Source organism: Phascolarctos cinereus, unplaced genomic scaffold, assembly GCF_003287225.1.
Source record: "Phascolarctos cinereus isolate Bilbo 61053 unplaced genomic scaffold, phaCin_HiC Scaffold_3;HRSCAF=262, whole genome shotgun sequence".
In the NCBI taxonomy this organism is placed as follows: domain Eukaryota; kingdom Metazoa; phylum Chordata; class Mammalia; order Diprotodontia; family Phascolarctidae; genus Phascolarctos; species Phascolarctos cinereus.
This window is the reverse complement of record NW_027555736.1, coordinates 169,499,223-169,571,311: the sequence shown is the minus strand read 5'-3', so window position 1 is coordinate 169,571,311 and position 72,089 is coordinate 169,499,223.

Here is a 72,089-nt window from a genome sequence, read left to right as displayed (position 1 = left end):
CCCTTATGCTTTCTAGTGTTTTTATTTTATTTTTTTTAAACAGGAATGAGTTAAAAGCTTTTCCTGCATCTATTAGTATTCTTCATGTTGTTTTTACTGTTAATGTTATAAATTGCATTTATAGTTTCCTTAATAATGAACCAGTCTTATCTTCCTGGTATAAATCCAGCCTGATCATAGTAAATAGTATTTGTGATATGTCCTTGCTAACATTTTATTTATGTTTTTATCTTAATATTAATGAGGGAGATTAGTCTATAGTTTTCTTTCTCTGTTTTGACTCATTCTGATTTAGGTATATTTGTGTCATAGAAGGAATTTGGTAGAATCTCTTTTCCCATTTTTCCTCCAAATAGTTTATGTAGTATTGGAATAAGTTATTCTTTAAATGTTGGATATAATTCACTTATAACTCCATCTGGTCAAGGGGCTTTTTTCTTTGTGAGTTCATTTATGACTTGTTCAATTTTTTTTTCTAAGATAGAGTTTTTTAAGTCCTTTGTTTCTTGTTCTATTAATCTAGGCAATATATATTTGAAGATATTCAACCATTTCATTCAGTTTTGTTAGCATATAGTTGGATGAAATAGATTCTGATAATTTCTTTTATTTATTATTTGTTGTAAATTCACCTTTTTCATTGTTGATACTAATTTGATTAAAAAATTTAAGTATGTCTCTTCCAGTTTAATGTTCCAACTCCTAAAGTGAGCACTAATTTCCTCCCAAATGAGTTTTATTTATTAATTAGTTTTTTTCAATTTTGTTAATCTGTTTTTTCAATTTTCAGGATTTTTATTTCAATATTCAATCTGGGTTTTTTAATTTGTTGATTTTCTAGCTTTCTTAGTTGCTTGCCCAATTCATCGATTTGTTGTTTCTCTCTTCTGTTGATGAAAGTCTTTAAAGATATATATGTGCTCCTAAGTATTACTTTGGATATATCCCAAAGATTTTGATATATTGTTTCATTTCATCATTATCTTTAATGAAATTATTGATTATTTCTATGATTTGTTCCTTGACTCATCCATTCTTTAGGATTAGGTTATTTAATTTTTGATTAATGTTTAATCTTTGCTTCAAAGGCCCTTCATTGAATTATTGAATTGCATTATGGGCTATAAAAGATGACTTTTCCACTTTTATTTGTGAAGTTTTTATTCCCAATACATGTTTTTTCTTTTTGTGAAGATACCATATACAGTTGAGGATATGTGTACTTCTTTTTATTCTCATTTAATATTCTCCAGAGGTTTCTCGTGTTTAACTTTTCTATGATTCTTTTCAGTTCCTTCATTTCTTTGTTTGTCTCTTATTTTAATTGGAGTTAAATGGGTTAGCTATATTTAGGTCTGAGAGTGGTAAATTGAGGTCTTTACTATTATGCTTTTACTGTCTACTTCTCCCTGTACCTTATTTAATTTTTCTTTTAATAATTTAGACGCTATGCTATTTGTTGTATATATGATTAGTATTGAAACTAATTCAGTGTTTATGGTGCCTTTCCACAAAATGATTTTTCTTTTGATTAGGTCCATTTTTGCTGTTGCTTAAAGATCATGATTGCTACCCCTGTATTTTTAAATTCAGCTGAAGCATAACAGATTCTGCTCCAGCTCCTTAGTATAACTATATTTTTCTGTTTCAAGTGTAAATGACATATTGTTGAATTCTATTTTCTAATCCACTCTGTTATTCTCTTTTGCTTTATGGGCGAGTTCATCCTTTTAACATTCATAGTTGTGATTCTTAATTGTTTACTCCCCTCCAGACTATTCTTTTATACTTTTCTTTCTCTTTGTTTTCTAACCCCTCTTTAAGAGTTGCTTCTGACTAATTACACCCTTAATTATACCCTCCTCTTCATTCTCTTTTTTCCCTTAACCCTACCTCTTTCCCTATTGGGATTGGGTGGCATGTATTTCTGTACCTAACTTTCTCTTATTCTCCCCCCCCTCTCCTTTTCTCCTTTCACCAGTTCAGATGAGGATGAAGTTGAAGCATTGCCTACTGCCCTCCTCCAATTATTTGCAATGGTCTTGCCCATTTTTTCTCTGCTTTCTCCTTTCTCAGTATATTCTTCTTCCCCTCCCTTTTAATTTTTCTTCTAAAATCATCAAAAACTAAACAGAAACAATCCTAGATCATCCATCTAATTAGACTCCCTCTATGACCCCTGATGATGACAGAGTTCTGAGGAATACATAATTTCCTCATATAAGAATGTAAGCAGTTTATCCTTATTTAGTACCTTATGATTTCTCACTCCTGTTTTCCTTTTTATTCTTCTCTTGACTCTTGTGTTTTTATGTTAAAGTTTCTATGCAGGTCTGGTGTTTTCATCAGGAATCCTTAGATATCCTGTATTTCATTAAAGATCCATTTTTCCCCCCAGTAGCATTATACTAAATTTTGCTGCATAAGTGAACTAGACCTTTTGCTGTCTGGAATGTCATATTCCAAGCTCTCCACTCTTTTGTAATTTTGTTGTTCAGTTGTGTCCAACTCTTTGTGACCCCACGGACCATAGCACATAAGGCCCTTCTATCCTCCATTATCTCTCAAAGTCTGTCCAAATTCACGTTCATTGTTTCCATGACACTATTTATCCATCTCATCCTCTGCTGTGTCCTCTTCCTTTTGCCTTCAATCTTTCCAAATATCAGGGTCTTTTCTAGTAAGTTCTGTTTTCTCATTATGTGGCCAAAGTATCTTCAGCTTCAGTATTTTACCTTTCACTGAATACCCTGAATTAAATTCTTAAATATTGACTGATTTTACATCCTTGCTCTCCAAGGGACTCTCAAAAGTCTTCTTCAGCATCACAATTCAAAAGCATTTATTCTGTGGCACTCCACTTTCTTTATAGGCCAACTCTCACAGCCATACATTGCTACTGGAAAAACCATAGCTTTGACTATATAGACCTTTGCTGGCAAGGTGATGTCTCTGTTTTTTAGTATGCTGTCAAGATTTGCCAAAGCCTTCCTTCCAAGGAGCAAGCCTCTTTTAATTGCATGGTTGCAGTCACCATCTGCAGTGATCTCTGAGCCCAAGAATATAAAATCTGACACTGTTTCCATTTCTTCTACCTTTATTTGCCAAGAAATGATGGACCAGTTGCCAAGATCTTAGTTTTTTTGATGTTAATCTTCAAGCCAGCTTTTATACTCTTCTTTCACCCTCATCAAGAGTCTTCTTAATTCTTCTTCACTGTCTGCCATCAGAGTGGTATCATTCACATATCTAAGACTGATGATATTTTTTCTGGAGACCTTATCATATGTTATCCTGACTGTGGCTTCTTGATGCTTGAATTCTTTCTTTCTGATTATTTTCAGTATTTTTTCTTTGACATGGGAGCTCTGGATTTTGGATATGATATTCTTTTGAATTTAAAATTCTTTTTAAGGAGGTAAGTGGTGGATCCTTTCTATTTCCACCTTGTTTTCTGGTTCTAAGATATCTTGGCAATTTTCTTTTGTAGTGAATAAAACCCCTAAAAGACAGAGTTTCTAGGTAATTAATAATCAATTTATTAGTTAAGCTACCCAATAATCAACAAATTGATGATCAGGGGTTTCTAGGTTTCTCTTGATACCCAAAGATGCCAAGAGAGACTCTGAGACACCTCAAATCAGGTGTGTACTTTGTGACAGAGAACTCCCCTGACAAGTGAAACTCAACCAACCTGATTGGTGGACATTTAATGATGAGGTGGCATAAAAATGATATTTTCTGAATACATACTGAGGCACACTGTTTTTCATTTTCTTCTTTTTTCCTTCCATCCTTCCATTCTTCCTTCTTTCTTTCTTTTCTTTTTCAAATTTTCTTGCACAAAATGACTAATATGGAAATGTTTTACATGATTGTGCATGTATAAACTATATCAGATTGTTTACCATCTCAGAAAGGAGGGAGGGATAGAATTTGGAATGCAAAACTTTTTAAAAAAACAACTAAATGTTAAAAATTGCATGTAATTAGGGGAAAATGTTAAAAAAAGAAATATGGTATTCAGCCTCTTTTTTTGGTCATGGCTCTCAGGTAACTCAATGATTCTTAAATTATCTCTCCTTGATCTGTTTTTCAGGTCTGTTGTTTTTACTATGAGGTGCTGTAAGGTCCCGATTGGGGAAAAGGCCATAAAAAAACAGTAAGAAGTAAAAGCCATGCACTTAAACTCTGTGAAAGGTGGAAGCCTGGACATGGTGACCTGTTAAAATCATAATTCAGACACTGAGTCATAACTTAGTTACTAGTGACCAGTGAAAGACATAGCATGGACACAGTGACCAGTTCATGATCAGTACATGATCAATACACACACCTGTGTTTGGGCATTTTACCCAATAACATTGGCTTAATGCCCAAGCTCAGAAATGAGTTCGTTACTAAGCAGAAACCCAAAATATTCACCAATCAGTAGTGATGTACTCTATGGCACTACCTCCCTTTGTTTGATTTGTATAGTTACTACTGGGCATTGTTGGGGTGTTTGTGGGGATTTATCCATTATTGAGACTGTTTCATCTGGAAGCCCACTCCAGACTAGCCCCTATTGTAGGTAATCCATTATGATTATTAAAACCATTTATTAGACACCATATTTAATCATAATGGAGCTCTTGGCCTCTTTCTTTGGTACTAAATTAGCTCCTCTGTTTGGGGAAGCCAAGACTATCTCAGTGCATAAGGATATTCCTTAGGAAAGGAACAGAGTTCCCCAGCCAGGGGAATTCTGGACCTTAAAGGTGCCTTACTTTTCTTCTATTTTTTCAGTGTTCTGTCTTTGTTTTGATATTACCTGATGCTTCAAAGAGTCTTTAGCTTCTACTTAGCTTATTTTAATTTTTCTGAAGTTATTTTCTTGGGTAAGGTTTTGAACCTCTTGTTCCAAGGTGTTAATTCTCTTTCCATAGCTCTCATTTATTTTCCTATTTTTTTCCCTCTGCCATTCTCATTTGTTTTTTAAGATAATTTTTTTGCTCTTTTAAAAACTTTTGCCTTATCTCTTAAAGATTCTGGTTGAACTTGTGTCCAAACTGTGTTTTTCTTTGAGATTTTGCTTGCAGATATTTTATACCTTACATTATAATAATGTTTTATAATTATAATGGGTTTGTTTCTTGGGCTTCTCTTTCAACATAATAGATCTTTGTTGTGGTATTCTTTTTTGTTTGCTCATTTTCCCTATCTACTTCTTGATTTTGGACTTTATGTTAAGGGTTCCATATGCTTCCAAGAGAGAATGTTGGGTTGAGCTTTTGCCTTCAGATTTTTATCCTGCTTTCTTGGGGTTATTGAATTTTGTATTATTCCAGAATCTAAGGGACAGCTTAGGCTGGCGACCTGCAATCTTTTAGTGCTCCCAAAATAAGGTGATCTGGGGCAAAGTCTACTGACTGCCTTCCTGATCTGAGCTGTGCAAGTTCTTAATCCAGGTTTGGGTCTGAAAAAATGCTTATGGACTTGTCCCTGGTTGGGAATTTTAGCAGGCTTCTGTTGAACTTAGCCACTATCTACCCGCTGAGATACTTTGCAGTTTTACAGTGATCAAACTATGGGCAACTCTTTGGTTTGGGATTTCTGCCCTGTTTATTTTCCTGCAGGCTTCACCCTGGGCTAGAAGATAGAACTGAGTCTTTGCTCTGCTTCTTGAGTCAGATTCACATAGCTCTTGTTTGCTTCTGAACTTGTTCCTTGATCGATTTCCCAGCTAGTGTCCATAACCATGACTGCTCCTCTCTGCCACTTCTAGGCACACATCCCCTCTTCAGTCCACCCCACATCTGTGAATCAGAAATGGATAGTGAGTGATAGAACTGCCAGATGGCACCAATTCCCACACTGTGCACTAGTTGGAACCATTTGGGATCTTTTTCTGCCCTGGTCCTTCTTGCCCTAGTGCATGGCATGGTCTTCTTTCAGTCACTGGGCACTAGAATGCTCAGCAAAGTGTGTCCTAGCTAGATTTCATCTCCTGTGTCCACAGACCTCTGTCTCTCTGTCTCTCTTTCTTCCAGCATCATGGCTCACTTTGATTATATTCTTGAATTTCCTGATTGGGATTCAGTCTGGTGAATGTTTTAGATTTTTGTGGAGGAGTGATGGTGAGGAGTTAGACTCCTTCCTGCTATTTTGCCATCTTGGCTTACCTCCCTACTGGCTGATTGTTAATGGGAAGCTCACTCATAGGGGCTCTTGAGCTAAAGTAAGTAGGATTAGCCAGTCAGAGGCTACTGCAGAACTTATGAGAATAGTTGTTGTTCAGTTGTTTCAGTATTGTCTGACTCTTCATGACCCCATTTGGAGTTTTCTTGGCAAAGATACTGGAGTGGTTTGTCATTTCCTTCTCCAGCTCTTTTATAGATGAGGAAACTCAGGAAATAGGATTAAGTGACTTGTTCAGAGTCATACAGCTTGTACGTGAGGCTGGATTTGAATTCTTGATACCAGTCTTGGCTGCTCTATCCACGGTGCCCCCTGGTTTCCCGTAGACACCCTGTAGAGAGATAGCTTGAGGTGGTGGTGGTGGTGGGATTATACTTATTTCCTTTCCTCCCTCCTTCCTTTCATCCTTCTTTTCCTCTCATTATTTTGTGTTGTCCTGGATAAATAAGAATACAGCAATATAGCACTCAAAAGAAATCCTAAACCTATCAATAGCTCAATAATTGATTAGATCTAGATATGAATACAAGCCAAGTTATTTTTTCTGACTCCCGGGACTGAATTCTCTTCAATAGGTCAGTAGTTCTCTACTGGAACTGGAAGCTGCCTGGCCTCTGTCAGTAAACGAGAGAAAGTTTTCTTTTTTTTTTTTCTTCTATAAACTTGGCAGTTCAACAGCTTCCCTTACTTCGTATGGAGTGAGAACATTTTCAAATGGGGAGTCTTACATCATAGAATGGCTGCAGTTGCAAAGATAGAAGCAATGAAATAAATGTTATTGAGGCTCTTTCTAAGCTCTAAGTAAACTGATTTACATGCAGGAGCTATGAAACAAACTGAAACAGTAATTGACCCCCCCCCCCCAACTCCTCTGATTATTCAAGGTGGAGTAATCTCAGGAGGACTCATTCATCTCTTTGCTCAGGACTTAGCTGACTGCAGAATAATTACAGGGAATTCAAGTTTAGACCTATAAAGATTTGTTCCTGGCCACTGGGTACCAGTGGCTTAATAAAAATCAACGGACTTATAATTACTCTCTGCTATCTAAGAGCAACCTCATGTTGAAATGCAAATTATGAAAACATCTATCACAAAATAAGGCAAAAAATATTAAAATGTTAGTAATTCTAGGCACAAAGTCATGCAGTGAACTTGAAAAGCTTGATGCCAATTATGTGCTCCACTGAATTAAAATGAATTAGTAATATTAATAAAGACCCAAATGATCTAGCCTGCTAGTCCAACCTTTTACCATCTTGCATTTCGTTAGGAGTGAACTTTTCAATTAAGATCTGTCTTCCCATACTTGCCAAATTAAGTTTTCCAGACTTATGAGTCAGTCCCAAGGACTTCACGAAATAGAATAAGTTTGCAGAATTGGGCATGACAAAGTGCCAGTCTCTAATATCACATTTCAGCTCCTTTCTGGGTAAGGTGATCACCTCATCTGGATCTCTAGACTTGAATAATTTATTCAATAAAAGGTGCCATTTTAAGGGAAAGAAATAAGGATGTTTATACTTGAAGGCAGCACTCAGAAATAACGTTTGCAGTCAAAAATTGAAATGGATCTGTCAAGAGCTATTTGGAAGAGAAGAGAGGGAAATGGATAGAAATAGAAATGTATAAAGATGTCATATACTAATATCCTAAACTTTATTTGTCCTGTGAAGGATTTTTCCATGTAGATGAGAGTTTTTCAATTGGAAATTCCTCCCAGAAACTCTACAAATGTTTTGACTGTTAGTTTAACTCTATCATAACTAGATACCCAGAGCAGATTTAAGATTCAATATTTTTTTTATGTGTGTGTTGAGGGGTGTGATGTTTATGATTCATTCTTTCATGAAGGTTTAGTGATTTATGGTTATTGTAATAATATGGAAGAGCTCATTAATTTTCAATACTTATTGTTCCCTGCCTATTTTGTGTGCATTGTTAAGCTTTTGCTCATATTGTTGTTTCGCTCGCACAAAATGTCTTCTTTTCCATTCTTTTTTTTGAAAATTCATATCTTGCTGTCATACAACATTGAGTATTGCTGTTTCACTCATACAAAATGTCTTCCTTTTCTTTCTTTTTTTTAAAATCTGTATCTTGTCATTCAACATTCAGTACAAGTCTCACCTTTGTGAAAGTTTCCTTGACCGCTTTCATTCTTATAGCAATTTCTTCTCTGAACTTGTGAATGGCACTTGGTGGGTTATTTTCCCAACTTGGTACTTGCTCTTGATGACCGGGTGCCCAGAGAATAGCTGCTACCTTAGGCTCTACCTTATCCTGTGGGTGTCTACATTGAAGACTATAGCTCTTTATCTATCTATCTATCTATCTATCTATCTATCTATCTATCTATCTATCTATCTATCTATCTATATGTATTTATCACCTATCTATCCATCAATCTATCTCTGTATATCTATTATATATATATGTGTGTGTGTGGATATATCTATATCTATATCTATATCTATATCTATATCTATATCTATCTATCTATCTATCTATCTATCTATCTATCTATCTATCTATCTATATCTATTTCTATTTATACTTCCAATTAACAATCTGCCAAGAGGCACAATTGATTTAGTAAAAGTCATTTACTAAGAAGACATGATCAAAACAGTAGCTACAAAACATTCCCCCCATAAACCCAATGTATACTATCCGACAAATATACACAGAGTTTATGGAGAAGAATGGACTCAAACTTGGTGTATAATGATGGCAAGACACATGTGTAAGATATATGTGTGGCAAAGACAACTTATGACTTTTGGTGTTGAAGGACCTGGAAATTCTTTCCTCTCTCTGTAGAGTTATCACACAGCTCCCCATGATTCAGTGTCTCTGTTGGGTTAGTTGTTCAGCTGAGTTCCTAGGACCTGCTCCTCTACACAGCCAGATTTCTTCTCTGTTACCAAGAGTCACAGTCTTTGAAGCTACTTCCTTCTTCTGTTAACTTTTTTTTTGGTCTGGAGTATGTGTGTGTGTGTGTCTATTCATTACTGGTTGCAATGTCTTCTACTGGTTGAGTTGTTATTGTTCAGTCCTTTCAGCTATGTCTTCCTCCTCATGACCCCATTGGTTTTCTTGGCAAAGATACTGGAGTGGCTTGCCATTTACTTCTCCAGCTTATTTTTTTTTTACAGGTGAGAAAACTAAGGTAAATAGGATTAAGTGACTTGCCCAAGGTTACATAGCTCGTAAGCATCTGAGGCCAGATTTGAGCACAGAAAGATGAGTCTTTCTGACACCAAGCCTGGCACTCAATTCACTGCACTACCTCGATGTCTCTACTAGCTAAGTAGCTTTCCTTAAAAGCTACATGATCAATGAAAGGTGGAGGGGAGAGAAATCCCTCATATCCCCTTCTAGGAGTCCACAGGCAGCTCTAGTTTGTGACCTCTTTTACACTCACCTGCAGGAATTTATCCATGACTTTACTTAAAGCCTTAGGAGCAGGGTGGTTCATTTGTTCAGTCAATCTGATTATTCCCTTCTTGACTCAATCAGAAAGGTGTTCAAATCTCCTAAAGTTATCAGTAGGTATGGCCACACTTTTTAAAAGTTTAACTTAGTTAAATATTAGGTTAACCTTGTGATTATATTATGGGCTTTCTATGCTGGGGAGGTGGGGTGGATTTGGTCAAAGACCAATTCCTTTGCATCTGTGCCATATGTTCAGCATCTGATTCTATTCTTTTAGTAAAGGCAGCATATTTTGGTGGACAGAGTGGTGAACTTGGAGTCAGGAAGATCTAGGTATTTAACTCTGAGCCTTAGTTTCTCATCTATAAAATAAGGAGATTGGACTTGATGTTTCTAAGGTCACATCTATTTCTAAATTTATGATTATGAATCTTTATTAGGATTCTTGTGCTTAGTATAAATTCACTTGTGGGTGTGAGATTTATCAATCAAACACCATTTGGACACACTCTCCAGCAGAGGGAGCCATGTATGAACCCAAAAAGTGCTGTATTTGACTCTCAAACATTAGAACTTTTGAACTAGCAGGGCTATATGTAAAATCTTTAGCTAGTAGGAAGCCTCTGTAGCAGCCTTTCAAAGAAGCAAGATCTCTCTCTCTCTCTCTCTGTCTCTCTCTCTCTCTCTCTCTCTCTCTCTCTCTCTCTCTCTTTTCTCTTCCCTCTCCCTCTTCTTATCCCTATTCCTGTCCCTATTCCTTTGTCTATAATCTCCATTTCTTTCCCTTCCTCTCCCCCTCTTTCCCTTTCTCTCTCCTTCTCCTTTCTTCCCTCCCTCCTTCTTTCCCTCCATCTCTCTCTCTTTCTCCTTTTCTCTTCCTCTCTCTCATCTGACTTTATAGCTTATTTAGTCTGATATCTTCTGAGTATTCTTTTCCCTTCCTTTATCTTCTTTGCTCAACTGAATATGCCCTTGGTGCAAAAATGGGGGACTGGTCAGGAAAAGAAGGCCCTGGGAGAGGGGAACCTTAGCAAATGGATTCTGGAAGTCATAAAAGTAGCAGTTCAGGGCTGCAGAAGGCAGCAGGGCAGTTGTAAACTAGGGTCCCAGGATGATAAAGCACTTTGAAGCATGGGAGCAGAAGATTGCCGTGGAAGAAAGTGTCCCAATTAATGTCAGTTTCCAGGGGGCAAAGCCTTGGTCACTCACCCTGGTTATGGCTCTGTATTCTGAGTCTATTTTCCCCATACATTGTGAAAGTATTCATCTGCCAAGTCAAAATATTGACAATCTTGTGTTCATGGTTTCCATTTCCATTTCTGTCCAAGGAATTGCACAACTGGCTCATCCTACTGATGATTTGGCTTTTGGGTTAGCTGCTTCTACCATGGAACTCTCTGATTCCATGGTATTTATTCTCTGAATTGAATGGACCATCTATTTAGGTCTATCCACATATACTTGATCATATGCTGTCTTGTTTTGTTTTCTAATCATTTTATGTGCCCTGTCTTGCTTTCCTAAGCAAACACTTTAAGGATGGGGACCAACTATTATACTTCCATATTCTCCTACAGCACTTGGTAATATTGAGCTCATAGTAGATGCTTGATGAATGATCACTAATTGAGTTAGCCAATTCCTCTCTTATCGTCAGTCTTTTCTGCTGTCATTGGGAGTGCTTTGCTTAAGGACCCGGCTTTGGTTTTGGTTACAGAATCAGGAGTATAAATAAGCAGGACAGGTATTACAGAAACATATCCTTCTAATGCCTCCCAGCTGTCAGTCTTCTTTCACAGATGGAGGAGTCCTTCAGCCTCTTCAGATAAATATCTTCTCTGTGTCAGCCTCTCTTTCTATTTCTGGTGGCCTTTCACTCATTTTGCTGCATTCTGAATCTGATTGTTTCTATTTACCTTTCCTTTCCACCTAACTCTTCCCTCTGGTCATTCTCCTTCTTAAACTCATTTATAGTTTAGTTTGTAGCCTGTGCTTTTAGCTAAATACAATGCAACTGCATTTCTTTTTAACACTTCCCAAACTGACTTTTGGCTGTCAGACTGATCTTGTTTTCAATTAGTCTATATTATGGAGTATTTATTTTATTGAACCAATCTTTTACTACTCAATTAGAAAACATTATTTTTCTATCAAATTGGTTTGTAGAGATTTTACAGAAGAAAATTGCTGTAAGTGGAGTGGCAGCCTCCAAGCTGACTTCCCTGAAAAGGGCAACCTTGAAGAAATGCTGCTGTGATAATTAACAAAAGAGAAGTGACAGAAACCAACTGCTCCCAAGATAACACAAAGTCACATTTAAGAAAAGGGCAGCAGAAATTAAATAGGCAGCATGACCAAAAACAATAGCTCAATGGGTCTCCGAGATTTTTAGAAAAACCACTGAAATACACATCATATTAAAAGCTACCTGAGAGACTCCACCATCTTGTGAAATACACAAATAAACAAATATGGCCAGTAGGATTTTATTTCTGAATACAGTATCAATCAAAAAGGAAGGAAAACTTCCTACCATTTGGTTAGATAAAATACATAGTTAATATAAGTGAATTACCCAAATCATAGACTGGTGATCTTAATGCCGATCCCAAGTATAATTCTGTAACTGACTATTCAATTCTGGTTCCTAGTGATTACTTCTTTCTTTTCTTTGTCCTTTCACAAAGCAGTAAGAGTTCTCCAAGAACTAGTTTAACCAAAGTAACCTTATTTACCTTTTTGGATAGGGTCACTAATATACATGCTGAGGAATTGAATTATTGTAGCTTTGAGTGACAGTGTATCATGGAGGAAAGAGCACAGGTGTAGGAGATTTGAGTTCTTTTCATGATATTGCTACTAATGGGTCAGTGACTGTGGATATATCATCCCCTCTCCAAGTTCTTCAGTTTCTTTTTCTATACAATGAAGGAGATTGGACGGGGTCCTCTCTAGAGTGCCATACAGTTCTAAAATTTTGTCATCTTATTATATGTCATCTTGATTTCTGTGAAGCTGTTGACATGTTCTCTCATGATAACCTTGTAGACCAGGAGAAATATGGGCTGACCTTTTTGTAGATTCTTAGCTAGTTTAATTAAAAGATTGATGTGAACCTGGAGTAAAGTCTTCGGTGGCATGCCGTAAGGCTGTTTTCAGATTGGTTCTGTTCATCAATTTAGACTTACACTGATTTGGAAGAAGAATTGATGGGCACACAATTTTCAAGACTGTGTTAGGTGACAGAATCAAGATTCTAAAAGATCTCAACAGGCAGGAATGATGAAGCCCAGCTAATAAGGATAACTCTGAAGTCTTAAATATAGGTTCAGAAAATCAATTGCATAGGTACATATCAAAAGAGATTTGGCTTAACAATGATTCATGTCAAAAAGGCCTATGGTTTTTAGTTAGTTTTTTTTTTTTGCTGGGACAATCTGGGTTAAGTGACTTGCCCAGGGTCACACAGCTAGTAAGTGCCAAGTGTCTGAGGTCAGATTTGAACTCAGGTCCTCCTGACTCCAAGTCCAGAGCTCTATCCATTGTTCCACCTAGCTGCCCCAGTTTTTAGTTTTAACATGGTATATGTAAGGAGGGGTGTGCTGGTAAATGTTTAACAATAGGATCTCTAAAAATGAATTTTTGAGTTTTAGCTGCTTTATTAACATTTCCCTCACCACTTTTTTAAGTGTAAACAACCACAAAGCAATAAATCAAGCCATGATCTGTAACACTGTCAAATTTCAGAGCTGTAAATGCTCATGCTGAAAATTTAACAATTCTCTCCCTCTCCCTCTCCCTCTTCCTCTCCCTCTCCCTCTCCTGTATAAGCTGATTCTATCACACTCCTGTTTTAAACATGAGCCAATAGTGTGGACTGTGACTTCAGTAAAGCCAACATATTGCTGGACTTCATAAAGAGTAGCAAAATACACAGATCAAAGAAGGTAACAGCCCTATTGTGTTCTGTGTTGGTCAATCCACACCTGCAGTATTATATTCTGTTTTGAGTGTTGGAATTAAAGGGGGGCACTGACATAGTGGAGTGAATCACAAAGAGAGGGTCTGGAACTGTGATGAGCCTAGCTCCCCAATATCTCACATGCTTCCCCTTTTTTCCACTCACATAGACCCTAACCTAGCTGAGGCCCTCAACACACCTGCCTACACTGTTGTAATAGCTTCTTAATAGGTCTCCCTATCTTCATTCTTGGGTAGCTAGGGGGTACAGCAGGCAGAGTACTGATCCTGGAGTCAAAAAGACCTGAGTTCATTCAAATCTGTCTGAGATACTTACTAGCTGTGTGACCTTGGGCAAGTCACTTAACCCTGTTTGCCTCAGTTTCTCATCTGCAAAATGAGCTGGAGAAAAAAAATGGCCAAAGCACTCTAGTAACTTTGCCAAGAAAACCCCAAATGGGGTCACCAAGATCTGGACACGACTGGAATGACTGAACAACAACAAAAATCTTCCCTTTCTTCCCTCTCCAGTCAGTCTTAAACAGAGCTGCTAAATGAATATTCCTAAAGCACATATCTGACTCTGTCATTCCCCTGCTCAAGAAGCCTTTAATTGTTCCCTGTAGAAGCTAGGGCAAAATGGATTCCCTTGTTTGGCCTTTTAAAGCCTGCTTCCATCTGGCTTCAACCTATCTTTTCAGACTAATTTTCTAATATTCATATTCCCTGGGAGATTTTCTGTCTTCCCTACAAATTGTTCTACTTGTTTCCTTTTCATTAAACCTTGTTCACCACTTCTGTGCTATTGTGCAGGCTGTGGCCCCTATGGTTGGCATGTTTTCCCTTTTGACCTCTGCCTCTTGAAATCTGTCTCCCTTCAAGGCTCAGCTCAAGTGTGGCCAGGATCCTACATGAGGCCTCACAGGAGCCTCTCAGTTGCTAGTGCTCTCCTGCTAATTATTTTGTATTCAGTACTTTGTATGTATTCCTCCTCCCTCCCATTTACTATATCTATGCCAGTGCTGTCTTTTCTCCAGCATAAATTAAAGCTCCTTGTGGACTAGGATTATCTGGCACAATGCCTTGAATCTATTAGGCTGCTGATTTGAATTGAAGTCAGCTGCAAATCATATTACAGTTATCCCTTCCACATCCCAACTTTCCACATCATGGTTTTGACATATCACTTCATAAGAAATTAAATGGGAATTTTTGGGAAGTTTTAGAAAATCCAGGATGACATGTGAAGCCCAGCAGATGACACAGAAAAAGTTTAGAAACTCAGAAATTCATAAAATATATGTATAGTGTTGTATAATATCTATATATTTTATCTTTTAATATGATAATAATTCAGACTCCTTCTCTAGTATGAAGGGAGGGCCAAACATTTTTTACATGGATATTCCATATCTAGGGGGCCTGCCACACCCGTAATACCTCAATGTGGAAGGGATAATTGTGTATGAAGAATGGTTGAAGAAAGAGGGATGTTTGAAGAAGATTTGAGGGGGATACTGTATCTGTCTTCAAATATTTGAGGTTGTTTCTTGGAAGAGGAATTAGATTTACTCTGGCCCAAGAGGCAAGAACTGTGTATGACCTTTGGGTAGAAGGTACAAGAAGACAGATTTGAGTTCAACATGGGGAAAATAACAGACATCCAAATACACACTTCCTTGTGACTGAGTGAATTTTCTCTTACTGGAAATGTTCGAGGGAAGCTTTGTGGTTTGTCTGATTCCTGCCCTTGGTGGGAGGTTGGGCCTGACGACTTGCAAGGTCCTTTGCAATTCTTAGTTTGCACAGTTATTTGAAATAATGCCATGGTTGCCTATCCTTCAGTACACTTCCTTGATATTTTCACTTTAAAGGGGAGGGGAGGGGAGAGAAGGCAATGTAAGTAGGAGATCATTTAAGTCCCAATCTGCAGCTATCTTTCCCTCAGAATACAAAAACCTTAAGTGAGGGATTAGAAAGGAGACATTCTCTCTGTAGTCAAGCTTATAAGGACAATTTAAATTTTGAATGGTCGATGTCCTACCTTTCTCTACTATCTTGGCAGATTGACCCCTGATACTTTCCAATCAGCACTTCTATATTGATTACTCTTGCTATCTTTTCTGATCCTTCCACGGATCTGGGAAGGATGGCATGATGAAGTGAAACCAGGACGGGGTCTGAATCCTGGCTCTGCCACTGACTACACATGTGACTTTTATGTGACACATGTGACATATACATAACCACACATAAGTCATTTCACCTTTGTGGTCCTTAGTTTCCTTATGCATAAAACATGGGGGATGGATTTTTGGAAATCTCCAATCACTCTACCCCTTAGTACTTTCCCAGGCAATCACCCAAGCACTGGTTGCACTCTTGTCTCTTCCCCATCTTGAAGCCTTGATGAAACAGTTCAATTCTATGCTACCCTCTTTTTAAAAGACTCTCATGTCCCCCCCCCTTTTTTTTTTTCTTTGAGGCAATCGGGGTTAAGTGACTTGCCCAGAGCCACACAGCTAGTGAGTGTTAAATGTCTGAGGCCAGATTTGGACTCAGGTCCTCCTGACTCCAAGGCCAGAGCTCTATCCACACTGCACCATCTAGCTGTCCTAACTGTATCTCCTAGCTGTCCTTGTTCCCTCATTCTGTTACCAGTTTGGCCTTGCCAAGCCTTAGCCTTGGCACTCACACTATCTGCCAACTTTCCTCCTATTCATATGCCTCTGAAAAGAATGGGAGAAAAATCACCAAACTGCATTGACTGAGTCTGCTACCCATATGTGTTACGTAATCTCAACCAGGTACTCACTGCAGTAAGGCAATCCTTTCTGTACCTTAGTAATCAATCTCATTCACCACAGCAGCTTTTCTAATCCTTTTCATCTCTCCTAAAATCTCCTATGGCTCCTTTCCCCCTCTCAGCTGAGAACATGGTTTCAAATTTCACTGAAAAAATTGAGATCCAGCACTGAGAGCTCCCTCTTATTCCCCCCTCCTCATTTCACAATACTCAGATGCTTCTGCTGCTATTTCCACTTTCACCCTTGTCTCACATAAAAAAGTGGCCCTATTCCTTGTCAAGACAAATCCTTCGACATGAACAAGTGATACATATTATTCTATCCCATCTTTGACCCTGCTAACATCTCCATTCTCACTAATCTTCAATCTTTTCTTGTCTATTGGCAGCTTCTTTACTGCTTATAAACGGTCTTATGTTTCCTCCATCCTCCCCAAAATTCTCACTTGATCCATCCATCCCTGCTAGCTGTTGCCCTGTATGTCTCTTCTTTTTTGTGGTTAAACTTCTTGAGAAGGCCATTTATAATTTGGTGCCTCCACGTCCTTTCTTCTTCCTCTCTTCTTAACTCTCTGTAATCTGGCTTCTAACTTTGTTTTTAACTGAAAAACACTCTCTACAAAGTGACCAGTTATCTCTTAATTATCCTTCTTGACTTCTCTGCAGCCTTCGACACTGCTGATCACCCTCTTCTCCTTGATACTCTCTCCTCTCTAGATTTTCACGATGCTGTTCTCTGCTGGTTCTCCTCCTGCCTGTCTGACCTCTTCTTGGCCTTCTTAGCTGGAACTTCATCCAAGTCACACCTGCCTAATAGTGGGTGTCCCCCAAAGACTCTCTTCTTTTGTTTCTCTATATTATTTTGTTTGATCATCATCAGATTTTGATTTTTTTGAAGTCAGGCTCCATTTCTGCCTTTCTTTGTATCACTAACACTTAGCATGGTGCTGGACACATTATAGGCACTTAATAAGTGTTTGCTGACCTGACTAAGTGTTGGGTTCATTCTTGAGTTTTACCTGCATTTGATGATGTCTTTTTTTTTTTTTGGCTATTTCTTATACACAATTCATACTGGATAATCTTCTACAATCCATATATTGAGGTTTTAGAGGGGTAGGGGTTCTGGAACCCCAAAATAGCGATATACGAGTCCTGCCTCAATGAATTCCACCAAAGCCTTCTTTCAGCTACAGACAAGGTTTATTAAGGATTTGCCATGTTGACCAAACTCTTAAGGAATCTGAACATTTGTGATGCCCCTATTGATAAATGGGCTAGAGTAAATCTCAGCCATTGGCTAGATTTTAAGGATCTGAGCACTTTAATGGAGACAACATGGACCTTATATATGGAAAAACTGTGGGAGGAATCTAGGAGTGGCCAAGTAGTTTGCAGTGACTAAAGGAGGGGTCTGGGAGAAGAGGTCTAGGGAGGATCTTGATGGGAGTGACGGGGAGGTAGAATGGGGTCTAGATAGGATCAAGGATGGGAAGTAGCAGGGGTAGAGGAGTGGGGCATCAGGAGGTAATAGACAATGAAGGACTGGGCTAGGTTAAGGGTAACAGAGAATGGGGAGATTGGGCATAGCCACAATTAAAGGCCAGTTGAGAGGATTACTGGGATGATACCTCAGGCGAACACCAAAGACCTCACCAAGTGAGAAAAGGAGAAAACTCAAGGAGAGTTGGGGGGGTGGTTTCCAGGTCCCATACCCCATCATTCCCCTTAAACAAATGGGACTCAAATTCTTTTGGGGTAAGGGGCAACAGTCTTGGCTTGGGCCTCTTACCTCGTCACATGTATACCCACCTTATGTCTTTGTATTATACCTCAGTTCACCTATAATTTTAATTCTGTGATTATGGCATTCCATGTTTCATAGCTGTAAAGCATTAGTGAAAGAATATGCAAAAAAGGTTTTTGCATCAGGGAGAATCTTGAGTTCATTGAAAATACTGCACAGCTTCTCCAATGTAATATGGTCTAATCTCTTCTTCCTAAGAAGAGGAATCCAGTTTCCTCTTCTTTCTGAGACCAATTCATTGCTCATGTATAGAGCCCATCCAATATTTTCAAATATACTGGTTCTCCAAAGTGAAAGGGCTGTATATCCTGATGGGGTTTGGACCCCAGCCCTGGGACCATATCTCTTCCCAGCCCAAAGACCATATCTCTGGAAATAACTCATGAGTGGGCCCCATGAGGCAAACTATCTCTCCCTGTTGCAAGAACAAGCTGACCTCTGTAGAATTTCCCTTGTAAGAACAGGAGTATCTTGTACCAGCAAAAGTATCATGTACTGGTTCCCACAGTTACCACATACAATCCACAGGTCAAGCTATAGATGTCAACTCCTGAGGCTATCTTGTTACAGACATAATAGACAAAAAACACGTCTCTTAGAAGCTGCCCACCCTCCAAGGGTTTCCAGTAGTGTGAATGATGCCTTCACCCAAGGCATAGCAACTGTACTTCTCCCCCCTCCTTGCCCCCCCATTAGTATACTTGGCACACCATTCACTAAGTTTTTTCTATATAAGCCTTAGCAACATCCCCACTAAGTTGCAAGTTCCCTAAGAAGCAATACCTGCTTTATTAGCATTATAATAAACTTTTTGGCACTTGACTAGAAGACTGTTTGAGTGTCTGAATTCCTTCCAGACAACTCTGCCCTGTACCTTGATAGTTTTGGGATCCCAGCAGCCCTAAACCACATCATATCCTACTGGATATCACAAACTGAGCAATATGCATCATGATCTACTTGGATTTTCCTGTGGGGATTGCTAGGCCTATTTCCTTTGAGTGACAAAGGTGCCCTGCAGTATTTTAGGGCTTGAGTCAATCAGTACAATGTCTTCCATAATTTGGAGGCTCTTCATAGCCCCACCATCAGCATGGGATCCGTTTTTCCTTGTCTTTTATGAAGGACATCCTCCATGGTGCCAAGGAACTCCTTTGGTGAACATATGCCTCTCTTTTATGTCTTATTTGATACTGATTCTCATAGGATCATAGAATATGGTTATCTCTTTGGTAGCATCTCTCATGGACTTATGCATGATCTTGACATGCATGGGAGGCATCTTGTTGGAGAATTCCATCGTGACCCATCAAATAAAACCCTTTTTATTATTAAGAAACAATAAGCACAGTAGTATGTTGTATTCACTATAGCTCTCAAGAAAATTGTGTAATTATGAAAATGGGATCTACTGTGGAAAATTATCCATAAAAGGCTATCTGGTTTTTTTCATGTTTTTAAAATCACTAATACCCTCATTGAGTACATAGGCCATTCCTAGAAATATTTTATAGAGATGAGGAAGTATGCCTATGGGTTGGTAATTGCAGAGACTAGGTCTCCCCCTCCCTTTTATTTATTTTAAACAATTGTACTAATTAGTTATCTTTTCCATTCTTTTGAAATCTTACTCTTTGTGATATCCTAAAAATTGATCACCCAGTGTCTTTAAAAACAAAAGTTCTATTTTGATTCCCCATAGTGTTGTTTAGTTAATCTTGAGTTCTTAAAGTTTATGCTGGCAGAACACCAGCCCTGATAGCTTTTACCAAATGCTATCCAGTTCATTCTTCCTCCTTTTCAATTCTGGGTCCAGATAATTATTTATCTGCTTTGTCTGTCCAAAATGTATGTACTGATGGACTAAATCAATGGACTTCCCATGAGAATTAGCAATTAAGCTACCAGTGGTAACTAAAGAAATCAGTTTCAATTGAATGATGAAGTTAGAAGCTAGATTGCAAAGGGTTTAGTGGGGCATGAGAGGTAGGAAGTAGAGGAAATGAGTATAGACAGCTTTTTTTTAGGAATTTGGCTAAGAAAAGGAGGAGAGATATAGGAGAATAGCTTGAAGGAAGGTTGTAATTCTAGTATTTTGAAGTGGGAGAGGGGACTTGGGCATATTAGAAGGCGGTAGACAAGTGACTAAGTGATAAGGAAAGATTGAAGATTAGAGAGAACTTAAAAAAGTAGAAAGAATGATCAGTCATCATAAAAAATACCATTAGTTCCTGTATGTAGATCAGTCTCATAAAGTTTCAGAGAGATGAGAAAGTAGGCATATACCCTGAAAGATTCTGATGTCTTCTCAATTTTTTTTTTACCATTGTTGAGGAAAATAATAACAAATACAATTTTCCCGTCTTCCCCTCCTTGAGATATCATTAAAATCAACCTCTTAATGCTTTCAAAACTGTATAAGCTTCACTTTAAAAAAAACAGATTATACCAATGTATATCATTTATTATATAGGCTTTCTTGAAATGGAAATTTTATTGCTGTATATTTTGAATCATCTCTTAAGTTCTGCTGTGCACATGACAATCCTTTTTTTCTTTTCTAATTTTTTATTTGTTTTTCAATATTTAAATTGATAATGCTTTTTTTCTTATTGCGTATTTGTTTTAGTGTTTAAGTCAACCCCCCTCCGACTGTATGTAACAGAGCTTTATAGTTTCATAGGCAATTTTCTTTTCTGTTTCTTTGTATATTAAAATATTTCTTGATGTTTGTGAAGTTCAAAATAAAAAAGAAACTTCACATACATAGTTTATATCCTTCAGCACAGCTTTGTGTGTGTGTGTGTGTGTGTGTGTGTGTGTGTGTGTGTGTGTGTGTGCCCTTTGCTGGTTCAACTTTTCCCCTGACTTTGTTATCTTAATTGTCATGTATAATTCCTCATTTTGATTATTGAAGTATTAGCTTCCTAATAGGGTGGTCCTAATATCATGATACAAGTGGAGCATTAAAGAAACATTACAGAAATCCTAACAAATCTTTTCCATTTTCCTTTCTGTCATCTTCTTTACAATTTCATCTACAATAGAAATGCTCTTGGTGTATTCTATCAGTCTTCTTTCCTCTTCCCCTGCCTTTTGCTATTTTGTGAAATGATGCTGCTCAATATCTTTCACAATCCTTCTCCATAATATTTTGTGAATGAATTTGTACTCTAAAATGCCATTATTCTTGGCTACCATGTGTGGCATGGTATAGTAGAGTGTTAGGTGTGGAGTCAGAAATACTTGTTTTCAAGTCTCAGCAGGTACTTACTAGCCGTATGACCCAGGGCAGGTCACTTAACCTCATCCTGCCTTGGCTTTCCCATACGTAAAATTGCGGTGTTAGATCTCTGAGATTCTTCCAGCTCTAAATCTATGAGCACATGATCTGCATGGCAAGGAGATAGTGTTTCCTGTATGAGACATTTTCTGGACTTTTTTTTTGGCCTTCTTGTTATAGCAATTGCTTTCTATGACCTGAACTTTTATAAGAAATGGTGATTTTCAACTCAAAGTCCTTTTCCTTTAAAAAAAAATTGTCAGAAGTTTTTACTGGAAAGCTATCCAAATAAGTTAATTCAGGATGTTATGGCTGGTAAAGAATTAATATATATCCCTTCTGGGGATATTTATAATTCATTGAGATCTTGAAAAATGATATGATGCTTTAACTCAAGAAATATATCTCTAATGGTGCAATTTTAGGCACTAATGATGTGTGTATATGCAATAATTTTGATGGGAGGGAGACAGTTCTTTTTGTACCTCTTGAATCATACTTCAGAGATAGCTGTGAGTTGGGCCAGCCTTATAACTGATAGATGATTTTGAAGATATTCATAAGAATTCACCCTTCTTTATCTCAAGCTAACTGGGTATGTGGGGTTAGCTAAGGGGGCACAGTGGATAGAGCACAGGACCTGCAGCCAGGAAGACCCAGTTCAAATGTGACCTCAGGCACTTACTAGCTGTGTGAACTAGTCATTTAACCCTGTTTGCTTCAGTTCTTCATCTATGAAATGATCTGGAGAAGGAAATGGCAAACCACTCCAGTATCTTTGCCAAGAAAACCCCAAATGAGGTCATGAAGAGTCAGACATGACTGAAACTAGTAAACAACAACAACAACTGGCATGTGGCATTGCAGCATTTTCAGGTTCTGGGACCTTTGGGATTCTGGAAACTCAATATTAGCTGTTTTTAGTGTGAAGTCGTTTGAGTTGGAGTTTGTTCAAAAGATACAACGCTGAGAATTCCCACGGCTGTTTCATCACAGCCTTCTACATGAAGCCTTTTCAGGGTCCTCCCTTCCTGATTACTTATTTTTATCCTGGTGGTTTAAAAATAAACAAACATTTGTGACACTTTCAAAAATCAAATTACGTGGGTAGGCTTTTTAATTCCTGCTTGTTCAAAACTCCATTCAGAACATTTATTCACATACTTTAATTTTCAAGTACGTAAAAATAATAAGATAAAAATGGTTTCACAAACAATACAGACGTTTTGCTTTTAAACTACACCCTCCAAACAAAGACAGCAGCAACAGCAACACCAGCAGCAACAATAACAACATTGTACACATTCCTTGTGTGTGTGCACTCTATATCCCTAGTATATAATGAGCTCTATGAGGTTAGGAATCATTTCTAACTCTCCTGTGCATCTCTTTGACTTCCTAGCACAAAGCCCTCAGTGTACTAAGTTAATGAATGATTTACTGAATTGAATTGATTCAGATTGCCTCCCCCATCTCCTCCTGTTAAAATTCTAGCCTTCATAGGCCACCTCTTCTATGAAGCTTTCCCTGATCCTTGAAGCTGGAAGGGGTCCCTCTTCTTCTGAACTTAAATTGTACTTCTTGACTATCTCTTTGTATGTAGTCTTCACATTCTACTTTGCATTATAGTTTTTTTTACATGAATATATAATATGTATATATATATGTGTGTGTGTGTGTGTGTGTGTGTGTGTGTATGTATGTATATGTATGTATATTGTCTTTCTCTCAGATATTCTCGCACTCTATAACCAGCCAAACTGACCTTTCTGCCTCTCACATATGGCACTCCATCTCCTATCTCTATGCTTTTTACTTGGTTGTCCCTCATGGTTGGAATGTACTCTATGTCATAGTGAAGAGGTCTAGGGGTTTTGGGGTGCTGGGACCCCAAGATCGCGGTACCGGGCCCTGTCTAAAAGAATTCAACTCAGATCTTCTTCAGCCAGAGGAAAAGTTTGTTGGTGGTAAAACATATAGGCCGGGTGACGCCCCTAAGGAGGAGCGGGCATGAGAGGTTCTCAGCCTTTAGAGCGTGAGATTCTCAGCATCTAAATGAGGGCCAAGGTGGATCTTAAATACTAAAGTAACTTTGGGTGGCCAGAGAAGGGGGTTGGGTAAAGGGTGTAGGTAACAATTCTAATTGGGGAGGTCGGTGAGATTGAATAGACAATGGGAATAGATAATGGAGGAACAGGTTTGAAAGGCATCTGCACAAAATCAAGGTGGGGCTAGGACTTTCAAAAGGAGATAAAGGAAGTCGATAAGGAACAGTTTGAGACCAGAGAAGGCCTTTCTGGGGCCTGTAGACAAAAGGGAGCCTAAGGCTTTCAAAGGGAGATGAGGATCTGGGGTCTGTGAGTCAGATTCCCTTTGGGGCAAAGGGCGAAGATCTTGGCTTGGGCCCTGACCTCATCAATAGCATCACTCTCTTCCTTGGAGACCCAGTTCAAACTCTGCCTTCTAAAAGAAGTCTTTCCTTGCCTCCCCAAGGTAAGAGAAAAAAAGAAATCTAGCCCATAAACTCCAAGATGTCTTGCAATGTTTCAGCAATCAAAATTTATGTTCCTTTGGGCAGAGTACCCAAGGTATGATTCCCTATGTGGACAGAGGGAGAGGAAGGAAGGAAAGAGCAGCTTATTTATTTTCACTTATTTATTCTATCATTAAAAAAAAACAAAATAAAACACTGAGACAATTGACTCTTTTGTCCCACGCAGTTTCATTTATGCTTTCTTAAAACACAGCATAGGAAAACCAGGTTTTGATAAACCCCATTGGGGTTTTCTTGGCAAAGATACTAGAGTGGTTCGCAATTTCCTTAAGTATTTTGCCTTTATTATTTTTTCATTTGTTCTATGTATGATTGTACATGTACTTAGGATCACAAGACTTAGAGGTTATCTTTTCCCTCCCTCATTAGAATGTAAGCTCCCTGTGAATAGGGATTATTTCATTCATTGTATTTTTGTCTCCCGTGTTTAGGAGCATGCTGGGCATATGCTAAGTGCTTGATAAAAGCTTGTTGATTGATTAAAATCACAGGATTAAAAAAAATTCAATAACCATTTAATTGAATGAAGGTGGTCCATCACTGTCACTTTCCAATGGCCACCCTTTCTTACAGAGCCTGCCCTTGTAACAAAGAAGTATAGATAAGCAAAAGTGAGCAGGTGAAAAACAGTTTGATTAGCATGGTTCTAACCCCAGGATGCATATAAGCTAAGCCTCAACTGACCTGGAGACTGGGAATGGCTCCCTCTCTCCAACCACTTATTTGCTATGGCATAGTTAGAGTGACATTTCCTGATCTCCTGACCTTCATTTCTCTTTCCTCATTAGGCAAGTCAGAAACTGCCCTGATTTCAGTGGTCCAGCCTGTCTCATTGCCTTGCCTTATGAATGTCAGAGCTGTTTCTTATTAGTGCTGCACCTTATTTTGTCTAAAATGATATGCATCTGAGCTCTCTGAGTGGCTTTTGGGGACTGGGATCAGAGGGTGCAGCTTGCTGCACGTAAGAGCCAGTTCTCACTGTGGAGCTGGGGTCAGCAGGAGGACATACCCCTTTGGCATCTGTCCCCCTCCCATGGTTATCATCCTTTTGTGGCAGTACCCCTTAAGAATAGTTCCTTACAAAATGAAACAAGACAGAGGCCTGACAACATGTGCTTTATTCATTCTGCATTTAGAGTTCACTGTTTCTTTGCTGAGAAGAGAATGGTTTGCTTTACCACTAATCTTCTGGAGTCAAGTTTGGTAACTCAGTTGAAGAACATAGGATTTTGAAGTGAAGTTAGACATATAGCAACTGGGCCTGGAGTCAGGAAGACTCCTGTTCCTGAGCTCAAATCTGGCTTTAGACAATTGCTAGTTATGTGACTCTGGCATTCAACTCTGCCTCAGTTTCGCAATATATAAAATGAGCTAGAGAAGGAAATGGCATACCACACCAGTATCTCTGCCAAGAGACCCCAAATAGGGTCACAGAGAGTTGGACATGACTGAAAGTTGACTAAACAACACTGACAATAGCCATATAGATTATCTGTTTCAACCCTCTTACTTTAAGGATGAAGAAGTTAAGGCCAAAGAAATGCACCTTGTCCAAATTCACACAGTAACCACATTGTAAACTCTATGAGATCAGGTATCATGTCTTATTTATTGAAAACAAAACCAAAAATTTTCCCTTCATGATGTAGCGCAGTGCCCTGTTCATAGCAGGGCTTAATAAGTGTTCATTGAATTAAATTCAACTACAACCATGAAAAATTTTTTCCATTTCTGTTCAGCTTGTTGGAGATTCAGAGTCTCAATTTAAAGGCTGGAGGATTAGGACTGATCTATAGCATGAAACAAAGATGATTTTCCCTTATATTGGCTTTTAGTCCCTTCATCAGTGTTCCAGGATAGCCCATCAAGTTGATGAGGTCTATAACAGAGATCTTTAAAAATGAAAACAAAAACAAACCATAATCTATTGCCACATAAAGTTTGTCACTCAGATCATCAATCAGAGCTCATGTTCTCTAATTGGCATTTGGTGATTATAATTAGCTGTTAGTTCATGACTCAGTCTAAGAAGACAAACCTAGCTAATGTTCCAGAATACAGTCACAGCAGATGCCCTGAGAATTTGTTCTGGTTGACTGTTTTTACATGGTGCTACAAAGCACTGCTTTAACTTTTTTTCCTCTATGCTTTTAACAGTAGGTTCAACAGCCTACTTAAAAAAAAAGAGACAAACTAATAGAATTTCAGAATTGTAAGAGACCACAGAAGTCACTTAACCCAACCTATGTTTGAACAGATTAGACTCCCCTCTTCAACATCCAAGATGAATGATAATTAGGGTTGTTGCACCCTGCAGGGGAGAGTAGGCCTAGGTAAGGCCAGAGCTGAGTTTTTGGATACTCAGAAGGTAAATGACTGTGATGGCCTGGAGGTCAAGAAACCTGATGTGGGAGAAGGATATAGAAGGGGAGATGAGAGGGGCCCAGAACAAATATTCTATATGTCAACTTTGTCTAGTGTCCTGGCCATGCCACTTGCCACCAGGATTTTTTTTTCACTTTCTTTGGCATATGAGTCATAAGTGACTTCTATATCTGCAGCCATGAGTTGTATAAATGAAGGAGGGTTACTCCCTCTGAGAATTTCCATCCGTGGAAAAGGCAAGAGTACAATTCAGGATTATGAAAGCCATAGGACTGAGTCTCATAAACATGGAGATTCCTTGGCCTTAAGGATTGTCAGGTTAGAACTCATGAGACTTCCTTCATGCACCACTTGCCCTACCTCCTCATGAGGCAGGTACTTCCCTTTTTTTCCCCCCAACTGGCCAGTTCCAGTTGGGCAATGTTGTTCTTTCCTTCGTTCCTTCATTCCTTCCTTCCGTCCTTCCTTCTTCTCCCTCTGTCCACATAGGGAATCATACCCTTACCTGTGGGTGCTCTGCCCAAAGGAATATAAATTTTGATTGCTGAAACCTTACAAGATATCTTGGAGTTTGTGAGCTAGAGTCCTTTTTTTCCCCCCCTCCTCTTTACTTATTTATACTATCATTAAGAAACAAAACAAAACAGTGGGACAATTAACTCTTTTGTCCCATGTAGTCTCATTTATGATTTCTTGAAATTCAGCATGGGAAAACCAGGCTTTGATAAAGTCCATTGGGATTGAGATGGAGATATTAGACCATGCCTGAAACCCAAATCACTCAGGCTCTTACTGGTTGGCCAACAATAAGTCCCAGCCCAGCCTTACTTGGTCATTGTTTGGGTTTTGATGGCTCAGAGTGAGTATAAATAGCAATTGTTTCTGTTTTGGCCAAACCCTGAGAGTCTTCCCCTCCTACATTGATTTTTTTTTTTGACTAGGTAAAAGAGGCCATTTTTGCCTCATTTCTTATCTAGCCTTAATCTTAATTATGCCTCTGAAAAAAATGAGATTTGGGAAAGGCCTTTGCTTAAAAAGGCCAAGGTTCCCCACTACATCCTGGGCCATCTCCAGTTGTCCTGATCTCTATCTTGCCATTGGACCCAGATGGGTCCAGAGGAGAAAGTGAGGCTAGTGACTTTGCACAGCCCTCCCTCACTTAAATCCAATTCACTTGCTTATCTATTTTTTTTAATCTTTTTTATTTTTAGGCAATTGGGGTAAAGTGATTTGCCCAGGGTCACACAGCTAGTAAGTATCAAGTGTTTGGTCTGAGGCTGGATTTGAACCCAGGTCCTCCTGACTTCAGGGCCAATGTTCTATCCACTGTGCCACCGTAATCCAATTCACTTGCAAGTCCTGGCATCACCTTCCTGATGTCGTGGTCCTCTTCAAGAACAAAGAACAAACAACAACAACCATTCCTTACCTTCTAGTTGTTGGTACAGCGGTAATAAAGGATAGACTTCCCTGAGGGGAAAGACTCTTTTTACACTTTGTTTTTCTATCCCAATCACCTAGTATAGGGCCTTGCACATAGTAGGTACTTAAAAAATACTTGTTGTTTGAATGACTTACTCTTTGAGGTTAGCTGTCCTTATAAGGTTATTTGAAAGACAGGGAGGCATCCCTATGTTCTCTTAAAAACAACTCAAAGTTATGCAACAAATAGCAAGAATAGGTTCCCATAAGAGGCTTGTGTTTTGTACTGTTTTTCTTCAGTCGTATTTCACTCTTCATTCCCCCATTTGGGGTTTTGTTAGCCAAGATACTGGAGTAGTTTGCCATTTCCTTCTCCAGCTCATTTTACAGATGACTAAATTGAGGGAAACAGGATTAAGTAACTTGCCCAGGGTCACATAGCGAGGAAGTGTCTGAGGCTGGATTTCAAGTCGTGAAGATGAATCTTCCTGATTCCAAGCCCAGTGCCCTATGCACGATAGCCCCACCTAGCTGCTATCTTGTATTAGAGACTGCCTATAGATTCCAACCACCAAAACTAATCCTAGAGTATGATATAGATCAGGGTAGACCAACCTTCACTGCTAGTCTGCAGTGACTCAGGGGGATTAGCTTAGGGGACAGGGCTCGAAACTCAAACACACATACAATATGTAATATTTACACATACACACCATCAGAGCATTGTGGCATAGGCACCAGAATATTAGGCTTGAAGTCAGGAGATTGACATGCAAACCCTTCCTGTGTCACTTACTAGTATTGGGTGACTCTGGACAAGTCACTTAACCTCTGCTGGTCTCAGACGACTACCAACATCATAGATGCTGAATCAAATACAGTTGGTTTTCTGAGATCTGTGATCTACTATTGGCAAAAGAATTTCCCATACCAGGAGTCCCTTATGCTGATGAACTCACAGATCAGTTTCACATCTGCACATGTGCAACCAGGTTATAACCTACCCATCACCACCAAGGCAAATAGGTGGGGCTGCCTCTCTCCATGTCCATGCATGTGCTCTTCAGTGACTTTTCCCACCCTGAAAGTTGAACCTGATGCTCATTTTGACCTGATTTCACAAATATACGTAAATTGGGTTTGGGAGAAGCTCACCTATCATGGCTTTATCACAGCTCATATTTTAATCAACCATCAAGCATTTACTTTTTTATTCTTAAAAATTATTTTTTATTGATATGGCAAACCATTCCAGTATCTTTGTCAAAAAACTCCCAAATAAAACAGGGTCATGGAGAGTCGGACATGACTGAAAAATGACTGAACCTGAGCCTTTGTTTTTATGTTGCCTGTATTTCCCCTCATATCCCTCCTCTTCCCCCCTTCCAAAGAACTATCACATATAACAAAGAATTAAAAAAAAATTAATTTATTTATTTTTCAACATTCACTTCTAAATTTTCTTCCTCTCCCTTCCCTCCCCCTCCCCAAGATGGTGCGCAATCTGATATACGCTATACATGTAAATTCATATTAAATATATTTCCACATTAGTCATGTTGTAAGGAAGAATTAGAACCAATAGGAAGAACCACCAGAAAGAGGAAACAAAACAAAACAGAAGGAAAAAAACCCAGCAAATAGTATGCTTTGATCTACATTTGAACTCCATAGTTCTTTCTTTGGATGTGGATAGCATTTTCCATCATGAGAGCTTTGGAAATGTGTTAGATCTTTGAATTGCTGAGAAAGGCTAAGTCTATCAATGTGAGTAATCACACAATGTGGCTGTTACTGTGTACAATGTTCTCCTGATTCTGCTCACTTCACTAAGCATCAGTCCATACAGGTCTTTCCAGGTTTTCCTTAAATCCGCCTGCTCATCATTTCTTTATAGCGCAATAGTGTTCCATTACATTCATATGCCACAACTTGTTCAGCCATACCCCAATTGATGGGCATCCCCACAATTTCCAATTCTTTTTTTTTTCAGTCAAAGACAAGGTTTATTAGAACATCTGTCATATTGGGCAGTCATTAATGAGCTATTGGCTAGATTGTAAGAATCTGAGCAATGGCTAGATTTTAAGAATCTAAGCCCAATTTCCAATTCTTTGCCACCACAACAAGAGCTGCCATAAATATTTTTGTACATGTGGGTTCTTTTCCCATTTTTATGATCTTTTTGGGATACAGCCCTAGAAGTGCTATTGCTGGTTCAAAGAGTATGCACAGTTTTATAGCCCCTTGGGCATTCTGCTCTCCAGAATGGTTAGGTCATTTCACAACTCCAACAATGCATTAGTGTTCCAGTTTTCCCACATCTTCTCCAACATTTATCATTTCCCTGTTTTGTCATAGTAGCCAATCTGATAGGTGTGATGTGGTACCTTAGAGTTGTTTTGATTTGCATTTCTCTAACCAATAGTGATTTAGAACATTTTTGCATATGACTATAGATAGCTTTAATTTCTTCATTTGAAAATTACCTATTCATATCCTTTGACCATTTATCAATTGGGGAATGACTTATATTCTTATAACTTTGACTCAGTTCTCCATATATTTTAGAAACGAGGCCTTTATCAGAGACACTGGCTGTAAAAATTATTTCCCAGAGTTCTGCTTCCCTTCTAATCTTGGTTGCATTGGCTTTAACAAAGAATTTTTATTTTTTATTTTATTTATTTATTTGTTTTTTGCTTTTAGGCAATTGGGGTTAAGTGACTTGCCCAGGGTCACACAGCTAGTAAGTGTCAAGTGTTTGGTCTGAGGCCGGATTTGAACTCAGGTCCTCCTGACTTCAGGGCCAGTGCTCTATCCACTGTGCCACCTAGCTGCCACTAACAAAGAATTTTTAAAAGAAAGAGAGGAAAATGAGAAAAAAATCAGCATAATTGATCAATACATTAAAAAAACATCTGAAAACATATGCAGTGTTCCACACCTAGGAATGTTCAACCTCTAGAAAGGATGGGAGTTGGTCTCACATATCTTCTATGGGACTGTGTTCAGCAAGCATTTATCAAGCACCTCTGCTTACTACGTGCATTCTCATAGGGATGACCATGCCAAGGTCCAGAGCCCAATCTTGGCTTTCAAGTGCTTTTATTTCACTCTTTTTTCTCTTTCAATTGTTCTTTCCAGAGTCAGCTCCAATGTTTTAAGTAGACTTAATACTTCAAAACTCTTTCAGACAGGCCTGGGAGCAAGTAGGAAATCTCCCACCTTGCTAAGTCCAGAGGAACCTATGGAAATGAACAGAAAAGACAGGAACATTTATCTACCCACAATGGTCATCATCCTTTGGCTCCTTAGTGATGCTCTTGGTTTTGCTTGCTGGGTGTTTTGCCTCCAGCAAAGAGCTAACTGTGTAGTAATGGGAGACTGCTGAGAGGGTATGTTTAAATCTACGCAAAGCCTGCTGCAATGCTTTTGGCCCATAGGATCATAGAATTAAAACGAGAAAGGACCACAGAGCTCATCTAATTTAGTTCTCTCCTTTGATAGATGAGAAAATTGAGGTTAAATGACTTGTCTAAGGTTGTACAGGTAGTAAGTGGCATGCTGGCAATGGAGTCAGGATGAACTGACTTCAAATCCTATGTTAAATCCTGTACTTACTATCTGTGTAATTTTGCAGACCACAACTTCTTTCCATCTCAGTTTCCTTATCTATAAAAACAGGAATAATAATAACACTTATTTCACAAAATTATGAAATCAATATTATATCAGTATTATTATTACTATTATAATACTATTACTAATCATTACTATTATATTATTACTACCATACTATTATTATTATTACTATGACTAATTATTACTATTATAATAATTATAAGCAGAGAATCCAATTGAATATCTTATATTTTCTACTTTCAACTGGAAAAAGCATTGCCCCTTTTTGTGCCTTTAATCCAAGGTCCTCAGCCTTTTTTTTTTTGTGAAAAGGGACTTTTTATTTCTCTGAATCTTTGGCATCATGGAAGGGGCATTTATATATTTAATGCCAGTCAAGAGTCTGGGCATCGGGAAGAAAGAGCCTTGGTGACGGTAATGTCCCTGAACTAAATGTTAGAAGGGGCATTGTTCCTGACTGTTCTTGAAGATGAGAATCTTCTCAAACAGGGAAAACAGGGATACATATTTTTTTCTTAAATGAGGAGAGGTAGTTGAGGAAATGGTTACCCCAATCAACAGAGATATTTAGACATTTGAGGTGTGCTGGTAAAGAAGGATCAAACTTGGCTGTTCTTCATGCTTGGAGAAGACCAAAATGACATATCAAATACAAATACTCAGTGTACCTTGACCCTGGGAAGGAGCATAGTAGAGTGGAGAGGGTACTGACTTGGGAATAAGAGGATTTGGTTTTAAATCCCTCATCTGATTACTATCTGTGTTATCTTGGGCAAGTCATTTAATTTCTGGCCTCAGGTTCCTCATCTGTAAAATGAGAGATGACCTCTGAAAACCTTTGGTTTTTTTTTAAAAATTGTGATCCTTATAATTGGGTTGGAGATCATTGCCTTTAACAATGGTTTCTTGAAACTAATTTTTACTGTCCCATGAAATATGACTTGCAAAATCTGGTAGTTGGGGAGAGCCACGGAAGAAGTAACTTGGAGGAAGCTCTTCTTGCGGCTTTAGCTGTTCTCAGTCTATTGTAGTTTAGAAACTCAGAAATGGGGAAAAAGAGACTTTTTTGAAATCTTGTCTAAAACTGCATCAAATTTTAGAAACATCCAGGTGGAAAACACATCAAACATGTTCCTTGCAAAGCAAGTTGTCACATTTCATCCCAGCATTGAGTTTTCTATTTCAGTCTCTCTTTGCTAAAATGTCCCCTCGTTCAATGCTGAGGTGAGCTGCAAAACAGAAGACTGAGAATGACACATTTTACTGCCACATGTTGGAAGCCTTTACCAAAATCCTTAAAGGTTTCTGAGATTTTGTCTTCCTTGTCATCACAAAATAAGAGTACACATTCTCCTTGCCAACATTTCCCTTCAGAGCATGTCCTTTCCTTTTGCTCACACCCTCCTTCCATTTCTTGCCCTCTCTCCCTCCATATCAAAACCGAACACATTGGCAAAGGGATTTAATCTCCTTATTGCATCCGTCTTGGGCAGGGAGATTGGTCACCAATACACATGTGGAGAGGTTATTTTTATCAGCTTTTGCTACCATCTACTCATCTCTTGACAGGGATTTTTTTTTTCCCCTTCAAGAGTCATATAAAGAGTGGGAGGTAAAAGCAAGCAAAAAATGTACTATAAGGTGAGAACATTTCACACCTATGGGTGGAAGGTGAAGAAGCAAAAGCATGAACATCAGAGTTGCTGTACTTCACAATCATGGAATCATAGAATTTGTAGCTGTCAGATGGCATGGTGGACAGAGCGCTGGACCTGTAGTCAGGATGATCTCAGTTCAAATCCTTCCTGACACCGGTAGGTGGCATTTTTGGATTCCTCCTTCTTCTCCCCAGTCCCCATGCCTTTCTTCTGAGATTGCTTTCCATTTGTACTGTATACATCTTCCATTGTCTCCTCCCTTTCCCCAATCAGAATGTGTGCTTTTCCAGGGCAGGGCCCATGCTTAGCATAGTGCCTGGCACACAGTGAGCACTTCATAAATGACTGGCTAGCTATGCGATGCTGGACAAGTCACATTACTCCTCTCAGTTTCTTCATCTGTATAGTGGGGAATAACCATGTTATTTGGTTGTTTCTAAGTTGTGCCTGACTCTTCGTGACCCCTATTTGGGGTTTTCTTGGCAAAGATACTGGAGTGGTTTGCTGTTTCCTTCTCCAGCTCATTTTACAGATGAGGAAACTGAGGCAAACAGCCTTAAGTGATTTTCCCAGGGTCACTCAGCTACTAAGTATCTGAGGCCAGATTTGAACTCAGTCTTCCTGACTCCAGGCCCAGCACTCTATCCCCTGGGCCACCTGGTTGCACCAGGGGATAATAACAGTGGGGGTAATAACTCCCTTAACAAGGTTGTTGTGAGGATCAAATGAGATGATATATATATAAGACGCTTTGTAAACCTTGAAGTAATACACAAATGTCAGTTATTATGGTTGTTTGGTGTTGGGAAACATCCTGGAGAGCACGAGCTTAATTTGTAGGAGCCATGCCTTCAGCCAGGAAAGAAGTGAGCCTTAAAACACAAGGCTTTAAGCTTAGTCCAGTAGGGTACGATGCTTTTTTTTCATCATGCTACCAAATAAGGATCAGGAAAATGTTCCGAGAATCAAAGGCTACTTGGAAATGCTTGGGCAAGTTACCATTACTACAGGGTTGATTTGAGAAGAAATTGTCCCTGCGGGGAGAGCGCTTCCTTAATTCCTCTCTTGGAGGATTATAGGTGAAGTCTGCCAGTTTTTGCCTAGTCGTAAAATAATCCCCTAGAATGTTTTGAAAGAGTCCTCACTTCCCAGTCTCCTTAACCTTGTGTGCTTTGAGGCGCAGCTCGCTCAGTGCAGGGTTGGCTGCTTCTTTATTGGCTTCTCCCAGTGGGGATAACTCTATGTCTGTCCTGAGTTCCAAAGAAGTATACTGAACAAAAGACAAAGGGGGAAGCTCCACCTGGAGAGAGGCCTGGCGTCAGGAAGACTCATCTTCCTGAGGTCAAATCTGGCCTCAGACACCTACTGGCTGTGTGACCCTGGGCAAGTCACTTAACCCTATTTGCCTCAGTTTCCTCATCTGTAAAATGAGCTAGAGAAGGAAATGGCAAACCTACTCCAGTACCTTTGCCAAGGAAACCCCAAATAGGGTCACGGAGATTTGGACATGACTAAACAACAATAATCGGCTAATTTTATAATGACTGTTGTGGAGATACTATTGAATGAAAAATGTTAGTTTTATTTTTCCTTATCTATAAAATGAGGACAAGTCATTTAATCTCTACCAATAGATGATTAAATATAAAATACACACATATGTGCAATAATGCTCAATAAACAACAAATGATAATCTCCCTCTCTCCCATGATATGGTTTATCTCCCCCCCAGTTATATTTTTTGTTTTTTTAAAATTTAATTTAAATTTTGTATTTCTCAATTACATGTAAACAAACATTTTAAACATTTGCTTCTTTAAATTTTTGAGCTCCATATTCTCCTTTCCCCCTCCTTGAGAAGGCAAGCAATTTGATACAGATTATACATGTGTAGTCATGCAAAACGTTTCCATATATGCCATGTTGCAAAAGAAAACACAGACCAAAAAAAAGAAGAAAAAATAAAGTAAAAAAATGTATTCTTCAATATGCGTTCAGACTCCATCAGTTCTTTCTTTGGAGGTGGATAGCATTTTTCATCATAAGTCCTTCAGAGTTGTCTTGGAGGGATAGTTAGGTGGCATAGTAGATAGAGCACTGGCTCTGGAGTCAGGAGAACTTGAGTTCAAATCCTGCCTCAGATACTTGATACTTACTAGCTGTGTGACCCTGGGCAAGTCACTTAACCCCAACTGCCTCATGAAAAGAAATTGTCTTGGGTCCCTATATTTCTGAGAATGGCTAAGTTGTTCACTGTTGATTATTGTGCAATATTGCTATTAATGTTCTCCTGGTTCTGCTTATTTTACTTTGCATCAGTTCATGTAAGTCTTCCCAGGTTTTCTGGGAGCATCCTGCTCATAATTTCTTATAGGACAATAATATTCTATCACATTCATAAACAATGACTTGTTTAGCCATTCCCCCATCGATGGGCATCCCCTCAATTTCCAATTCTTCGCCACCACAAAAAGAACGGCTACAAATATTTTTATACATGTAGGTCTTTTTCTTTTTCCTTAGATCTCTCCGTTTCCCTAGTTTATGTTTGTTCATACTCTGACCTCCTGTCACTCATCCTTTACATTGCCCCCTTTCCCTCCTTTCACAGCTAGGGTGGGCATAAGGTGGGAAGGCAGGGAAGTGCTGGTCTGATTCACAGTCATGGATTTTCATGTTCTAGAGGGAAACTCAGATTTTTTAGTTCAGGAGTTCTTAACCTTTTTTGTGTAATGAAGTAATTTGCCAGACTGGTAAACCCTATGCACTCCCTTTCAGAATGATGATTTTAAATGGATAAAATAAAATCCATTATACTATAAAGGAAACCAATCATATTGAAATATAATTATCAAAATATTTTATAGAAGTTCATAGAACCGGGGTAGGAACTCCTAATCTAGTCTGACCTACTCTTCCTCCTTAATTTACCTATAAACTTTTGCACTAATGATCATCTCCTCCTTGTGGATGCTCCCTTCTGTCTTGGTCATAGGTCTCCTGGTTCTCCTCCTACCTTTCTCTTTCTCTCTCTCTCTCTCTCTCTCTCTCTCTCTCTCTCTCTCTCTCTCTCTCTCTCTCTCTCTCAATTAAATTTATGTATTTTTAGTTTTCAATACTCACTTTTATAAGATTTTGAGTTCTAAATTCTTCCCCCTTACTTCACCTCCCCCCTCCCCAAGATGGCATGCAATTTGATATAGGCTATAGATGTAAGATCATATTAAATATATTTCCACATTAATCATATTGTGAAAGAATAATCAGAGCAAAAAGGAAAAACCATGAAAAAGAAAAAACAGAAAATTAAAAACAGAGAAAATAATATGCTTTGATCTGCATTCAGACTCCATAGTTCTTTCTCTCAAAGTAGATAGGATTTTCTATCATGATTCTTTCAGAATTGTCTTAGATTTTTGTACTGCTGAGAAGAGCTAAGTTTACCAGAGTTGACTGTTGCGCAATGTTGCTATTACTATGCACAATGTTGTCCTGGTTCTGCTCACTTCACTCAGCATCAGTTCATGCAAGTCTTCCCAGGTTTTTCTGAAATCTGCCTGCTCACCATTTCTTATGTAATAATAGTATTCCATCACATTCATATATCACAACTTGTTCAGCCATTCCCCAATTGATGGACATCCCCTCAATTTCCAATTCTTTGCCACCACAAAAAGAGCTGCTGTAAATAATTTTGTACATGGGGGTCCTTTTCCTGGTTTATGATCCTACCTGTCCTTCGCTATTTCCTCATCCTATTCCAGATACCTTAATATGGTTATTTCCCAGGGGTTTGATGCTACTAGTGCCTTTCCTCTGGGATTTCCTTCCATTTACCCTGTATACATCTTGTATGAACAGTCAGTCATTTGCATATTATCTTGTCATTAGAATGTGAGTGTATTCCTAGCACTTGGGCACATAGAAGGTGCTTAATAGATGCTTTTTCACTGACTGACTCATCTCTCTTTACAGGTTTTCTTTTGTCAGTCTCATTCATTCCCATCATTAGTCTTAGGGACATCTCATTTGAAAGGCAGGGGAAGATGGCTTAAAGCTGCTTGGGCTAGAACAGATCATTTGAATGTTCTCTTGATGCTGGTAGTGGTACTGCCTGGATGATCAGAAAGATGGCCAATAAATATTTGTGATAAAGTATAGAGTAGAGCTTGAAAGTAGGGTGAGCTAATGGTTGGTTTGAGTGATTACACCAAAGCTGAAGGAGTTTGAGTCAGTGTGTGTGTGTGTGTGTGTGTGTGTGTGTATGTGTATGTGTGTGAACATCGGTGTCTGAATGTAGATTCTTAGGCAATTTGAGGATATGTTTTAGATGAAGATTTTTTGGTAAAAATTCCTGGAGGGTTCAGGGTTTCTCCTATAATGAATTTTCATTAGAGAATATTAAAAAAGTTGAGAAGTAAAACAACAGACAGAGGCAGGTACTTCTGCCCGTGTCCATCCAGTGAGATTGACCTTCACTGGGTCATTGGCTTTCATAGAGTTATTTAGCATTTTGGGGACTGGGATGATGAAGTTCTGGCTGATGCAAATATCCAAATGGAATAGTTTTGAGTCCTAAATCATGCAGGTTTTTGGAGACAGTTCTTAGTTAGAATTTTCTACCTTCAGGAAATCACTGATCTTTCCTGTATTCATCTATCAAGGAGAATAATCCTCAGTCTAAAAAGGATAGAACTAAAGTGGTTAAGAGAGAATCAAAACCCTAGGTAAGTAAGACATAGTAAGAGTGTCTACTTTCTTTAAAACAAGTTCAAAAACTTGGTCCAAATGAACTACATATCAGGGTAGTGGGAGAACTTATAAGATATGATCACAAAGGCACTGTCAGAAATCTTTGAAATAGCATGAGAAGTGGGACAAGTGCCAGAAAACTGGTCATGGACAAAGGTTGCTTGATTTAAAAAAGTGGTGGATTCTAAAAATGCACTGTGGTGAGTCTGACATCAATACTCATATGGGGAAGATAGACAAGTCCAGAATGGATGAAAGTGTAGTTGGATGAATCGATGGCTGGTTGAACCCAAAGAATATAGATTTATGGATGTAGGCAAACCTGGAGGGAAGTCTTTGGTAGAATCCTGCAGGGATCTACATCTGCTTATGTTTTGGTAAGCATTTTATCAGCAACTTGGGTAAAGAAGTTGGAGACATCTTTATCAAATTCACAGATAAACTTGATGCTGAAGAGGAATGGCTAATGTGTTGGATGATAGAAGAAAAGTCCCAAAAATCTAGACAGGCTAGAAGGCTGGTCTGAAATTGGTGAGATGAAATTGAGTAGAAATAAAAATGTAAAGACCTCTATTTCAGTTAAAAATGGGATAGAGAAGACCTGGCTTGGTGGCACTCCATGTGGGAAAGACTTGCAGATTTTAGCTGACTACAAGCCCAACATGTAATGAAACTCATGAAAAAGAGGAAATGGAGTTTGGCTCAACCTTGGTACTTTCAGGTTCCAGGCTCGGGGTACCAGAAGCTGAGAGAGTGTGGGATGCTGCTGCAGTGGCCCCAGAAATTCTCTGAAAACAAAGAAGAATGCTTTTGCCCAGTGTGCTGTTTTCCCAATAAGTCAGATTAGGCCAAGTCTGGAATTGAGCCTGATAGGAGATTTCATTCTGGATCAGCAAAAGAGGATTATTGAGAGAGACCAATACTGGCTCTATGGGAGAGCAAAGAAATTTTCACATCCTAGGAAACAGTGGTACCCAGAGGATGCTCGGGAACCCCTCTGAATTCTGAAGAAGTGCCTTTTCCTCCATTCAATGATGATTTAGGACCTATCCTTCTAAGGAAGGATATTCTAGGGCACTCCTAAGCAGAATGCTTCCGGAATTCCAAAGAGTTCAGAGGAAAGGTCGCAGGCTCCCATGGGCAAAATTTCTGTAGAGGAAGTAGGCTAAAAAAGGTATGGGATGCTCTCAAAGGTGAGACTGGTGACAAAAACACAAATGTTTAGGAGAAAGAAGAGAGAGGATTGTTTAAAGCAGAGGGGCCTTAATCAGATTAAAATGCAATTGGAAATAGTTAACAAAATAAATAAAAATACAATAAAACATAGATAATGTTAATATATGGTTTTCTAAGTCAATATGCAGCCTGCAGGTATCCTTGCATATGGTATAGTGTCTTCTTTTCTATTTGAGTTGGATGCCGCTAGTCACCAGAGAAGATATGAAAGGACAGGGAACTTATTAACCAGTTTAGGGTTTTTTTTTTTTTTTAAGGATCTGCACAAGAGAGGGAAGAAAGGGGAGCTAATTGAGGATGAACATGAGAGTGTCCCAGTCCTGTAAGGACAATGTTATTCTGAAGTTCAGCTATGAGTGACACAAATTGGGGTTTTTAAAGCTATGGTAGGAGCAAGAGGAAAATCAGAAAATGAACTTTGCCTTGTGTGGAAGGGACAACGATAAAAGAAGAACAAGGAGGCAAAACTACTAAATTTATGTTTTGCTTTTGTTTTCTGTAGAACAGAGGATGCTCTTCAGACTTGCAATCATTGTTTCCTTACTGCACCCCTACCCTTTTCCATCATTGGCTTTCCTCATCAATAATATTCCTGATTTAAGCTGAACTGACACATGATGGAGTAATTGGAGGGACTGGTGATGGTTAATGATAGTCCTGGTGTCACTTTTAATATCCTAATTCCTGGGTTTCTCATTAGGCCTTATGCCTTCTGTTGTGAGTTAAAGCATGCTCATTATAAAAGCATACTGCTTTTAGCATTTGTAATCTGTCTGATTCCTTTGTTAAAACCTCCAAATCCCACAGCAATTGCAGTGGACTGGGAAAATTAGGCTCATGTGGGTTGGGTGAAACAAATACAGTACACAAAAAACCCCATACATTTTCCTTTCTTCCCTCTCCCCTCAATCATTTTATTAAATGTGATTGAGGAAGGTAGTAGATTTGCAGGGTTGAGAAGAAAACCACATCCAATTACCACTAAACAATAGGCACTAAATCAGGAGAGGGGAACCTTTGGCCGACCACGCATGGCCCTCTAGATCCTCAAGTGCGGTCAAAGTTTGAATTCAGTCAAAGGACCACACTTGAGGACCTAGAGGACCACATGTGGTCTTGAGGCCACAGGTTACCCACCCCTGCACTAAACACTACCCTACTCATCTGTGCCTCCGATCTGTTTTGGAAGTGAAGTGCTGTGCCTCTGTAAGAACTGGTTATTGGCAGTAGTATCTCTCTAGATGAGAGGAAGAATCGTGAATCAGCTAAAGATCTGGCCTCAAAACCAAGAGGACCCATGTTTATGTACTGCCACTGACACCTGTTGGCTGTGTGGCCAAGACATTTAACTTGGTGCTCTGGGCAACACTGAGACTATACTGCAGAGAAGGTGTCTCCTACCTGCATCGGTAGAGGGAAATTCTTTGCTTATATTAATGAATGACATCACACAGGTCCAGTTCCTATCTGTAAAATCCCATCTTGGACAGGAAGCCTTTCCTGGTTCCCTTTAATTCTAATGACTTCCCTCTACTGATTACCTCTGACTTATCCTGTACATGGCTTGTTTGTACATAGCTGTTTGCATGCTGTCTCTCCTCATTGGATCGTGGCGTCCTTCAGAACAGGAGATGTTTTGCCTTTCTTTGTGTTCTTAGCACTTAGCACAGTGCCTGGCACATAGTAAGTGTTTAATAGACTTTTACTGGCTGACTGAGTATCCCTAATTCTAGATAGGTCTCAAATTGGGCCCAGTCTCATATCATTGTCTCATATCATCAGCGAGAGCTGCCATGGGGCCAACCACCAACTTATAATAACTTTCAGCGAATGTTCTCTTGGGGCAGACTTATTCCATCAACTTAGAGGTAAGAACCCTCATATTCAATTTGGGCTTTCCTAGCCTCCCACTTCCCAAGCAAAGCTGTCTCCCTCTTAATTCAGTTTTCAAAACTAGGCTGCTTCCATCACTAACATTCCTACTTTAAATGGAAGTGACACAATGACGGAATAATTCATGGTAATTGTAGTACTGGCGTCACTTTTAATCAGCTGCCAGAGTAGTAAATCCTCTATAGATAGAGGCAGTTTCTTGATATCACCAGAGAGAACTTTCCTATACTTTAGCACCTGGTTCTTAATGTGGTTAAGTGTATTTTCCTTCAACGTGCTATGTTTTTCTTCTTAATAATAGAGCTGTCATTGCTAATAAAAATGGAAACAGTCATCCTAGGAAATAACGCCATTGATAAACAGTACAGGCTGAAAACTGCTGAGAGAATACTCTATACTCAGTAACTTGTAGGAGAATTTTGACCCTTGATCCACAGAGGCTTCTTCAGAGGCCTGAGAGGAAGGAGAAAGTGGGGTGGGGTCGAGAGACTTATCCGATTTGTCACCTGGAGCTAAGGGGAACAGCAGATAGAGCATTAGGGCTGGAGACAGGAAGTGCTGAGATCAAATCCAGCCTCAGACACTTAATAGCTGTGTGACTGTGGGCAATAACCTCAGTTTCGTCACCTGTAAAATGAGGATAATAATAGCACCTACTTTCCAGGGTTATTGTGAGGATCAAATGAAATGATAATTGGCATGTAGTAAGTGTATTATAAGGGTTACCTATCGTTATTATTTCAAAGTGTCATTCTGCGCTCTGCCAAGTTTGGACAGCATGGTACCATGGAAATGATCCTAGCTTTATTGTCTTTTAAAATTAAAAAAAAGTCTTCTCAATTACATGTAAACGCAGATATTAACATTCATCTTTTAAAAATTTTGAGTCCTAAATTTTCTCCATCCTCCCCTTCCCTCTCCCCTCCTTGAGAAGGCAAATAAATTGATGTATTTTATGCATATGTAGTCATATAAAACATATTTCTGTATTAGCCATGTTGCAAAAGAAAATGCATACCAAATCTAGCTTTATTGTTAGAGACCTGGTTTCAGATGCTAAGTCTTTTGACTTCTCTAGGCCTCAGTTTTCATAGCTGTAAAATGACAGGGATGGATTAGATGACCTTTCAAATGACTTCCCAGGTCAAAGTCCTGTCCTATGACAGTTGAAAAGGGAGGCCTGGTAGAATAGCCTAGGTGGCCAATCTGTGTGGTAGCTGGAATGTGTAGATAACAGCTTCATTTGTCTCATAGAACTAGTGCAAGGACAAAATAAGATAGAAGTAACCATAACTGAGGGGCAGCTAGGTGATGCAGTGGGTAGAATGTTGGGCCTGGAGTCCGGAAGACTCATCTTCCTGAGTTCAAATCTGGCCTCAGACAGTTAGTAGCTTTGTGACCCTGGGCAAATCACTTAACCCTATTTGCCTCAGTTTCCTCATCTATAAAATGAGTTGGAGAAGGAAATGGCAAACCACTCCAGCATCTCTGCCAAGAAAACCCCAAATGGGGTCACAAAAGGTCAGATACGACTGAAATGACTCAGCAGCAAAAAAACCATTGGTGCCACAGTTTCAGCAGTGTGAGGGAATTCCTAGTGTGGGAACTCCCTCCCCAAAAGCATGGTAAGGATGTCAGAGAATTCTTATGGTAGATAATAGATCTAGAGCCAGAAGAGACCTCAGAGGCTACCTAGTTTAACCCTTTCAGTTTATAGTTGAAATAACTCTTGCCTGAGAAAGAAATGGCTTGCCTGAGCTCTGACAGGTGGTGTTAGGCAGGATTTGAACCCAGTTCCTCTAACCACTTCTTTTCACCCTTTTTATATGTTAGAGAGTTGCCTGAGGCAATAAAAGTAAAATAACTTGTTCATTAACCATGATATTAGTAAAATATCAGAGATGGGATCTGAACCCAGATTTTCTTGAATCTAAGGCCAACATGCTAGCTGCTATGCCATCCTGACTCTTAACATAAGACGATAAATAGGAAAGCTCTTTTGCAAAGTAAAATAACAGCAACAACAAGAAATACCACTACCTTGAATGGTAGATGCTATTCAATGAACCTTTTATTGAATAGAACTAGAAGGGACCTTAGAGTTTATGTAGCCCAAGCCTCTCACTCTATAGATGAAAAAGCTGAGTCCTAAGAAGAATAAGGGACTTCAGGGGACAGCTTGTTAGGGACAGAGCTGGGCCTAGAACCCCTGTGCTTTGATTCCTAGACTAACATTTTCCATTCTTCTACCATGTCTCTCAAAAGGCAAATGACACTTGCCTTAGGAATTCAGGTATTTCTAAATTGTCATGTGGGATGCATGAAGGACTATAATGTCTATGGGGGAGGGGATTGGGCTTGGTTTAAACTGGCAAATGAAAAGAGAACTTCATATAAAAAGATAATTGTGATTTTTCTTATCTGAAAAAATCATAGCTAAACTACCTATATTTTCCCCATCAAACAATTGGTGGGCAATGAGATTGTACTTATTTGCAGTTGAGGCTATTGCAAATGTTGACAATTAAACACATAAACTGAACAGAATAATGGAGCTGTGCCATTTTATCACCAGTGATAACCATCTCCTCCAGAGGGCATGAAAAGCACACAGGGCTGACTTCTATTTCCCAGCTCTGCATGACTCGAGTGAGAAGTAGCACACTTCCTTCTCTGAGCAATACATTGTCAGAAAATACTGAGGCTCTTTGTAAATCCCGATTATGGTGTAAAGAATTTGAAGTGCACCATAGAGCTATAGAGAGTCAGCAGGATTTTCCAAAGGCCAAAATCAAGCACTAAACTACTAGGGGGGTGAGGGTGGGAACAGGGTTATTGCAGTTGACAGATTTATTTTCAAAATAAAAGTAAGAGTGCTGGTTAGGAGGATGGAGCTTATCTTTTTTTTTTTCCTTCTTTTCCCCTTAGCTTGTCTTTTTGTTCTGGCTCTGGTTCATTTGTATGCTAAATCAGAGAGGATTTTGGGAATATCTAACCCTAAGTTAGATAGTTATCTGAAAGAGGAGAACTGGGATCTCTGCCCAGACTTATGGGTTGAAAAGGAAAGACTTTTTCTTCATCGAAGGGCATTCTGTCTGCTTGTTGTGAGCTGTTGGCTATGATTAAAGGACTATCAGCCATAATTATGGGGAGAATTTCTAGACACTATATCTTAGCATAATGGATCTGAGATGAGTAGTAGGTGACCCTAAGGAAATGAATCTAGAAGTGGCAGCAGGGAGTGACGCCTAGCAGAGACCATGCTACCAGCCACTAGCCACCACAGGACCATCAGATCAGCCGAGTTAACAGTCATCCAGGGCTCAGTGAAGCATTGAAGGCATGCATTGTTCTTCTATGCATAATAATATCATGTATATAATGCTTTAAAGGATTGTAAAGCACTTTACATGTGTTAACTACTTTGCTGTGGCTATACATGTTCCCTATGTATGTGTCCCTCATGTATAATTCCTATGCATACCTACTATCTCTCATGATGATGTGTGTATTTTGGAAAGAATATACCCTAGATTTATGGGAGGAATGTTCTTTTGCAACTTCTTATACATTAAATACTGTTTCTTTGAAATAATTGTGTCTTCTGGCTAAATAGGGAAATGAGTAAGCATGTTAGTGGGAGCCTGTGAACTATGGGTTTTTGTGGTTGCAGACCAACAAAGTACCTTGGCCCTGGAGTAAGTGTCCTGGGGGCCCCATGTGTGATAGACTCTACTTGCTGCAGAACCAAGGGATGGTGAAGTTGTCCCTGGAGCACTTAATGATGATTCTGAAGTCTTCTGATTATATGCCCTCTACTCTGAGTGACTGGGATAAAATGGATCAGGGAAAGCCCAAGCAGAATACTCCTTGACATTTTGCAGCTGGTAATTTTCTGTTGCCACAATCTAAGGACCAAGGGAGTTTTCTTTCAAAGATGAGCTCCCTTGGGAGTTTGGGTCTTTCCATTTTATTTCTCTGATCCTTTCTCAGCAGGCCCCTCACTAACCCTTCAAACTGTTCTGGCTGAGTACAAACATCAACACATCTGAATCCTCCATTTGTGTTTTATTACTACAGGGAGACAGGAAAATGAAATCCACAATAAACTAGGAGAGAAAAGTATTTCTCTACAGCCACAGAAGACATTTAAGTACAGAAAACCAGTACATGAAGCTGTTAACTTATTGGCTCAAATGGTTAAGTGGACAGGGAGATTTGGCCCCTCAGCAGGAGGGTCAGGCTTGCAGTCACTATAAGGGCAAAAAGAAACAGAGATGCTGAATCCGGTGGGGGTGTAGGCTCAGTGGAAGCAGCCTCACCAGGAGAGAGGAATCCTGCAATACTGGAGGTGTGAATTGTTCTTCATGTGTAATTGTAATAATTGTAGCTAGCATTTATATAATGCTTTAAGGTTTGGAACCCTATACTAGCCTGAGCATAGAGGAGACACTCTCATGGCTGGAAATGTGGTTCTTTGTATATTCCAGCAGGACTGTGAGCTTAGTTGGAGAAAAAAAAAGGATGATAAACATTTGTGTTTTCTCACATTTGTAAGAAAAGCCAGAATTGAGAATACACATGAACACACACACACACACACACACACACACACACACACACACACACACACTCTCACTCTCCTTAGTTTTACTTTGAACAATAGAGACTTGCTTTGTCCGGGGCTGAGAAAACCTTAGAGGGAAATCATGAAGGGATTTTTAAAATTCTTTAAAACTTATTTCCTTTTTATCATTATGAACTTGATGAATATCAACAAATTTGAACATTTCCTTGTACAAAGAACAGAAAAAAACCAAGCTATGTACGAAAATGTGGATCTCCATTTTGTACACCTTTTTTCTTTTCAAAGTACATTTTAATTTTAACATGGTAGTTCTAACATCTCCTTGCCTGTATCCGTCCTCTTCTGAATTTCCTTATGTTGTATACTTTTACGTGATTCATTGATACCTTTTTCCTTCCATCTCCTCCCTTTTTTTAGTATCACTATCACTACTCATTGACTAACCTCCAACTCTCCTTCACAATAATAATAATAATAATGATGATAATAATAAGCCCTCCCTTATAGCAAGTAAGTGTAATCAAGTAAAAGAAATCTACACATCAGCTGTGTTTGAAAATGTATCTCATCCACTCTCATCTGTTTACCGAGGTGGGAAACATGATTCATCACCAGTTTACCAGAGTCATGATTGGGCGTCATATTATTCAGAGGTCTTAGGTATTTCACAATCATTTCCATTTCCAATGTTGTAGTCATTGTATAAATTGTTCTCTTGGTTCTTCTCATTTCACTTGGTTTTAGTTCATACTAATGAGAAGTTCTCCCAAGCTTCTCTGAAGCTGTCCCTTTCATTATTTCTTATGGTACAGTCATATGCCATAATTTATCCAGCCATCTCTCCCCTCTTCCTGCCTCAATTGAGGCAATTCCAGTTCTTTGCTATAAGAAAACCATTGTAATAATTATTTCTGTGCATATGGGTCCTTTCTTTCTTTCTTTGATCTCTTTAGGTTTAGTAATGGTGTTGGTAGGTCAAAGAATAGAGACAGTTTAATGATGTTTAGGATATAGTTCTAAATTTCTTTCCGGAATGGCTGAACTACCTCACAGCTCCACCAGCAGTGCATTAGTGTGTCTGTCACAAAAAGACATTTTCCCCCAATTTTTTGGAAATATAAGTTTAATTAAGCCCAGTTCACTGAGCTGTCCATGTGAGACTGCATGAGAGCAGGTCCAGGAGACTGCCTTCTTTGCCATTTCTCTGGAGATACCTTAGGCATGGGGCCTAGCATTGTAGTCCAGATCCTTCTGATTGGGGGAAGCAGACAATCTATTTTTCTTGTAAAGTACATGGCTCCTGTATACCAGCTGCTCAGGGACTTGGTCAATGATTTGACATTTCTCATAACTCAGATAGCAGGAAGTTGTCTGAGACCATGTCAGGAACGAGTCTATTGTCATTATGCCAGAAACCCTTGGAATGGTCTCAAACACCCAGAACAGATGTGTCATCCCTGGGGGTGAGCCAGGAAGACAAAGGGGGATTTTCTGGTTTCCTGTGTGTCTCCATTGCTAGGGAAAGAGAGGACACCTCCTGCTGCTGAAGAAAATGGCAAAGCTATGATGACCTATGACTTCTTTATTTTCGAACAGTTTACTCTATATCTAATTTCACCAATTCTGCAGCCATGATGATGGTGGAGGTGGCCAGTGTGTGAATTTTTCTGGGCATTTTATATCTCTGTAGAACATAAAATTAATAATTAAAAACACTCCCATTCTCAAAAAAGAAGCAAAAAAAATCCTTGAAAATTTTGGGGAAAATGAAATAAAATAACATAATCATTTTAAAAGGATGTATTGTAATGACAGACTTCTTGGCCAGAAACATTGTTATCAAAGGTAGTTAGATTAGATCCTCTTTTTTAAAAGAAGCATATGTGCATGCATGTATGTATATGTGTATAAATAGATATATTTATACAAATATTAGCTACTATTTAATAATATTTTTATACAGTAATCAAAGACATAGGTTTGCATTCTTGAGTGGAGAGTTACTGCACAAAAATATGATTAAATATTAGCTAGAACAATGTAGTCATTTACAGTTCTCCCATTCACAAATTTGTCCAAATCCTTTTGTTGAATTCATTTCTATTTTGTGATTGTACCACTTCTTGGGGGTAATGAATTCCATAAATTGATTACCTGCTGTGTGAATAGTATTTTCTACAAGAATGCCAGGAAGAAGACACAGAAAACAGGTAGTTCCAGGAGTGAACAGATGAGTGAAATTTTTGCTTATTATTTCTGCTTACTAAGTGTAGCAGGGCTGCTTAAGAGGTAAAGGAGGTTTCTGATAACAGTGTCAGTAGGTTGTATCCTCTTCTTTATATCTATATCTCTATACCTTTGTATATATGTAGCTAGAGATAAATAGGCAGATAAATGGATACATGATTTTACTGTTAAAGGAACAAGATGGATTTTCACATTTGGCTTATGGAATTGTTTGCATTAATTTGTGGCCAGACCTTTTAAATACTCATTAGATGATTTAAATAAAATTTAGGTTCAAATAATGCCTCTGCTATTTGCTACCTGTATGACCTCAGGCAAATCATGTAACGTCTGTCTCTCTCATCTGTAAAATGAAGGTTGCACTAGGTTACTCTAAGGTCCCTTCTAGCACAAAATCTCTGACCCTAAGATCTAACTAACAAAAATGTATGGGATAACTTCTGAATATGTCCCACAAATAAAAACATGATAAAAGTCCTTAGGACCTTGAGTGTTTCAATTACCTTTTTCTTCAACCAGCCATAGGTTTATTCTCCAATTTGGAAGATGCTAGCTCTAAGCCCAAAGACTGGTCTAGTCTAGGACTGGAAATCAATATTTCAGACAAATTATATATATATACATAGATATGTATATATATGTATATATATTTGGGAGAAATAACATTGATCCATTAACACACAGATTCATCAGTAAACTGGAAGCAGTTTGACTTCCCTATGCATGTTAAAGGGGTACAAATTTGTGTCACGGGGTTCTACTCCTCCAAAGCTTTGAAACATATTGAATTCCTAGTTCCATAGTGAATCAATAGTGTCTTAGTTTAAACAAAATATTTCACAAAGTAATGCATTATAAAGGCAGTGTATTATGATGGAAAGAATGCTATGCTTGGAGCATTGAACTTGGAATCACTGGGACTGATTCCATATGGAATATGGAGTTTGAATTTCAGCTTTGTCACTTGCTACCCATATTGCATTAGGCAAGTCACTTAACCTCTGCTATGAGTCTCATTTTCCTCATCTATAAAATAAGGGGTTTAGACTAGGTCCCTTTTATCACAAGATCTCTGCTCCTATGTCCTTCATCCTTCAAAGGTTGTCTGCATCTTAGCTAATGTGGTATAAATAGCACTTCTTGGTGGATTTGAACCTAGAATTTCTGACTTCCTTTATATCATGTTGGTATGATTCATCATCATCCCTACCTAACCTGCCTTTAGTCACTCTTCACTAGAATGAAAAAGCTGGCTCCTTTTATATTCTTCCTGTCCTAATCCCTCATTTTACCTCATGACTCATTCCCTTGAGCCTGTAAAATTTCCTATCACATTTATTTTGGATTGAATGGAAATACTATACTGGTCCAAATATCCTCAAATATAGATTATATTCCCAAAATGAGATCTCTTTGAAAAGGAAAAAAAATACACAAAATTACCCTATAAAAAGAAATTTGCTGTGATTTTTAAAACATTTATTTTAGTTCAAATAAATGTTTTACTAATTTTTGTTCATGACATAACTGCTTGGATATGAGGACTGTGCTATAATTTGCTCGTGCCTACCTCAAAGTATAAGTGATGCTATCCAAGGAGTGATTGACTGGAAAAGGCAGTGGGTAAGTCTTATAGTGAAGGTGAGGCTCAAGTGTGGTACTGTTCCTGTTACTCAGGAAATGAAAAGCAGTTTAGAGCAAGCCCTCCAGCATTGTGGGTAGCTCTTCTGCAGAGGGGCTCAGAGAGAACATACAGTAGAACTCCTGTAGAAGGGTGGAAGGCATGGTTGGATTTCACCTGGCATTGATGAAGGGAGTGCTTATACGGCTGAAATCAGGGATCTATGGAGGTCATGGAGAATGTCTTCACCTTTGTCACTTTCATTGTCTTTTCTTTCCGTGGCTGCATCTGAGTTTTATTTAGATTAGGGGATAATGTTTAGAGTATATTCAGACCAATATACTAATTGAGTTTGGGAGGGAGGAGAGAGAACTGAATTATAGTGTCCATGGATTTTAATCAACACTTGTTGAATTGAAGGTCCCCTCCCCCCACCCAATTTCTATGCGTTGGTGATACATTTCTCAGTGAAAGCTTCTTCTTTTCTCTTTCCCTTAAAAAGCAATGCCTGACAATCATTTCTATATTAAAGCTTATTTCATTCTACTTAAACATCACTTTAGTGAGACTAGTAGTCTAATTCTAAAGTCCTGGTGCCCCAGCAACCAGTGTTCATCCCTTCATGTGCCAAAGAAATAATAGAGAAAATTCCTACGTCTTAACATGTATCTAGTGACTCCTGGCCCTGGGATTGCTCTGTGAATGTCCCTGAGGGAGGTTATGCCTTTTGCTGCCTCTCTGCTTTCCACAGTCTTTCTATGTAAGGTCTTTTTATGGGACTGAATTCTGTTCTTCCCGTCCCTTCATCTCTCGCTTATCCTGAGGTGGGCTGGGTTTATGAGTGTTCAAAGGGAAGGTACAGCAGCAATTTCACCTACTCCTCCCCTCTCTGCCCCATCTTAAATTCTATGTGGATCAATAATAACCCTGATATGGCTGGCTCCATTGTGATAAAAATCCATTTGGGTTTTATATATGTTAATGCTCATGTTGGAGTTTACACGGAAAAGGTAATGAGCCCTGGAAAAGGGTTTTGAATCAACCAGAGAGACTAGTGGTCTTGGGGACAAGGACAGGAATGGAGATATGTAAAATATGGGGCTTTTAGAGGAACTGTGAGTCAGTATCATGAGGAGGAATTTAATAAAGAAGAACAGAAAGCTTCTATCTCAGACATTTGTCCAAGCTACATTATTACAACAAGGGAAAAAAGAAGAATTCAGAGATTCTGTACAAATCCTGGGAGTTAGTGGTGTTGGTGTTTAGGTGGTTGAAATGAAAGCAGTTGGGATCTCTAACCAAGGTGTAGATGTGGAGTCCATAAAGACAAGGCCTTCTTTAGGAAAGGGGAGTGGGAGAGAGAAAGGGAGAGGGGGAAAGAGAGAGAGAGAGAAAGGGGGGGAAGAGAGAGAGAGAGAGGGAGAGAGAGAGAGAGAGAGAGAGAGAGGGGGGGGGAGAGAGAGAGAGAGAGAGAGGGGGGGGCAAAGAGACAGAGAGACAGAGGGAGAGAGAGATGTAGAGACAAAAAGTACTAATGAAAGGACAGGTCCCGTTTGCTCCTTGTCTTTCCCTATATGGATCATGTGGCTGTTGAGGCCTTGTTCAGGTCCCACATTCAGCTTGGAATCTCTATTTAGATTCTGTCTGTTTCTCACATGGAACTTCTCATATTCATGCACCCTTGACCTTGCACCCAGGGAATCGTCCATGAATGCTACACTTGTAATTGCTTGCTTTTAAGTCTGTGTGCTTTCAGATTTCCACATAAAAAGAGTTCTGATATTCTATCCTTGTGTTATGCAATAGAGGAAGCCCTGGGGAGATAGGTCATAGGATCAGGGAATTTAGAAGGGACCTTAGAGGATCTGGTCCAATCCTCTCGCGTTAGAGATGAGAAACTGAGGCCTAGAAAGGTCTCGAGATTTGCCCAAGGTCATACTGGCAGTGTGAACAATTAGGTGATGTGGTGGAGAAAGTGTCAGGACAAAAGTCTGGAAGACTTGTCTTCCTGAGTTCAAATCTGTCATACTTACTGGCTGTGTGATCCTGGGCAAGTCACTTAATCTTGCTTGCCTCAGTTTCTTCATCTGTAAAATGAGCTGGAGAAGGAAATGGCAAACCACTCTGGTATCTTTGCCAAGAAAACCCCAAATGGGGTCGAGAAGAGTTGGACACAACTAAAAGGTGACTCAGTAACAAGAATAACACATAATGACAGTGTAGAAATAAGTGCCATAGCCAAGATCTGACCTGGGGCTTCTGATTCCAGATTCCCTGAAAAGGAAAGGCCAGGAATCAGTATATCTTTGGAGGAGAAATATTGTTTCTTTTAAGAAATATTCAGAGGAAAGAGAATCTAAAGGCTGAATCCTCTCTGAGCCTAAGCCTGATTGCTACTATGCCTTTTTTGGGTTAATAAACCATCGGTTGTAGAGTTAGAGCTAGACGAGATTTTGGAGGGCCATCAAGTCCAAATCCCTCATTTTACAGATGAGGAAATTGAGGCACAGAGGAGTTAAATGATCTAATCAGGGTTAAATAGCTAGTAAGTATACGAGGCAGGATTTGAATCCAGATCTCCCTGACTTCAAGTCCTGATTCCAGCTTCTCTTTGTGGGAGCAGTAAGGAAATTCTAGGGCTACCCTTGGTCATATTCTGGTAGAGAATTTGGTGTTAGTGAAAAATCACAATGGAATTATAGAATGGGTTAGATACTTGTCTCAATTTCTCATCAGTTTGTAAACAGGTTACAAAATCTAAATGGGGACGCATTTGTATTTTTTGTTGTTGCTGAGGAATGAATTTTTCTTCCCTTCTGCAGTTCAATTTCCACCCTCTTTTCAACAGTTATAGAATCAAAGAATGTTAGAGCAAGAGGGAACCTTAGAGATGAATACTTAGTTTAAGTCTTTATTTTTATAAATCAGGAAACTGAAAATTACAGAGGGGAGATGACCTGCTAGGGGTCATTCATCTCGTAAGTTTCAGAGCAGGGATTCAAGCCCAGGCCTTCTTATTCCATTACAATATATATTGTAATATACCTTTCCAAAATAATAGATGCTCTCAGTGCTAAGTATCCACATACTATTTCTTTTAGAAGATGCTCAGAGGGATGTCTGAATCCTCCTGAACTTAAGCATGACTCTTACTATCCCTTTTCTGAGTGAATAAATCATTGGAAGGGACCTTGGAATGCCATCAAATCAAACTTTTTTTTCTTCACAGATAAAGAAACTGAGGCAGAAACAGACAGGTTAAGTGACCAGGCTGAAGTCATATAACTAGTAATTAAAATTTTTTTTTTAGGCAATTGGGGTTAAGTGACTTGCCCAGGGGTCACATAGCTAGTAAATGTGAAATGTTTGGTCTGAGGCCAGATTTGAACTCAGGTCTTCCTGACATCAGGGCCGGTGCTCTAGCTAGTAACTTTTTGAGGCAGGATTTGATCCCAGGTCTGCCTAACTCCCACTTCAGTGGCCTGCCCACTATTCCATAAATGATTCACTTCTTCAGGATAATAATAACACTGAGAATAATGATAACAACAATGACGACAACAACAACTGATTATGCATAGTTTGAAAGGCATGCTGGATGTGGAGTCAGAGAAGAAGGTCAAATTCCCCTGCTTACTATCTATATGACCTCAGGTTTATCCTTTCTGGGCCTCAGTTTCCCCCTCTATAAAATGAGGAGGTTAGACTGGGTGGGCTCCAAGATTTCTCCTAGTTCTAAATCTATGATTTTATGATATGTATTTTGTTCTCTAAACTTTGCAAAGAAGTGGACTTACATTATCTCATTTTGAGCCTCACAGAAATCCTATGAAGTGAATATTATCAGGTGTGTATCTTATTTCATATATGAGAAAATTGAGGCTCAGAGAAATTGATTTTTCTATGGTCACATAACTACTATGTCTTAGTGATGGGATTTTTTTTTAAAGGCAATTGGTGTTAAGTGACTTGCCCAGGGTCACACAGCTAGTAAGTGTCAAGTGTTTGGTCTGAGGCCGGATTTGAACTCAGGTCCTCCTGACTTCAGGGCTGGTGCTCTATCCACCTAAATGTGCCACCTAGCTGCCCGCCTAGTGACGGGATTTTTAACCTAGACAGATTTGTGTAATGGCTAGAGAGCCAACCAGGAGGATATGAGTTCAAGTCTTACCTCTGACATATATTGTCTGTGTGACTCTGGGCAAGTCACTTAATGTCTTAGTGCTCTAGGCAATTCTCTAAGACTAAACACAATGAGGAGGGGATAATCCGAATTGGTAGAGGGAATTACTCCCACTGGAAATTTCCTTTACAAATGAAATCACAGATCCAGTCCCACATCTCTGTCTCTATCTCTATTCCTATTTCTCTATTTCTATCCCTTCCTCTGAGACCAGGTCTCTAGGATAGAAAATTGACTATTTGGGTCTGGGGGGAAGTTGAGGATGGAGACTTGGAGAGAAAGGCACAATATCATCTCTCTCCTACCTCATCTTTTCTCTTAGCCTCAAAGACAAAGCATATCCACCTCTATCCCTGGTAAAGGATGAAGGAAAGATTTAGGAGGTTGCAAGGCAAGCAGGAATCCATTTTAAGCACCCTATGCCAACTCTGTTGGCTCTGCCCACCAGAGACCTGGGTGGCTGTTGATGTTTCTTTATGTTGTTTTTCGTATACACTTGGAGAAATTGATACTTGCATCTGTCTGCCTAGTAAAATGACTGCCATCAATCATTATCCTTGCCTAATAGCATTACCTTGTTAATGACAAACAACCCATACCAAAGACTTGGGCTTTTTAATGTGGTTAAAACCTGGATGGTGGCCACTGTGGCCTGGAGCTGAAATCTTGTTAACTCTCATAAGCTAGGCTGGGCTCCAGAAGCAAATGGAAAACCTTGAGGAAAAATACAGAGGGAACTGTTCCCATCACAGGGTTTCAGTAGATGGTGCTCTTTCCTGCGAATACAAGGAAAATTGTCTGTGTAGTCTGAGTTGGAAGACAACACGCTAGAGGTGGAAACATTTGGAGATGAGTCGTGAAATGGGGACTTGGTTGCTAGTCGATCAAAAGCCAGATTTTACCCCAGGCTTCAGCTTATGCTTATTTGAATTTTGTGCAATGATTAGTTTTGAGGGTAGATTTTTTAAAAATGGAGCAGATACTTAGTTAGTTTCAATTAGGAAGTTGAGCTCTTTCTGCCTTGGTTTGAATACCTGCAGCATCCCAGATACTCAGAGATACATATATGTGTATACGTGTGTGTATACAGATGTGTATAAACAGACATATTATTGTCCCTTAAATAATACATACACTTACATCGACATTTTTATCTCTATCTCTATTTTGAATTTCTGGCTCAGTCTCCACCTCTGTTTCTGTCCCTTTCTCTATCTTTATCCCAACTATCTATGTCTTAACTTTACTTCTCTCTCTGCTTTAGTCTTTATCCTTCTCTCTGTCCCTATTTTTATCTCCATTTCTGTCATCTCTGCCTCTCTGTCTTTTTGTCTTTCGGCCTCTGCCTCTGTTTCTCCCTGTCTCTTTTTCTTTTTGTCCCTGTCTTTCTTCCCTGTTTCTATGTCTAAATGTCTCTCTAACGGAGTGGACAGAGTATTGGACTAGAACCCTGGGTTTTGTTTCTGTCCACGTGTCTGTTTGTCTTTGTCTTTTTGTCTTTCTGTCTTTGTCTCTCTGTCTCTCATACAGTGGAAGGAGTATTAGACTAGAACCCTGGGTTCTTATCCCAGATCTGCCGCTGATTAGCAGTATGAGCTTGGTCCAGTCACAGCACCTCTGTGAGGCTCCATTTTCTCATCTGTAAGATGCAGGGCTTGTAGTCAATGCTTCCTAAGGTTCCCTTCAGCTCTGCTGGTCTACGATTCTAAATTTCCTTTTAGCGATAAAGGTCTAGTCATATTTCAGTTTGGGAGGATTCTTGTTCAGCTGAGGCTTAGAAGGTCTATAACCAACCAGTCTCCAAAGTAAGCCGCTTATAGGGATGACTACTTGGTGACATCTTAGCTTCTAGGCTGGAGAGGACTTTTTAGCCTGGCAGGCTTCAGCTCACACCTGCGATACATGCTGGCTTTGTCACTACGGTCAAGTTGCTTCACTTGCCTGGCAGCTCTCTAGGGCTGTAAGCTGTGGAATGTGCATTGGGAGAGGGAATTTCCTCACCAAGAGTTCCCTATACCAATGATATCACAGGTCTTATCTCTATCCCTACTTGACAAACGTATGACTCAGCCGGTAATCTGATCACTTTGAAAAGTTACCAAGGAACACCTAAATAAATGCAAGGTAGCATGGTTCAGGGGACAGACTACTAGATTTGGAATCAGAAGACCTGGGTTAGAATCCTGCCTTTGCTATTTAATAGCTAGCATTTACATAGAGCTTTAAGGACTGTAACGCTTTTTATAAATATGATCTCCTTTTATCCTCATCACCTTTGGAGGTGAGTACTATAATTAACCCCATTTTACAGATGAGGAAACTGAGGCAGAGGTTGTGATTTGCCCAGGGTCATACACCTGGTAAGCATTTGAGGTTCAGGTCTTCCTGACACCAACTCGAGCCAGAGCGCTGCCCATCTGCTTCAGTTACTTTTTGTGTGACCTTGGATAAGTAATTTTTACCTGTCAGGGTCTCAGTTTTCTCATTTGTGAAATGAAGGTGTTTAATCTGATGACCTCAAAAGTCTTGATTTGATTGTATATCTATGATCCCGGGCGCTTATGAATATAGGTTTCTCCTAAATCTGAGATAAATTTGAATGAAAAAAATGTATGTACATGAATGCTCTCATTTACATGGCACTTTGTGATTTGCATTGTCATTTACATATATCTCATAGGATCCTCACTACAACCCTGTGAGGTAGGCACTATCTTTATTCCCATTTTACAGATGAAGAAACAGTCTTAGAGTGGTTAAATGACTTGCCCAGGGTCACATAGCTAGTAGGTCTGAGGTAAGATTTGTACCTGAGTCTCCCTGCTTTCAAGAATGGAAAGAAGTGGCCAGTGTCCATAGAAGATCTCTCTCTGGTTGCAGAATCTGGAACACCTATATGATGAACTTTCTATCAAAAGGTAATATATGAAAGCAATAAAAACAAAGAAAGTATTCCCTAACTGAATAAATTACATTTCCCTAAAAAATGCCCTTGCAGAACCATATGGATTTGCTCTCTAGGAGTCAATGCATATCCCTGAATGACCTGGCTTGTTTTCATTCATTCATTTGTTCATTCTTTCATTCATTCATTAGTTCATTTCTTTTTTTTTTTTATGAAAAAGAGTTTTGTTTTCTTAACCACATGCTGTTTCCTGATGGCTTGCATAGATTGGGTTTTTGGCAGTTTGTCTGAAAAAAGACCTGAGGGTATATTAGTTGAATGCAAATTCAATATGAATGATGAGTGTAGTATGGCAGCTGAGAGAGTGAAGGTGACCTTGGGAATGTTAAGAGAGGAATAGCTTCTAGGAACAATGAGATGATCGTCCTACTACATTATGTTTGAGTCACGTCCTGTCAGGACTATTGTGTTCAGTTCTAAACACCACATTTTAGGAAGAATTTTGATTCACTGGAGAAAATCAACAGGTATCACACCTTGTGCATATGACCGAGGAACTGGAGATATTTTGCCTTGGGGGTAAAAACTGCTCATGGGGAACTGAGATAGCTGTTTTCAAGTACTCATCCAATGGAAAGAGGAATTTTTTTTTTTGTTTTGCTCCAGGAGCCAAACTCTGAGCTATGTATGGGATTTGCAGAAAGGCAAGCCTAGGCTTGCTGTTAGGACTAACGATTAGAGCTAGCCAAAAGTCAAATTAACAATTATAGCTAGCAAAAAGTAAGATTGTGGTACGACTTTGTGGCAGAGAATTTGGACTGTTTTTGTTTCAGAGATTATTTGGCTTCATTCAGATAAAGGGGGATAGGCATGATTTATGTTGCAGCAGGAAAGTAGCATCTATTTACCTGAACAGCCATCGGGCCTTACAGCCCTTCCTCAACCAATAAACAATAAATCAATTTATAATGAGAAAAAGCCTGAGCCTTTTGACCCTGGAAACAGGCTCAGTACCCCACATTGTAAGAATGAGCTGAGTCTGGGGATCTTAGCTAAGTCCCTGGTGGACAATGGTCATAATCTCAAATCCATTAAATGTAATTTCAACATCATTTAGCCCAGCTGTCAGTCTCTGGCTCATTCGAGCTCACAAATTGAGCTTCCGAGAAGACCAAATCACCTTCTTTCTAAACATGTCACCTTCACATCAGACTGAAGGTCATTAGGCAGGAGGCCCAGGGGAGCTTGCATTGTGTCTCTTTGTACCCCTCTCCTGACCTTCTGCTCAAAAGGCGAATTCAGTTTGCAGAGGCAAGCCTGCATAAGCTTCTCCAGTAAGTGCAAATATTGACTTGGAAGAGAAAAACAAAATAATGTATGAACACAGAGCTTTCACTATCTGCTGTATTCCCTATGCGACTTTTCTATTTGAAGTCCTGATGGGGAAGTGAGAGGTGGGGGATGGAGAAACATTAACATCTAATACCCCTTGTTAAAATGAAATACAATGAAATACCGAACAAGTAACATTCAGTTTTAAAGTTAGGTAAGGAGAAAAATGCAGCCTTTCACTGAAAAGTCGAGCCGTCTGTAAATTGTTTCTCTAGCAGTCAACGCATAAGGATTTTTAGGGAGAGTTTTATTTGTGTAAGGTCTGACCGAATCACTGATTGGCTGATCTCAAGGGCAGCCTTTTCCCCTGCAAGAAGGAATGGCTTGATCTCGAAGGTGGGAGTCAATCCCAGATGTCCAAATAAGACCCCGTGGCTTACATAGTACACACATTGGTTTCTTTCTGCGCTTTTCCTTCGCCATTGTTCTCCAAATAGCCTGACCAGCTGTAGCGTGTTATATTGCCACGTGTTGAGTATTTTCTCCACCAAGACCCACAATGGAAGGCTGACATCATGTACCCTCAAGTTCACATTCCGACAATGTTTAATCATTCAATTTAGTTCAACAAGTATTTCTGAGTACCTTACTTTGTGCAAGGCACAAAGAAGCAGGATACAAAGATGAAAAATAGTCCCTGACCTCAAGGGGGTTACATTCTAATGAGGGGATGCAATGTGTCAATAGCTAAGAGAACAGTAAAGACTGAGAAAATCAGGGATGTGCTGGAGCCAGCCAGTACCTCCTTGCAGATTGTTAACCGTGAGCATATATACTTTAGCAATGGCAAGTGCTACAAATCAGGGCTTGATTTATTGCATTTTTGATTGTCCAGACTTTAAATAGCAAGGTGGTGCAGTGGATAGAGTGCTGGGTTTACAGTCAGAAAGGCTCATTTTCCTGAGTTCAAAATCTGGCCTTAGATACGTATTAGCTGTGTGATCCTGGGCAAGTCACTTAACTCTGTTTTCCTCAATTTCTTCAACTGTAAAATGAACTGGAGAGGGAAATGGCAAACCACTCCAGTATCTTTGCCAAGAAAACCACAAATGGGGGTCGCAAAGAGGCAGACACTACTGGAAAAAAATAAACAACTGAACAAAGACCTTAAAAAGTGATAGAGGAAATGTTTTAAAAAATGCAGATTAAACTTAAAAGTGTGTTGTGCTTTGGGGAGAACTGGTTGTTGAATATTTGTTGTCCCCTCCCTTGGCAGGGAATGCTAAATTAGTTGAGGACCAGGAAGGCTTCCCATAAGAGGGCCTCCCTTAAGCTAAAACTAAGGAGTCTCAAAGAAGGAAGGAATGAATTTTGGATGGGGGAGGGTAGATGTGACATATGTAAAGATGTGGAGGTGAGTGAAAGAATATTGAATCTGAGAAACAGTAAGAAGACCAGTTTGGCTGAAACCTAGAGTGTATGAAGGGGAATAAAGTGAAACAAGTCCAGAAATGTAGGCTAGAGACAGACATGGAAAGGGCTTTAAATGCTAAACAGAGGAGTTTATAGTTTGCCCTAGAGGCATCAAGTATCTGCTCATACTTATTGAGTGGGGTCTGATTTGTTCCTTAGGAAAGGTATTTTGGCAGGTGTGTAGAGGATGGACTGATGAGGATAGAGACTAATAGGAGGCTACTTTCGTTGTTGTTCGTCCTTCATTTTCAAAGAGGACCATTGACATAACAGAGTGATGTCTTTACTTGCGTATAAATTGGATAGAAGTGAGGCAGAGTTTCACAAAGTTGTGAGCCTCACTCTCTCGTCCAGTCATGGAAGTCCAATGGCATGACAAAATTCAAGATGACTGGTGATGGCCCAGGATTCAGTGGATGACCTTGGCTTTTTCCATGTCTGACCAAGCTCTAAGTACTCCACAGTGCTTGCTTCAGCCACCTTCATGGCTGTTGGAACAAATTGTTCTCATCTTCCCATTTTTCCAGGGATGTCTTCACATGTAGAAGACACCCCCATCCCCTCAATTCGCTGATGGGTTGGCTACTGTAACAGTCCAGGGAAAGAAATAATGAAGGCCTGAACAAAGATGGTGGCAGAATGAGTGGAAAGAAGGGGATGGATTAGAGGTGTTGAAATAGATGCATCAAAACTTGGCAAGGGATACTGAAAACATGAGGATGACTCCATGGTTGCATACCTGGGTGACTAGAAAGAGGGTGATATTCTCATAGGAAATCTTAGGGAAGGCCAGGTTTAGTAGAAAAGATAATGTATTATATTTAAGATATGTGAGTTTGAGATATCTCAGGAACATCCAGGCAGAGATGCTCATTTAACTCAATTAAATATTCAATATTTCCTTTTGCTCTACAAAGTTCTTTCTGAGGTGCTCACATCTCAACAAGTGGTGAAATACTTGAATGAGAAAAGAAGCATTTGCTGTTGTCAAACAAAAACCAATTTCTTGTTAAAGAGAAGAAGTGTCTAGGAAAGATCATCTGGGTATTTGTGTGGTAAACCATTCTGGAGCAAGGGAGGACATCTCTCTATTTTGAGGGATTACGTTCAAACCAAGACAAAACATAGGCTGGGTAAGACAACCTCGAGTGTTGGACATCTTTCTGATTCTGAGCCCCCAACACAGTCATTGGTATATAGGTCTTGAAAAATTGCCATCAGCACTTTTCTTTTTGCTATGAAAGCATTACAGATGGAAAACACACATTTTTCTAACTAAAAGTAATGAGCTTTATTCTCCAGGGCACATAAAAGTCACAAAGGGCTGGCTAGGCATTTATTAGGCTGATTTAAACACTGGCACACGAACCCTACACACGATATACCATAAGGGAGTATAAGTCACCTTCCCTCTCTGTGCATTGCTGCTCTCTTCCACCTGGAGAATAAGAAAGTCCTGCACAAATCTCTCCTAGTGACAGCAATCTGCCATCAGCAACAGCAGCAAGGTATAATGGAAAGAGCAATGAGTTTAGAGTAAGAAGGATAAGATGCATTACGTTTAACTCCTGGTCCTGTTTATCATTACCTGGATTTCCACTCCCAGGGCCTCAGTTTCTTTTTCTGTATTATGACAAGGTTGGATTAGAAGATCTCTAAAGTTCCTTCCAATTCCTATCCTTGTCAACCAACATTCATTCATTGCCTTCTGTTGTCTGGGGTTTCTTTCTACTCCAAAAATGCTCGTGTCTGTGTCCTTATAGGTTCATAGATAGTTAGTAACCTTAGAGTTAATTGAGACCAAACCTTTCTTCTTACCTGTAATGATCCTGAGGCCCAGAGAGATAAGGTCACACAGCTGATTGGTAGCAGAGATTGTAGACCCATGCAAGTCTTTCCAAGTTTTTCTGAGAGCACCCTGCTCGTAATTTCTTAGAGTATAATAGTATTTCATCATAATCACATACTACAACTTGTTCAGCCATTCCCTAATTGATGGACATTGCTCAGTTTCTAATTCTTTGCCCCCACAAAAGAGCTACTATAAATATTTTTGTACATATAGTTCTTTTTCCCTTTTTTAAATCTCTTTTGGAATACAGAAATAGTAGTGGTATTGCTAGGTCAAAGGGTATACATGGTTTTATAGCCCTTTGGGCATGGTTCCAACTTGAGATACATTGTTAAAATCTCAATCTTAACCTTTAAAGTCAACATCAATGAATGGCTGAAAAACACAACACAAGGGGGGCAGTTAGGTGGCGCAGTAGGTAGAGCACCAGCCCTGGATTCAGGGAGAACCTGAGTTCAAATCCAGACTCAGACCCATAACACTTACTAGCTGTGTGACCCTGGGCAAGTCATTTAACCCCATTGCCTCGCGCCCCCCCCCCAAAAAAAACCCAAAACCCCCTAAAAACAGAACACAAGATGTGTCAGCCAAGTTTTGTGCCATAGGTTCTAGGATGGATCAGATACCTTTATTGCATCTATAATGTTTGCCACCATGGACAAGACATGCAGTACCACCATTTAAAACCCCTTGGCACTTATGGAAGAGATGTCTTCCCTGCAAAGAAACATACATTCGAAGGAATGGGTTGGCCAGTATGTCCATCTCAGCATAAAAAGAAAGCCACATGGACAATAAAAATAAGAAAATTGAAACAGTGGTTCACGTTTATATCATGTTTTAAGGGTTGCAAAACATTGCCTAGTAATAATTGTGTCTGCTGAGTTATACCATTTCCTCAGCAGACTAAATCCTCATAGCTGGTCGTTTCTTGATTTCTTGCTCTGATTTATCTCATCAAAAGCTCTGCTTTGAATTTCTGACCATACCTTTAGTTTTCATCCCAGACTTTCACATAGGCCTGATTTTAGCCACTGCAAATACTTTGTTTTGTTTTCAGCTTACTTCTATCATTCCAGTCCTGACTGTGACAGGCACATTGCTAAATATTTGTGGGCTTTCCTTTGTTCTGGCCCATCTTAGCCCTGCTCCCCTCAGAGAGCAGACAGGCCATGGCATAAAGCAATTCTCTGAGCAACCCAAGTAAGATTTCCTAATGAATAACTCTGCTAATAGAGTCAAATGCCTTGCTGAGTCCATGAACCCAACATATGCATCGCCAATCCAACTTCAGTCCAAGGTTTTCTAGCATATCTTTTACTCTGTCACCATCAGGAAAACTGTCTTGATTTCTGGGAAAAATATCAGTGTCACTGAGTTGGTGACTGCTTTGAGTGTGATTTGTTTTGACGAGGTCCTTGATGCTTAATTATAACATAGGAACTTTGCTGTTTATTGGAGGTTTGGTGATGTTGTCTTTTCTTCTATCTGTAGTCAAATAATTGATAACAATGGGGCAGGGAGGTGGCGCCATAGTGTATAGAAAGCCCGCCTGGAGTCAGAAAGATTCATCTTCCTGAGACACTTAACTAGCTTTGTGACCCTGGGCAAGTCACTTAACCCTGTCTGACAGTTTCCTCATCTGTGAAACAGGGATGATACCAGCAGTTGTTGTGAGCATCAAATGAGATAATAATTATGAAGTTATAATTATATATATAATTATAAAATTATAAATATGTAATTATAAAATAAATTATAAATAATTATAAAGCTTATAATTATAAAAATTATATTGTCCAGTGCCTGGCAATAGAATCCTAATAAAGCTGCCCCCAGCCCCAATATTCTAACTTCTTTATAGGCTTCACTGAATGACAGGCATGTCCAGATTTAACCACCCAATCTGGCTTTAACCATATCACAAGCCCCCAGACTCAATATCCTAACTTTTTCATATATGTCTCACCACCTTACCAAAACAACAGGTTTGAACCTCACGAGCTCACATTTCTCATAAAAACAACAGGTGTGTCCATGCCACTGCCTCTAGCTAGCCACCAGACCCCATTCCTCATATTTCCCATAGAAACAATAGGTGTGTGCCTGCACTCAGTCACAACCACATCTGGCTAATCTCAGACTGGACCACGATAGTCAGCCAATCAAAAAGCAGCGCCACCAGATTCCTGAGCAGGATGTGGAGACCAAAACAATAGAAAGGACTTTCCCTAAGTAGGCACCTGTGTAATAGTAGCAAAAGCTGTCGCTTAGGTGAACTTACGATGTAGAGAGGCTTATTATAATATTGTTATCATATATACAAGCCCCCCCCCAAATGGTTTTTTCTGTATGCATTGTGGATAATTGCATGCTCAGTTTCATTGAGGCTGGGACCCCTGCCCCATTACCTAATCCCTTAACAAACCCCTCCTGCCTTTCTAATATTCATAATTTCTATCGTGTAGTCAGCATCGTTATACTATAAATTTGCCTATGTTGTCTTACTGAGTTGCTAGTTCCTCTTGGAACCCAGCCCATTGGAGGTGTCATTCCCAAGAAATGTCTATACTTGGATTAGAGGTGGTCTGATTCTGAATTCTTTGAGACAGTCCTGCCACAACACATCATGAAACCACAACAATTTTGTTGTCCCTGGGTGGGCAAAGTCTCTGACTCCCCCCTCCACGGGGAGCAGAGCCTCTGATTTGGACCCCCTCTAATCCAAAGGCAAGCTTATCTTTTTTCCTTTCTCTTAGGTGGGAGGCCCTTCAAGCACCTAAGAAGCCTTAACTAGGTGGTCTGGACCCTACTGCCAAGGGCCCTTGCAGCCTGGCAAATTCTCTTTAGACAGAGGGTGCTCTGTTTGGGAATTTCATGGGGAGTTCTTTCTGAACTCATTTTTTTTTTCTCTTCATCTCTTCTGGTGGGACTCCACTGAAGAGATGAATGTGTCTACAGGGGGGATTTCCATAGGCTTGTTGGCATTTAATCCCAGCTCCCACCTCATGGGACTACTAAACTGCAACAGAGCCTGGTCTCAATATGATCTAGAGGACCAAGAAAAGTTATTACTATCTGTGCTTTTTGTTTGTATTTGTCTGCTCTGTGTCTGTGTAAAAATCTCTGAGTCTGCAGCCAGCCAGAAAAGAAAAACTTCTGACGGCTATACCTAGACTGGAAAGAGTGATGAGAGTCTCTTAAAGAAAAAAGTTGTTTGTGTTAAAACTTTTCTCCTCTCTCTCTCTCTCTCTCTCTCTCTCTCTCTCTCTCTCTCTCTCTCTCTCTCTCTCTTTCTTTCTTTCTTGCTTTCTTGCTTTCTTTCTCTCTCTCTCTCTTTCTCTCTCTCTCTCTCTCTCTCTCTCTCTCTCTGTCTCTCTCTCTCTCTCTCTCTCTCTCTCTCTCTCTCTCTCTCTCTCTCTCTCTCTCTCTCTCTCTCTCTCTCTCTTTTTCTCTTTCTCCATTCCTGGACTCTGACCAAGTTCTGGATGTGGAGGGACAGACAGAAAAAAGAGGAAGGGGGAAATTTCTCCTTTCAGATTTATCTAAGAGAAAAAAGGTCACTTCACTGATCAAAGAGAGGCAGGTTTCAAGGCTGCACTTTTGAATAGGGCTAGCACTTAACCCTTTGCTGGGCCACATAAAGAGAAAAAGATTGGTGTGACAGCATTAAAATCCTAACCCCAGGGGCTGCTAGGTGGCACAGTGAATAGAGCTCTGGCCTTGGAGTCAGGAGGACCTGAGTTCAAATCCAGCCCAGACAATTAACACTTACTAGCTATGTGACCCTGGGCAAGTCACTTAACTCTGATCGCCTCACCAAAAAGCAAAAAAAAAAAAATCCTAACCCCAGATTCTGTGTAATATCATTTGGAATATAGATTCAGGTAACTGAATTCATTCTGGTTATTCTTCTCCCTGTTGTCCTCTGACCAGGCTAAGGTTACATCGAGAAGTTAGAACAGCTAAAACATCTTAGCAGATTCCATCATTCCCCCCTCAAAGAACAAATTCTGTTAACCCCTCTCGACCAGATCAGATTAAGAAAAGAGAATGATGGAGAATGGTAGGAAATTTAAGTCACCCTCCCCCACCTCACGAAAGGAAGGAGGGGAGAGGTGCAACAGTTACAGCAGGGCAATACCTTCCACAATCTCTCCTAGAAGCCTGAGGGAGAGTAGTCCCTTCTGGCCATCCCGATGTTGGGTTCAAGTGTCCGCTTAGGGGGTTTGGGTGTTAGGCCCGTAGGTGGGTGCTACACTAACTCGTTGGTCCTACCGGACTGTGATCCAATGTACGTTTTGCTCACCAAAGAAGGCTAGATTTGGAGTTAGAGATCTGAGTCAAAGTGCTAGTGCTGCTGTTTACTGCATGTGTGATCTTCAGTAACTCTCTTCATCTGCTCATCTATAAAATGAGGGAGTTGGACCCCTTTCAGTTTTAAATCTATGATTGTATGAACTTATTCAGTCCACAAAATTCTGCTCTAACTCATGGCCTAGTCAAATTGTAGGTCCATTTTCTCTTGCCATTATTACAATGTACCATTGACCAGCTAGGTAGCTCAGTGGATAGCTCAGTGGATAGAGTACTGGGCCTGGAGTCAGGAGTTCAAATCTGGCCTCATTACTAGCTGTGTGGCCCTGGGCAAGTCACTTAACTTCTTTTTGCCTTACTCTACTGCAGGAGGAAATGGCAAACCATGCTATAATCTTTCCATGAGCATAGGTGATTGAACAGCAATCCTGAGATAGATTTTTCCAGTCTTAGAGGTAACCTCATGGTTTTGGAGTGCTATGGTCCACAGGGTCATGAAGAGTCAGACATGACTGAAAGACTGAACACCATTGACCAGGCCAGGTGCTCTCTCTCTTTGACTTTCATTCAGTTAGCTGTGCTTCCGTCAATTGCATCTGACAAATCTCTGTTGTTAGCTCCATGCTAATTGACTGTTTTTGCCACTATTTCAGTAGGACAGCTACAATTTTCCCTATAGGAAGATCATTTAGTATGTTGTGTGTGTGTGGGGGAGAGCAATCAATTCAATTCAATCCAACAATGGATTGACTGCCTATTACATGTAAGATGTCCATGCTAGGCAATATGAAAATGAGTAAGCATAGTCTTTGCCCTCAGGGGGCTTTAGAGATCTGAATTTTCCTACAGCAATCCTTTCAGAAGGTTTAAATAGCCCGGTCCTGCAGTTGTAATAGACAACATTCTCTTTCCAGGTCACTAATCAGACTGGCACTTAGGTCAGCTCATAACCTGTCTTCACTGGACATCACTATTCTTAATGCAGGTGCCTGCTGATATATACTGGCCAGCCTGAAGTTAATGGGTGAGCATTTAGTGGAGGGATACTGAGAAAAGCTGCTTTGCTTATCACTTCTGCACTTATTTTCTGATCATTTGGTTATGAGACAAGAGAAACTTGGTCAGGTCAGCTAAGGATGATGTTTGCCTTCAAGACTCAGCTCAGATGTTACCTTCTTTAAGAAACCTGATCCCCAGCAGCTTGTGCCTCCCCTACCTAAATTATCTTGTATTTATTTTATATCAAACAACATATTCCCCTGGGCCCAGGGGGCTGAGGATACCTTCTCTCTGAAAGGGGCCTTCTAGCCTTAGACTCTCACATGGTACCAGTTCAGTCCTGGTGAAGCCTGAGCTCTAAATAGAGAAGTCAGCATCATTTCTCTCCCTATAATGTCTAAAACTTGAGTCCCCTACCTTAGCCCTCTGGGGAAAATTTCTTACAGCTTAGGTTTGGTTCATGCCTAGTGTCTCACCTCTATGGACTGAAAAAGCACTTAATGTCAATCAAATACAGGATAGTTATTTGCTTTCTCCATACAAAAGAAATCCTCAAGACACAGAAGGCCCACAAGGCTTCAAACATGATACGGTAAGCTCCAACCCTTTCTCAGGAAGTTGATACTTAAAACATTAAAACATGGAAACATGGAGTATTTAGGGGGACCGTAGAATAGGCATATTGCCTTCACCGTGGTTCTATGCTGTTCCAAAAACTCCCTTGAGGTTCAAGTCTTCTAGCAAAGCAGGTCAGGGCTTGGGCACATGCTTTTGTCAATGGCTCTCTGAGAAGCATTATCACAGTTACAGGGGGAATTTTCTGCTGTGTAGCCAGTATTGATGGAGGGACCTAGCAGTTACTGATGTTTCGAATTCATGAGGTTACCTCCAAGACTGGAAAAATCCATCTCAGGGTTGCTGTTCAGTCTTCTATGTTCATGGAAAGAAACGCAGCATAGAGAGGTGGCCAGGACCTTGAGATCTAGACTCAGGTCCTTCTAGATGGGCCCATATTGTAGCTACCATTTGTGAGCAGTCCTCTATGGTGCTGGGGTAGTGGAAGGGAAGAAAAAAATCAGCCCTCTCCCTTCCCCTCATGGAAAGTTCCAGAGAGGGTTCTGAGTTCCATGTCATACATTCTATAGAAAGGAAGACAAGAGAAAGCATGGAAGTTCTTTTCCCCTTTAAATTCTATTGAATGGGCATTTCTTCCTGGCTCAGCGGCCAATCCACTTTTGACTAATTCCCCTCTTTCTTCTGCTATCTCAGGGACCAAGAGAATGATTTGGAACCTCAACGTATCAAGCCCTTTGGTGCTGAGTATCCTGGGAAATGATGAGGGGAGCTTCCTGTGTATTCTATGGGATGGCCTTCACCAGCCCATTCTCATTCTTGCTCCATTTTCTCTGTGCAGAGTAAATTATGGGACCCCAGTTGCCCCTATTACATACATACATACATACCTCCCATAAATACTGACATATGTATATGTATTCTCTGTTAGAATGGTAAGTGCCTTGATAGGTCTACTTTTTCTTTTGTATCTATATGCCTAGCACTTAGCTCAGTATAACAAGTACTTAAAAGATTGTTGATGAATCAGGTCCTAGGATAATTGAGTTGCAAGGTCCAAAGGAATGTGTTAGTGTGTCCTTAACACAGTTTGGTGGCAGGCAATGCAAAGCAGCTAGAGTAAGAAAAGATTGAAATTTTGGGAAGTAGGTGAGTTTCTTGGCCTTCCCTGAATCTTGCTTCGAGATTCTATGTTGACCACCTAGACTGAATCTCTATGGCCATATACACCTTCATTTCCCCTAGTCTTGGACTCTCTGATTTTTTTTTTTTAGGCATTTGGGGTTAACTGACTTGTCCAAGGTCACACAGCTAATGAAGTGTCAAGTGTTTGGTCTGAGGCCAGATTTGAACTCAGGTCCTCCTGACTTCAGGGCCAGTGCTCCATCCACTGTGCCACCTAGTTGCGCCCCCCCCGCCTTGATTTTAATGCTCCAAACATACCCTGGTACCAACCTGGCCTAATTTCTTGGTTTATACTTGACGACATCTGGATTCAGACTCTGTCTCCTCTACCCTAGTCAGAGATTCCCTTTTGCTGCCCAAGTGTTTCTAATCTCTGACACAAATTACTCTTGCTTCAGGTGAAATAAGACATCTAACCCTAGCATTGAGACTTGATGTCCGCGCTTTATGTTTGGTGTATAGGACGTGCATCCAGCTATCTCTCTGTCCCTTGACAAGCTCCACATTCCAGCCAAATGGACCCATTTGCTGCCTTCTAACTTGACATTTCCTCTTTCAGCCTTTGCACAGGCTGCCTCCCATGCCTATAACACATTCCTTTCCCAGTTCTGTCTCTTTGGATCTTTAGCTTCATTAAAGGCTCACCTCATACACAAGTCCCAACATTAAGCCTTCCCCAATCCCCCTTAGTGTTTTTGGTTTCCACAGACTACTGTGTATAGGTTTATTTGTTTACATGTTATTTCTTGTTAGTAAAATGGGGTCAGACACTCTGTTTGGCCTCTTTCTATCCCCAGCACCTAGTTCTTTTCATGATTACCAGTGATCTCTTACTTGACAAATCTAATGGCATTTTCTCAATCCATATCCTTCTTGACTTCTCTGCAGCCTTTGACAGTGCTGATCACTCTCTTCTTGATACTCTCTTCTCTCTAGGTTTTCATGCTGCTGCTCTCTCCTGGTTCCCTTCCTACCTATCTGACCACTCCTTCTCTAGTCTTCTTTGTTGGATCTTCATCTATGTCATGCCCATTGCCCGTGGATGTGCTTTGTTCTGGTCCCTCTATACTACTTCACTCAGTGATCTCTTTAGCTTCCCTGGATTCAATGATCATTTTTATGCCCATGATTCTCAAGTCCACTTATCCAGTCTCTCATGTCCAACTGCCTATTTGACATCTAGAGCTAGGTGTCTCATAGACATCTTACAACCAAAACTGAACAATAATGTTTCTCCCCAAACTCCCCTATCACTGTTGTGAATGTTGCCATCTTCCCAAGCTCCCAGGCTTACATCCTAGGTGTTATCTCTGTCTCCCCACTCCTCCTCACTCTATGTCCAATATCTTGCCAAGTTCTGTTGATTTTCTCTTCATAACATCTATAACATATGCTTCCTTCTCTCCTCTGACATTGCCACCACCGTGGTTCATGTACTTATCACCTCACATCAGGACTATTGCAATAGCAATTATTGGGTGGTCTTCCTGCCACAAGTCTTTTCCCCCACTCCAGTCTATCCTCCGCTCAGATATCAAAGTGCTCTTCCTAAAGGATAGGTCTGACGATGTTACTCCCTTACTCAGTAAGCTCCAATGGTTCCATGTCACCTCTAGGATCAAATATAAAAACTACCTAAAGTTCAAAGCCTTCATAACCTACTTCCCTTCTCTACCGTTCCAGTTTTCCTATACCTTATGTAGTTTTAAATATATTTTTCCTTATACCTTATATCTCCCCTTCTCTCCTATACTAATTAATCCAGTGTCAATGGCCTCCTTGCTGTTCCTTGGACAAGACATTTCATCTCTAGACTCTAGGCATTTTCACTGGCTGTCCTCCATATTTCCCTCCTCATCTCCCTCCCCCTGCCTCCTGACTTTCCTGGTTCCTCCAAGTCCCTGCTAAAATCCCAGCTTCTACAGGAAACCTTTCCTGATCTCCTTTAATTCTAGTGTCTTCCCTTTGTTGATTATTTCCAACTTAATCCTGCTTATGGCTTGTTTGTACACAGTTATCTTGCCATTGTTTCCCCATTAGATTGCCAGCTTTTTGAGAGCAGGGACTGTTTTGCCCTTCTTTGTATCCCAGAACTTACTACAGTGCCTGGCACGTAGTAGGTGTGTAATAAATGTTTATTGACTGTCTTACACACAGTAGCATAAGAAATGATGGCTAGATCAGATTGTAAGTGAATGACGTATGTGTGTGTGTGTGTGTGTGTGTGTGTGTGTGTGTGTGTGTGTGTGTGTCTTTATTAAGCCTTCTGGAGAGAATGGAATGGAGAAGTACAAAATGGGGAGAAATGGACATGGGACAGAAGTGTCATATACCCTCTCTGTAGGCTGAATATGGCCTACAACACTTTCTAGTGCAGCCCAAAACAGATTGAAATGCAATTGGGAACTATTTAACAAGAAAAATAAAAGTAGAATAAGACATAGACAATATTAATATGTGTTTTTTCTAATCGATATGCACCTGCAGGAATCTTTAAACATACGGTTTAGTGGCCCTCATTTTCTATTTGATTTTGACACCATTAGCTTAGATCTTCAGAAATCATCACTGATTTTTTGGTGTACTAGTGAATCCTCACTTCAGGCCTGAATCCTCACTTTAGATCTGTATTCTGGGGAAGACCTGTGTCAACACAGAACTGAATTGTGCACAGTAACAGCAACACTGTATGATGAGCAACTATGAATGACTTAGCTCTTCTCAGCAATATAATGATCCAAGACAATTCCAAAGGACTCATGATGGAAAATGCTATCCACATCCAGAGAAAAAAACTGATGGATTTTGAATGCAGATCAAAGCATGCTATTTTCCCTTCCTTTTTTTTTTCTTTTGGTCTGTTTCTTTTTTCACAACTATGACTAATATGGAAATGTGTTTTACAAGATTGCTCATGTATAACCTGTATCAAATTGCTTACTATTTTAGGAAGAGGGGGAGGGAGAAAAATTTGGAACTCAAAATTTTGTAGAAATGAATGCTAAAAATTGTCTTTATATATAATTGAAAGAAATACTATTAAAAAAATAACATAGAACTGAAGGCTTTGGATTTCCTTGCACAAACCTTCTTCACCATCAACAAGAGGTCTGTCTGTCATAAAAGGTGAGTTTTCTACATTACCCCAGTGACTGCCAGATTTCACTTTCAAGTAGCCTAAATCTTGGCCTTGTTTACACAATGTTCACATAATGAAAGGTTTAAAATGTCATTTTCAATATTCTCTTAGGTAAAGTTAAGACAATTTCCTCAAGTGCATCTGGAAAGCTGCTGAGAGAAAAGGACCCATTTCAGTTATCACTGTATTCAGCAGCTTGATTAGACTCAACTGTTTACATAGTGGAAATCTCAGCCACAAACCTATAAGACTTGCATGGGGAAAACCTAGCGACATTTCTTTTAATATCCACGGTGTAACTTGTGTATTTTTTTCAATTATAGTTGGAAAAAATAGAAAATTACAAGACCAGAGAAATGAAACCAATTTCCCAGAAGGCATTATTTATTTATTTTATGCAGGCATGTTCCAGTTCTTCTCTTATTCTAGAGCTCCCTCCTTACAGCTACTTCAGCTGAGAAAGTAATTATAGACAACACCAAAGAGCACATAAACACTTCTCAAGCCAATTCCCATTATAAATGAGCCTCTAGGAAGGCAGCGAAGTAGCTTTGCAGTATTAAAAAATACATATCCCTGATTCTAGTCTGGATGTCAGGCCTGAAGACTTCATCTATATAAAAATTCCTAAGCCAATATGCAAAAAAAGGCTTTA